This window comes from Ambystoma mexicanum, chromosome 5p (assembly GCF_040938575.1).
Source record: "Ambystoma mexicanum isolate Mex_15411 chromosome 5p, UKY_AmexF1_1, whole genome shotgun sequence".
Taxonomy (NCBI): Eukaryota; Metazoa; Chordata; class Amphibia; order Caudata; family Ambystomatidae; genus Ambystoma; species Ambystoma mexicanum.
Window position 1 is genome coordinate 1,131,319,749 of NC_090930.1, and position 72,089 is coordinate 1,131,391,837.

The 72,089-nt window shown below is 45.0% G+C and overlaps 1 long non-coding RNA gene across 1 annotated transcript; it reads right to left on the reverse strand.

The window, feature by feature from the left end:
• Positions 1-6,696: 6,696 nt before the first annotated feature.
• LOC138481752 (uncharacterized) lies at positions 6,697-57,668 on the reverse strand. Its single transcript, XR_011274381.1, has 3 exons — positions 57,572-57,668; positions 56,938-57,005; positions 6,697-7,206 (listed from the first exon to the last, which is right to left on the reverse strand). It is a non-coding gene; the product is annotated as an uncharacterized lncRNA (long non-coding RNA).
• Between the last annotated feature and the right edge of the window lie 14,421 nt (positions 57,669-72,089).

Sequence of the window (72,089 nt, forward strand, 5' to 3'; positions counted from 1 at the left end):
CTGTCTTGCCAAGCACCTATTGGGTAGGATGGAACAAGGGCGCACACTAAGAAAGCCTGCCAGTGTGTTTCTTAAATGCACCAAGAGGAAAATTGAGAAGCAGCACTGCTTTGCTGTAAGATCCACATTCCCCCTTGAAAAAGTAAATATTTGGCCTTTATAATGATGGTGCCCTGGTGCTCTTTCTCATTTGTTCAACCATACACAGTTCGGATCCCGGGAGATCTAGCTGTGCCCATCCACATTCAGATTGTGCCAACAAAAGAGAGCACTGTCACAGAATCGCAGGTCTGGGAAGTCACCAGAAACATTACTATCAGCCATAGGGAAAAGCACTTGATTTTTGGCTACAAAGTGTCAAAAATAAACCCTGCAAAAAGAAACCCCAGCTCTCAGTGCATATGTGAATTTCAAGGGACCTTTGCTTGTACGGGCTGTTGTGTAAGAGACACTGGCTAGGGCTACAAACAATGTTTGAAGTCCAGATGGGAGAGAAAACCAAATTTGAAAGGGAAATCCCAGCAGCATTCACCACGTGTCAACATGAGTTTTTGCAAAACAAGAAAAATGCTAGTTTTAAAAGTACAATATTGAATAAAGGCCTTTCCTTGCCTAGGAATGTCAGGGCGGTGTTGTGCAAAAACATATAGGGGGTGTTTTATTTCAACAGACATGATTCTGATGCAGAAAAATAAACTATTGAAGGTATTGGCTGCATTGTGCAACTAGCAAAACAGGCTTTCTGCCTTGGGGGGTTGCTAGCAACAAGAGAGGCCTTTCCCCCAAAAGAAGCCAAAACAGATTCTGGGAGCGTTCCATGTTAACTGTTGCCTTTTGACACTTTGAATGACCAAGAGAAAGAAATATCACATGCTCGTCAGACTTCTGTCTGGGCTTCAGCTTGAGACAATAGAACTGGGACACCTATGTGCAACTTTTGGGAAGTGACAACCACCGGTCACTCAAGCTGGGGAAACTCCAGGGCAGCCCTGGGCTAAGCTGACATTTGTTGGTAGCCTGAAAACAAAATAAAATGTTCCCAGTTGGAGGACAAAGGCTGCCATTTTGGCCCAAAAGACTAGTTTATTAATAAAACATTTAAGACTTATCTCTGCAACAGGACTCTGCAGGAATGTAAACAGTTAACAGCTTAAATGTAATTTTTGTGGCTTTTAAACAAGATGTGGTAGCCTTCACTGGCATATTGTGGACAGAAATGTCAAAGAATTGGATATTCTGAGGAAAGTGTACTTAATGCCATGTTGAAATTCAATATTCACATGTCATATGATAATATATACATTTCTATAAAGTTATAGAATTTTAGGTAAAACAATTTCACTGAACATGATGCAAAATTATTAGACGGATGAAACAAATTCCTAGGAACAAGAGAATTGGACTGCCATGCTCTGTATAAATATATCATTTGCCTAGTTTGTGAACATGCCACAACTGTACCAATGTGTAATTTTAGTTAAGATTGATTTTGGGTAAAAGTACTGTGGGAAGGCATAGCACCTCATAAAAACACAACCCCATAAACTGAGTCCCTGCCTAGAGGAGGCACCAACATTGGCTGCCCTATCTAGTTCTTGGGGTAGGTCTAGCTCAGTTCTGCCCAACAATAAACCTGGTGATGTCACCCGCTTTTACATAAAGGGTGGGAGCTCACAGGGACAGGACACGCTCTACTGAATTTTCAGTGCCTGCGTATCCAGACATTCCAGATCCATCTTTGCAAGATTCCAGATTCTACTGTCAGATCAAAGCATAGGTGACCCTATCCCAGCAAGTCCAAAGCATAGCTGGCCCTATCCCAGCAAGGCTATTGATCTAGTAACCCCACTAAAATCCCAATAACAATGGGGAAAAGCTGTAGACCCTTTTGGAAGCATCCTGTGACCAGGCCATCTTTTAGTCGAACTACCTGCATGCCCACTGTACCCTTGCCATCCAGTGACCATACTTGCCCAGCTGTTTGTTGTGAGGGGTGCCCACCGTGTTGTGACCAGAGTTCTTGAGTCCAGAACCCGCTTGGCTGTTCAAATCCCAAATTCAAGAGCTAATTGTGAGTATTTCCCCATCCCATAGCAACACATAGCCTATCCCATCTTCACCCTTTTTCTTTGTCCTACTCTCCAAGTAATTCTATTCATACACTGATTACTTGTCTTAAACTGTTCTCATTCTCTGTGTATATTGTCCTTGATTTCATAGTGTTAGCCCCATCCTGCCATTCATTTTTACCTTGCTTAGATCCTAAGTCCTTAGTCATATTTGGAATAATTTAAATTAATTCCCACATAGAGTTGAATGCGGAGTGAAAAGGTTAAGTTGCAAATTAATCTTGAACGTACCGTGTCTTTATCAATCTAGTCTTGATAATCTAATTTAAGTAAAACTTGCCTGTTCCTTTCCACACCGACTTTCTCATTTTAACTGCTTTTATTTTACCAAAACCAAATTTCTTTCACTATGAAAATCTCATCCTATTATTCAGTTATAATCACCCTTTGACTTCCATATTGTCCCTGTGATGTGCATCTATTCCCCAGCCTAAAAACCGCATTCTGATTCTATGTATTTCACCTGTTTTATTTTTAAAAAACGTTTTGATATTTAAAACTGCAAATGTGTAAATTGCAACTTTTCAACGTTTGAATTTGGCTGCACTGTGTTTTCATTTCAATTTGTTTTTTGAACTATGTGCCTTTTGTAATACCTTACTTTATAGTTGCTAGTGATATAACATCCATGATACTGTGATAAAACATATGTACCTCATTATTTAAACAAACATAGAATTAATAATTTGTCAAAATCTGAGTGTCATTATGCCATTACAAAGGGTTTTAAAATACCTGTTATTTTGTGAGGGAAGGTCAGATTTTGATTCTGTTTACTGCCTCATATCCCTGATTCCCTGCTAGTTCTTTCTATCCACTCAGAATCCAATTACTCGATGTTTAAGGGAACATCGCAGGGGGAAATCTTAACTTGGGTGCTATCTATCCTAATTGAAAAAGTGCTCCTGTTCAATTGTGCTTTAGATATGATCTTGTGGAAGGTTACCCAAGCATATTCAGTAGTTTTTATTGTAATTATCAGCCCTTTGGTGATTGCTGCCCAATATAAAAATGGTGTGATTTCCTTTGAAATTAAAATAAATAAATGTTGTATTCCCACCAACCGGTCTGGTCCATGCTCCATTGTGACCCGGGGTATTTGTAAAAGGGGGTGTGAGATGGGTTGGGTATTGGCTCAATTCGAATTTGTAGAAAATAAAGAAAAAAACATTCTAATTGCGCATCTAAGGCTGTGTTTGAAGGCCCTCATCTGGTGCGTGACAACCAATTGGAAACCTTCACATTATAAAGCAACATGTTCCATCCCCTGCAAGATCTACCCAGTGTTCTACACGATTTTCACGGTCATGTGGGGGGTAAGAAAGGGTCCTCCGGGGACCAACATGGTCCCCTATCTACCATTTTGTGCTCAATCTCGCCACTCCATTTCTCTGTTTGTTTGTACATATGTTTTGAGTCAGGAGTGGCCTTAGCTGTTGTGAGGGTTAGGGATATCCTCATTTCTTTCTGCCAAAAACTCATCCATTTATTGTATTTTTGTATTTGTGGGGGTTACCCCCAAACCCACTTCCTTTTGATATATTCCCTATCCTCCCACCCCCCCCTACCCCTTATATGCCCTTACCCACATTCACCCCCCTATAATTGCTGATGAGTTATTTTCGGCCGGAGGTTTTGCAGCAAAAACCTATGCGAAAAGAAAACAGGCGATGGATGAACATCATACCAGCTGTGAAAAGGTCCAGAATATACCGATTCTGGAGGGTCATCAACCATATGACCCGCATCTCCTCCTTGATCAAGTTAAGGCCATGCTCAGTCTCATTCATGATCTGCAGAATCTCCCACCTGGTTATTTGCAGCCATTTGGAGTTTTCCGCAGTGTGAATTCCTGGAGTGAGCAAGGTTGCAAAACATGTTTCAGTTGTCTTAAACCAACCAAATTGGTCCGGTATTGCCTTGAGCTTATAAGATGTTTCTTGAGACAGAAAGAGTGTTTATAGCAAGGGGAGCTCATTGATCGACGGGTATGCTGGTTCGGAGAGGGCACAGTTGAAACTGGGGTATTTGGGGCATATTTGGGACATTAAGGTAAGCATTGGGCACGATAAAAACAGCCGAATGGAATGTCGACATGGCACACACACCCTTCCAAAGAGGCAGAAGGTGGAGATAGGCATACTTTCTGCAAACCCAAAATAATTCCATGAGCACTGCAGTGCCTCCATTCAAGTCCGGTAGACATAAAGGGCCTCATTACAAGAGGTGCAATAAAAACAGGGTCATTACCGGCATGGAGGAACTAGCTCATTTGACGCCGTTAATAGCGGGTGATTACGAGTGCGCGAGCATGCACAAACCCCCATGCCGGTAATGGCCATACCGCCATGGCGCTAAAGGCCTTCCAACCCCCCAGATAGCACCATCACGGGACCCGCCGATACCGACTCCGCCTAGGAGGAACCCCTTAATACAGACCCGGTAATAACATCATTCTAATACCGGGCTCGTAATACCGGACACGGAAGTAACGTCATCGCGTCGGGACGGGAAATGTGCCGGCAGCCATCTTTAAAAGCACAATCCATTGCAATCCTCCCAAAACACCAGTTGTGTACAGGAGAGACCAGTGCCAATCTATTCAACATGTCTAAGGCTACTAGGAAATCAAACCCCCGCCTGCGCAAGAAGCGTTTTTCGGACAAAGAACTCAACATGTTAGCAGACACCCTTGCTGCCCATGCTGTGGAGATAAACCAGCACAACGTCAAAAGGGAGATGCAGCAGAGAAAAAGAGATTTGGGCCCGCAAGGCCTCGGCAGTCAGCACCACCCCACGGAGAGTCAAAGACTGTAAGAAAAGGTGGGATGACCTCCGCCTCAGGGTACGGAACATCCTGGCCAGCAATAGGAGGTAGGCTATGGCCACAGGCGGGGGTCCCCGCTCACCCACAAAACTAATGCACTGGGAGGAGACGTGTAGTACCTTCATCCAGATTGAGTCCATCGAGGGCTTCGGGGAGATGGAGATGGGTGGCGCAACATCTCCAGATGGAGGTGAGTGACCCTGCAGATCCCAGTAGGGGAAACCATGACGTAGCACAAGTGATCTGGAATAGAGTCTAGGCAAGGCGATGCATGTCCCAACACACACATCAACATATCCTTGTCCAAATGGAGGCCCCAACCCTGCCACAATGAAATGCATGCTGAGTGCCAATCCCATTCCCAACAGACAGCCAACACACACGGACCATGCCCATGTGATAGATCACACAAACACCAATACAACGGCTTGTCACCTGCCATGCAGCATTCCTGAATTGAGACGTCACAGCAAATTCCAAAATGCCCCCTTCATACTCCCCTGTGTGACACACCTGTAAGATATGAATGCATGATGAATGAAATTCTTGACAGCACCATATAATGCATCTTGCAAGTAACACCATCACTGATGCCCTGCATCTCTTCTATCCCCCCCACCCCCAGGCACCGATGGGGAGGAGCCAGTGAGGAAACACTCACAAGGGCATCCACGTCCTGGCACAAGACAACTCCCACAGGCAAGACCACCTCTGGGGCAGCCTTGCAGTCCATACCAAATCCAGGGCGAGTGCCCAGGCCATGGCCGCACATGAGGGCCCCACATTTACGCCTGAGACCGGGAACACAGAGCTGGCAACACCAGTGGAAGGCGAGGCCAGTGGCAAACATTCGGCAGCAACAAGTTCCGTGGGCGAGGCAGCAGCCACTGCCCCACTGAGCGACATTGAAACTGCAGTGGAGGAGTATGTGGACGAGGATGGACTAACCCATGTGGCATGTCCACACTCCCCAAGCCCCGTGTCCACCCCCAACCCCACACTCAAGCCACACCCACCAGCAGCATTGTGGATCCTTTACTCCACGATTCGATCCTCAGCATCCCCTCCCCCCCGCCCCCGAGGACAGCCCTGCCAATGCATGCCCGGTCACAGTATCCTCAACCACTGCTGCTCCCACCGACCTTGAGGCACAGCTAGCAAGGGTGGAGGCTAGACAGGACTCAATGCTGGACCTTGTCCGACAATATGTTGCGGAGGGACAGGACACGCGGCGTGAGATTACGCAGGCCATAGCGGTGAACACAGCCGCCATTAATGCCTCTGCGTTGATGATGCGAGACAGTCTGGGGCTGTCATGCAGGTCCTCACCTGAATCCTGATGCACATGCAGCAGCAAGAACCCGCAACAGCCGTGCCAATCACCACGGCTTCCACCACACCCCACCCTCCACACCCGCTTCCTCTGCACCCTCCAGCCCTGTGTGTCTGACAAGATGGAGTGTGAGGCAGTCAGAAATGCGGCCCCCGGACAAGAATGCAAGGAAATAGTGTGGGAGAACAATGGGAGTGGCCCAGATGGTGTCGGTGGTGTATAGGTGTATTAGGGGGAGTTCATTGGGGGTATGGGGAGTTCATTGGAGGGTATGAGGAGTTCATTGGAGGATATGGGGTGTTTTGGTGTTGTGGGGAGTGTGGGGGGTAGCACATTTCTGTAGTTGATATTAATACACCCGTTGTGTTAAAAATCATTCAATGACTGGACATTGTTCATTTCGTGTGTATACATTTTATTCATGACAGTGCACAGTGCCCAACTCCCCACATTCCCTGTGTGCATGTCCACAAGGACCCAGTGTACAATGTGTTACTGACACATATCCAACAATGTCCCTGTGGGTCAGAAGTATTCGTCAATCAGTGATTGGCATACTTCACGGCCATCTTGTGCATCACGTACTGGCAGGGGTGCTGTTTCTCCTCCGTCTCCATCCTCATCATCCTCACCCGGTGCATGCATGTCAATGTCAGGTGGCAATGGTACATTTCTCCGGACGCACATGTTGTGCAGCATGACACAGGCTATGGTGATCGTTGCCACCTTCTCAGGCCTATAAAGGAGTGCTCCAACAGACCTGCTTAGGCAGCGGAACCGCGCCTTCAGCAGGCCAAAGGTCTGCTCAATCACAACACAGGTATGGGTATGAACCCGATTGTACTCCTCGTCATGGCTGTTCCACAGGTTCCGCACAGGGGTAAGTAGCCAAGGCTTCAAGGTATATCCTCCATCACCTGCAAGTCAATACAAATAGGTCTGTGTGAGTCACTCTGAGATGCCACCATCAGGATTCACATCCATGGCCGCAGCAATTTGCTGTTGACATGCACATGTCCCTGTACGTATGCACAAATATTATTTAGATGCATTGTATACTGCAATATGGTGTGGTAGTTTGGTTGGTGTTGCACAGATCATGCAGGGTGATTTCTTGCATGCTGATGCGGATGTACTGTGGATGCAGGACAATGTTTTGCCTCCCATTCTTGCTGTGTATACCACACTGTGCAGGATCACACTAGCCACATTGGCACAGTTGCAATCATGTTTAGTCATGCATTGCTTGACATACCCATGGTGGCAAGGTTGTGTGTCTTACATGTTGTCATTGATATACGGCATTGGTCCAATGTGTGGCAGTGATGTGTCATGTTCGGGTTGGGAGGTTGAGGTCAGGTGTGTTTAGCTCTGCATGCATTTTCCACTCACCGCCCATTCCCACCCTAGTGGAGTATGCATCCCCCCACCTCACAACCCCGATGCACTGCCATGGGCCAGTCAGGCAACTCACGAAGCAGCCAGGTACGTCGTCCAGAATGTCGCTCCATGTAGAGGGGTAGCGTGGAGTTACACAGCACCATGGCATCATGCGTCGAACCGGGATATCGGGCGCAACAATGTGTTATGATCTTGCTGGAGTCACATACCATCTGCACATTGATGGAGTGGTATTGCTTGTGATTGCGGTACATCGCCTCTGGGGCATGGGGGACTACCAATTCTACATGGGTGCAGTCAAGGGCACCAATGCAATTGGGCATGCCTGCCAGTGCATGAAAGCATGCTTTGGTGTCGGCTATCTCCTGGGCAGTCCGTGGTAGGGATATGTGGGTGCTAGCGTGCTTCAGGAGGGCATCCAGCACTTGGGTCAGCATGCGTGAAAATAGTGGTTGTGAAATGCCATGCAGCTGGCCTACTGTGTGCTGGTAGGTGCATGTGGCCAGGAAGTGGAGCACAGACACCACCTTTAGTAGCGGGGGGATGGCAGTGTATATTTCTATGAGGCTGACAAAGTCATCATGTATCATGTCCACAATGGTGGTGATGGTGTCCCGGTAACCGGTACAGGGTGTGGATCTGCTCAGGGGTTAGATTGAATGGACTGGGTCTGATGCGAGGGATTGATGGCTGCCTACGAGGTACTACTGGCTGCACTGGTGGTAATTGCTGGCCCTGTCTCACCCTCCTTCTCCTCCTGCGTCTCCTCTGTGCTGCCTGTTGCTGTAGCTGTAGTTGGTGTTGTTGCTGTAGTTGTAGCAGTATAGGCATGTCCTCCAGCCCCATGGTATCTACCATGGTATCTACCTACCGCTACGGGCTATTCTGACCAACCAGACCGATATTAACGGCATTGTAAAGTACGATGCCGTAAATAGCGGTCTGAGCACGCGCGCGCGACACACCATGACGGCATTAGCAGCATGCCGTAAACCGGAGAGGATCACAAGTGAGGCGGACATGCAAATAACAGCCTCATGAAGGCGGAAAAAGTGCATACCGGCATGGCGTAAATACCGGCATCGCCGACCAGGCGTAAAGAGCCCTGAGCAGTTCTTCCAACTGCCACAGGTGCACACAATCAGCACAGGTGGAGGCAATGGAGTCAGGGCCAGTATAAAAGGAGCACACCCACACACCACACCCCCTCCCACACCAAGATGATACCAATAGTAGTAGCATTACTGGAGCTGGAGGCCCTGCTTGCAATGCCTCAACATCAATAACAACAGCCCCCACCACAGAGGAGACGCAGGAGGAGAAGGAGGGTGAGACAGGCCCAGCATGCCCCACCAGTGCAGCCACCGTTACCACCCCGGCAGCTCCCAATTCCTTGCATCAGAGCCAGTCCATTCAATCTAACCCCTGAGCAGATCCACAACCTCTACCGGCTTGACCGGGACACCATCACCACCATTGTGGACCTGATACACGACGACATAGTGAGCCTCATAGAAATACGCACTGCCATCCCCCCTCTACTGAAGGTAATGTCTGTGCTCCACTTCCTCGTCACAGGCACCTACCAGCACACAGTTGGGCACATTCATGGCATATCACAACCCTTATTTTCCCGGATTCTGAACCAAGTGCTGGATGCCCTCCTCAAGCACACAAGGGACTACATATCCCTACCACGGACTCCACAGGAGATATTTGATACAAAAGTTGCCTTCCATGCACTGGCAGGCATGCCAAATTGTGTAGGTGCCATTGACTCCACCCACGTGGAGTTGGTGGTCCTGCATGCCATGGAGGTGGTGTATCGCAACCGCAAGCAATACCACTCCATCAATGTGCAGATGGTACACAACGCCAGCAAGATCATCACACATTGATGTACCCGATATCCCGGATCAACTCATGACTCAATGGTCCTGCAGAGCTCGACGCTACTACGCTACATGGAGCGACATGCTGGACGACGTGCCTAGCTGCTTGGTGAGTTGCCTGACTGGGCCATGGCAGTGCACCGGTGTCGTGAGGTGGGTGGATGCATACTCCACCTGGGTGGGAAGGGGGGGTTGCATACTCCACCTGGGTGGGAAGGGGGGATGCATACTCCACCTGGGTAGGAAGGGGGGTGCATACTCCACCTGGGTGGGAATGTTGATGTCAGTGCACAATGTGCACCTTACCAAACCCTGTGCCCCAAAGCATCAGAAACGGAACATGACACCCAAATCCCGTAGTGATGAAGTAAGGCCAACACCTATCACTACATGACTAACAGGTAACCAGCCCACATCCCACAACACATGCACCACTCATCAGCAGCCCTCACCCACCGTAAGGTCATCCTGCACCATGCACTGCATATGCACTATGTTACTGTCTCCATCACATCACCACACAGGACAATCATCCCTGGGAGTGCATTGAACTGAGCCAACCAGGTATTCCACAGTGTGTCACTGGTTTGGCACACCCATAGGAGTGCTGCATGTCACCATGGAAATGATCATTGCAGAATGCCCAATATTGTACAGACTACAGCCAACGCTCCCTACTAGTAAATCTCACAGAACTCAACAGATCACTAATTTCACTCCAACAGTGCTGTATGCATATACGATGCACATGCAACAAGACGACAGTGCACACCATGAATCATCTTGAGGATGCAACCCACACCATTAGTCCATTGCACAGGACACATAGCGGGACCTGAAATGGGGTCAATGCATCCAGGAACATGTGCATGTGGGCACCAATTACCTGTAGCCATGTGAGACTAGTACAGTTGTCCAACATGAATGTGCAAACATTCACCTTCATTCCCCTCTCATGCAGTTGATGGTAGCTATCCATTGAAGCCGTGGCTCTTGACCCCTGTCCGAAACCCACAGAACAGGCACAAGGAGGACTACAATCGTTCCCATACCAGTACACGTGTTGTAATTGAGCAGACCTCTTGAAGGCACGATTTCTCTGCCTGAGCCGGGCGGGTGGGGCACTCCTCTACAGACATGAGAAGGTGGCCAAGATAAAGATGGCATGTGTAATGCTGCACAATATGTGCCTCCGCCAGAATGGCCCCTACCCCCTGACATGCAACACCAACCACCTGATGAAGAAGATGGGGTTGATGAAGATGTGGCAGGACCACATCACGGTGGCGATGCACAGGAGGGATGTGCTGTGCGCCAGTCAGTGATTGCACAATATTTCTGACTTACATGTCAGCAGAGGCTGACATGATGGTAGGACATAGGGCACTGCGTGTGGGGGTGCATGTACACTGTGCAAGATTAAATGACACATGCGAAATGATGAATGTCCACTCTGGTTCATTTTTTCTACACACCCGGTGTATTGAAAGTATTGCAAGTAATAACATTAACGTGAATAATAAACCCTCCACCACCCTCACCCCCCTCCACAACTCCCCCACACACCCTCACCCCTCTCCCCTTCCCCCAACAACTCCCCCACACAAGTCCCAATGGGTCCACGGAGCCCATATGTGGCAGCCAGTACAGTCACTAAGCGCTCCCGGAGCCAGGGGGAGGCATGTCCCATTGCCGAAGCGCACAGACCGACCGGCGGAGTGGGCTGGTCTGTGTAGAGCTGCTTGTGGACAGTGTGGCCTCATGCTGAGGCTGTTGGCAGGGAAGAGCTGCCTCCAGAGCATCAGTGATGCGCCCAAGCACCTCAGAGAGGCGGTTTGTGTTGTCAGTTATGGACTGCCCCAGTGCCCTCAAATCTGCGCACCACTCCTCCCTGGCCTGCCAGTTGTCCTGCATGAATTCATGGATTAGGGCAGTGAGCTGGTCAGCCCACTGTGCTCCTGCGGCTGCACCAGTGGCCCTGCTCGGGATCAGGCTGCCATGTCCAGCCAGCTCATCCTCCCCGGGACTGTATACGGGACTGATATGTCCCTGTGTCTGTTCTTGCCCCGACTGCTCAGGTGTGTTTGTATCACCAGTGTCACTCATGGATACATGGGGGGTTGACAATTGTGCTGGGGTGTGGACTACTTCCACTGAGTCGTCCTCAATGGTGCCCCAGATGACATTGGGGCTGTCATCAAATGCGAGGGGGGCCGTAGCTGCATCCACCCCAGCCACACTGGACTCCTCCGACCGTGGCTTTGAGCAGGTAGCTGCAGGCAGTGCAGTGAGGGGTGGGGGTGGTGTGCCCTCCACAGGCCTTGCTGTTGCTGATGGTGTATGTCCCAGTGGTGGCTTCCTTGCTGGGACACAGCGCCCCCTGGCTTGGCCCCTGGATGTGGAGGGACGGTTGCTGTCCGGCTCCTCACTGTCATGCTTGTGGGTAATAGGCATTTGTGTGTAGGGAACGGCACGTCATTCCATGCATGGGTGGTAAATACAGGCATATTTCAGTGCCAATCATTTTTTTCAGGTACTGTGCTGTCCGACATGCACTCTATCTAGATCATGGACGCTGTGTGCCTCATGGAATTTGCTACTTTGTGTGGTATGTGTCATGTACATTACGGCCTAGCACCAGGCACCGGCTTGTGTCTCACTTGCTTCGGCATACTTTACAGGGAGTGTGTGTGGCCGACCATGGCGTCACTCTTTGGACAGACATTGGCATTGACTTTCATCACATTTGGCTTAGCAGTTTTTACTTTGGACACTCACCTCCATCAGCAGATGACGTGGTGCCGCACTCCATCTCTCCAACCCCTTCTATTGATTCTGGCCCAATCATGCTCGCACATGTTTCCTCCCACAGTGTGAGCTTAATTGGAGAACTTGGTCCAACTCCAGTCTCCAAGGCCTGGGCACGGTTTGCAGAAAGAATGTTCTGCATCCTCAGCCACAGGTCATCCCACCTTTTGCGGCAATCCTTGACTGTGCGGGGGGTGTTGCCTACTGCACTGACCTTCTGGCATACTAGTGCCCAAATTTCCTTTTTTCGCAACACGGCCGCCCTCCTCATGTTGCTGCTGAACACTGTCCCAGCATGCTCGTGTTGGGTGTCTACGAGCAATATGTAGCTCATCTTGGCTGAAGCGCTCCTTTCGGAGGCGGGCAGATCCCTGCTTGGGTGCTTTCCGCATTCCTGGGTGGTTAGATGAACTTTCCGGTCGATCACCAGTGTTCCAGGGGTCCTGTGTGGTGAGTATAGCAATGGATTGTGTCTTTAAAGATGGCCGCAGTGCTCCTTCCCGTTCCTCTGCGATGACGCTATTTCCGGTTCCGCTATTTACGGTCACCGCTAATGCCGCTTTGGACCATGGCGGTTGTGTTATCTACGGTGCCCTTCATGCCAGCAAGGGCTTTTTGAGGCCCTTTTGCGGAATGGCGCTAGGTACCTTACCGGCATGGCGCAAAGCACGGACACGCTGTTTGCGCCATGCCAGTAAGGGACGGTACTTACCTCCAAACTCGGAATGAGGGCCATTGTGTTATCAGAGGTGGCATTTCTTTGGGAATGAACAATCTGGGAGTGCCAGTGGCATGTGAGATCAAGGAGCAGATGTAGCAGGCATCTTTTGAAGTCTCTCTTCCCACCTTCCACATATTATTATGCCAAAGTGTGTCCATATTGCAGTGATGCACATCTGCAACATCATCCAAAAGAATCCCTTTATATTTGGTGTCTCCATGTTCAGTGTCCCTATATTAAGTTTGGCTATATTAAGTTTCTCTTTTGCTTCTGGGCATTGATACACTTATTTCATAGCATGTGTATTATCTCAGTATCATTATTATACCCCCCTTTATATGCGCCTACCATATAATACTTGACAAAAGAACGAAACGAGAGAGAGAGACAGAAACATCCAATACATAACATTATATTCTTGATATGCTTTGCTGTTCTAGAAGGCTGTAAAGGAAAGTTAACATGTCTTTTTCCAAACGGACGCATTGTCCATAGGAATGTAAATACCTGATTGGCCATACTCATCTTTTATTTTTATTCTCTGTGTGTCTTTTGAGGAGGAGAGCTGGTAGTGGTGTCTTTTCTGACATCTGTAAGATGTACCCAATATTTCAGTCCTTCAATTTTAACTGCAGATTGTGTACAGTAGACAACCTTGTATGGCCTCTGAAAGCACTGATCATGCCATTTCCCGATGAAGAACTGGACGAATACTGAACCTCGTGGGAAGAGCTGAGGTTGTTGCAGACACGTTGGGCAAGCATGTCTGTTGCGGTCAGTTGTTTTGGATTTGGTGCAAGCTGTTGAGACTGAATTCTGACACATTTGGTTAAGTCCCTAAGGTAGCCCTGGAATTGTTTCCCTAATATATCAGCTTATTTATGATCATCAGAGACTGTATGTGCAGGTGTAAGTAGTGTGAGCAGCCTCCTTCCCATAACAATTTTGTAAGGGGTGAGGTGGTGTCCTTTCCCTGGCTGATTCCTCAGGCTAAACAAAGCTAAAGGGAGGCAATTAAGCTATTATTTTCTTATAGAATGACAAAGCTTTGCCAAGTGCTGCTTTAATAAGCCAATCAAGTGTTCTGCAAACCTGTTCGCTTGTGTGTGGTAAACTGAACATAGCTTGTGATTTATTCCCAGTAGGGAAGTCATTTCTTTAAACAGTTTGTTAAAAAAGTGCATCAGATTGTCTGATTTCAGGAAGTTGCATATTCCCCAGTGAGAGAACACCTCATGCACCACACATTTGGATGCTGATTTGGCATTGGGGTGGGCAGATGGTCCTTCTTCAAGCCAATGAGAGAATGAGTAAACCACAACAAATAAATAATGATAGTTACTGCACCTATTCATTCTATTAATATAGTTGACGTGCAGCTCACAAAAGGGATCTGGGCGTTGTGGCAAATGATTTGGCTTCTGCTGTAAAGGTGGCAGGCGGTACAGTTAGCCACAAATTGATCCGCATTCTCCTGGAGGTTGGGAACAAATCAGTCTTCCTAGATATCAGCAGCAATATATTGCTTAGACGTATCTGTAGGATAGTTCAATTGCTCTAAGGCCACTATAAGCAAGCCTTGAGGCATTACTAATTTTCCTGTAATATTTTGTCTCCAAATGAGGTTGGTAGGTGAAAGGGAACATCCTATTTGGACCACAAGTACTTCTTTTGAATTGACGCTCGTCCCTGTAGTTCAATTATCGTTATTGAAGGGGTCGAGTTATACAGTGCTGGCAACTACACCTGCTGAACTACCATGTCAGGGTACTGTTTCATATTTGGTGCTTTAAAGTATGCTGCCTCCATTGCTGCTTTGTCTGCTGTATCATTACTATAAGCATTTGAGTCTGTGCTATTTGTATGGGCTCTGAGGGACCTGTTAATGCATCAATTAGAAGAGCTATCAATCCTGCTTGATTTACGGGTGTTCCGTTTGACTTCTTGAACCCTCTCCTACACCATCTGGGCAATCCTAAATGCATGGTGGATGTAACAAATGTTTAATCAGAATAAATTGTAACCGAGATGCTTTTTGATATTTTCAATGTTTCTATCTGCCTCATTACGAGGTTGGCGCAAAAAAGCAGCCCTTAACGGCATGCCGTTAATAAAATGTCTGTCTTGGCTGGAACCTGCAAACAGTGGGTGATTAAGAGTGCGTGAGCTCGCGCACCCCTGCATGCCGGTAACAGCCGTACCGGCATGCCGGTCACAACCTCCTAACCCCTAGATAGCGGCATCAATGGGTGCACACATAACGCCTCCGCCCTCGACAACCCCTAAATAGCGGTACCGGTATAAACATAGTGCTAAGAACGGGCCGTCATTGCCGGAACCGGAAGTAACGTCATCGCACCAGAACGGGAAATGCACTGGCAGCCATCTTCAAAAACACAATCCATTGCCATCCTCCACATACTGGACCTTCATCACCAGAACTCCTAGCACACCACGGACAAAATGTCTACCCACAATGGCACTGCCGGCCTGCGTAAACCATGGTTCAAGGATGAGGAGCTGAACATGTTAGCTGACACCCTGGTGGCGAATGCTGATGTGGTGTTCTGCAGCGACCTCAGGCGTCCAGTCCAGCTGAAGAAGAAGACCATCTGGGAAAAAGTAGCCCAGAAAGTAAGTTCAGTCAGCACCACCGCACGCACAGTGCGTGATTGTAAAAAGTGATGGGACGACCTCAGGCTGAGAGTTTGCAACATCTTGTCAGCCAATCGGAGCCAGGGGCTGGCAACAGGTGGAGGACCACACTCAACAGTGATATTGGCCAGATGGGAGGAGACTTGCAGCTCAGTCATAGATGTGGAGTCAATTGAAGGAGTCGGTGGAGCTGAGTTTGGCATGCCAACATCGGCAGATGAAGGTGAGTGTCCCTACAAACACACGACAACCAATCATCACCATTGACCTCCAAATGTGACAGCAACACCAGCCAATACATGGCCCATCATGCACACCTAGACATATCCATATACATATGCTGGGCCCACCACTATCACATCCAAATGCATGCTGCATGCCGCGCCCATACACAAATACACACCCGACACACAGATGACCTGCACGTGTCACACAGCACGTCAGTCACAACACACATCAAGGCCCAACAGACAAAGGCATGCATGATGCAAGCACCACCATCACTGATGCCCTGCCACTCTCTGTCCCCCACAGGTACAGATGCAGACACCGAAGAAGCAGAGGGAAGTGGACAATGCACAACACCATCCAAAAGGGCAAGGAGCCAAGCTGAGGGCACCAGACCATCTACCTCGAGTGCACCAAGGATGGGCCAAGCGGTACGCAGGAAAACAACCAGTGCCCTACCAGCCCCACTGCAACCCACCCAGGACCAGCAGACACCTGCCCCTGCACCCCTGGACACACAATTGACACAGGCAGAGGACACATCTGGCATGGACAATGATGGCACACAGGCTGCTGCTGCAAGCGCAATTGGGGAGAGGGCTGCATCGGCACAGCATAGTGCCAACGAGGAAGCTGACCCTGACGATTACGGCAATGCAGGACTCGTCCACTCAGAGCCAGGACACCCTTCGCCAGTTTTCATCCGAACAGGGCAGCCATGGAGAGTGGTGTCTGACATTGCACAGCCCCATATTGCATGCAGTATCACCACAGAACCCACCAATCACCACCCACACTGCCATACGGGACCTTGAGGGACGTCTGTCCAGGATGGAGGGCCAGCAGGAGGAGATGCAAGGCTATGTCAAGCAGTACCTTGCTGAAGGGGAGTCAACACGCCGTGTCATCCATGACAGCACTGCGGCCGTAATCCAGGCCATCAACTCAAGTGCACATCAAGTGCGCTATGGCTTCAATGCTTTGGGACAGATCCTGACCAGTATTGCTGACAGCATGGAGCAGCGGCAAACTCCGGCTTTGGCGTCAGAACCATCTGACTCGTCCATATCGACCACGCCAGCGAGTTCCAGGCAGACCAGCCCCATGTGAAGGTCCCTGCAAAGTGCACGGCGCTAAGATATCCAAACCCCACCTCCGAAGGGGGCTCCACAGTAGCAGTGCCACCCTGCAGAATCTCTTTAGGAACACATCCAGACACATGTGCCATTGTTGACTTTGGGTGTTAGGGGGAGGGTGGAGGGTGGTGGTGAGTGTAGTACTGGGGTTTTTGGGGGTGGAGAGGGTAGCGTGGGGGTGTATGGAGGAGGCGTGTATGGGGTGTGGATTGTTGAATGATGTTGTTCAAAACATCACTTCAATACACCTGCTGTGTACAAAACATCACATGAGTGGACATTGCTTCTTTGGTGTTTGTCAATGTATTGCTTCATAGTGCACTTTGCCCATATACCCACACCCCCAGTGCCCACAGTTCCCAACACATGGCACCCTCTGCATCCCTGCACATCAGAATGACTGGTCTATGACCAATTGGCGCACTGCGAGACCCTCAAGTTTATCGCGTCCTGGCCTATGTCCAACATCTACTCCTTCCTCTCCTTTTACTTCATCAGGTGGTGGCAGCTCCATGTCAGGTGGCAGGGGTACGCTCCGACGGATGCACATGTTATGCAGAATTGCACATGCCATGGTGATCTTGCCCACCTTCTCAGGCCTGTATATGAGTGCCCCTCCCGACCTGCTTAGGCAGCAAAACCGTGCCTTCAACAGGCCAAACGTCTGCTCAATGTCCACACGCATGCGTGTATGTGCACACTTGAAGTCCTCTTCATGCCTGTTGTGCGGATTCCTGACAGGGGTGAGTAGCCACGCCTTCAGAGGATAGCCAGCATCACCTGCATGGGAGCAGAAGAGGGTATGTGTAAGGATAATGCTCAGTTGCCATGTGTGCTCAGCCTGTACTTCTTACAAGTTCACATGTACAATCCTGTCAATAGCAGCCACATCCACATGACTATCAGCCCTGTACAGCACATGCCAATCCATGGTGCAAGCCTTGGGTGACATACATGACTTAGGGGCCTAGACATTTAAACCACCAGGCACCCTGATGCATTTTGGCTAGGTCCATAATGTACACACATGTGAGGGCTGTGTGGCTGGGGATAACTCAAGATATTTTCAGGCCCCCATCCCTCTCCTCCCAAGGCCCAGAGGGCATTCCCCTTGCATATGCATGCAGCCCCCCCATCCCTCTACTCCCATGGCCCAGAGGGCATTCCCCTTGCATATTCATGTAGCCCCTCCATCCCTCTCCTCCAATGGCCCAGAGGGCATTCCCCTTGCATATGCATGTAGCCCCATCCCTCTCCTCCCATGGCCCAGAGGGCATTCCCCTTGCATATGCATGTAGCCCCCATCCCTCTCCTCCCATGGCCCAGAGGGCATTCCCCTTGCATATGCATGTAGCCCCCCATCCCTCTCCTCCCATGGCCCAGAGGGCATTCCCCTTGCATGTGCATGTAGCCCCCATCCCTCTCCTCCCATGCCCCAGAAGGCAGACTCACCCAACAGCCAGCCACTTCTCCTTCCATGTAGCAGGGTAGTGAGGAGTTCCGCAGCACCATGGCATCATGCGTGGATCCTGGGTTTCTGGCACAGCAATGTGTTATTATCTGGCTGGCATCACACACCATCTGCACATTGATGGGTGGTATAGCTTCCGATTGTGGTACACTGCCTACACGGCATGTGGGACTACCAACTCTACGTGGGTGCAGTCGAGAGCACCAATTACATTGGGCATGCCTGCAAGTGCATGGAATGCTATTTTGGTGGCACTTGCCTCGTGTGGTGCCCGTGGTAGGGATATGTAGGCACTTGCATGCTTCAGTAGTGCATCCAGCACTTGATTTAGCACAATGGAGAAGCATGATTGTGACATGCCATGCATTTGGCCCACTGTGTGTTGGTAAGTGCCTGTGGCCAGGAAGTGGAGCACAGATGCCACCTTCAGCAGAGGGGGGATGGCTGTGTGGATGTTGATCAGGCTGACCAAGTCTTCCTGTAGTATTTCCACTATGTTGCTGATGGTGTCCCTGTCCAGCCGGTACAGGGTGTGGATCTGTGATGGGGTTAGGTCAAATGGATTGGCCCTTACATGTGGAATTGATGGCTGTCTGCGGGGAACAACTACCTGCACTGGTGGGATTTGCTGGCCCAGTATCACCCTCCTTCTCCTTCTGTGTCTCCTCTGTGTTGCCTTTTGTATTGCCTGCTCAAGGAGTAGCAGTGCAGACATTTCCTCCAGCCCCTTTATGGCAAGTGCAAGTGGTAGCATTTTGGTTTGGGAAGCGGTGTTGTGTGTGGGTGTGCTCCTTTTGTGCTGACCCTGACTCTATTGCCTCCACCTGTGCTGATTGTGTGCACCTGTGGCACTTGGTTACACAGCAGATTGCTGTTAACGGGTGATCTGCGATGCAGGTATTGCCGGCATCATGGTGGCCCTTCTTACCAGCATCTCGATGCCGGTATGTACATGTCTGTGCGAATCGTGGTGTCCTCTTCATTGAGGGATGCCGGTATTACAGGCACGCCACCCGCGTGCTCGTCCGCATGCCGATACGGTGGTGCACGGCCACAGCAGATCCTTGTCGATGTCGTTGGGACCGGCGTCTAGGGTCGTAATACTACAGACCGGTAATGGAGGCTGGTATTGCCTTACCGGCTCCGTTATTACCGGACCGCCAACCTCGTAATGAGGCCATATCAGTGCTATGAGCTTGGCTGCTTGTATGGAATAGTGTGTTGCCAATCCACCAAGCTCACAACTGCATCACCCATGTGTCTGATCAATCTTCAATGACCCATCAACAAAAATCACCTCCCCTTCCTCAAGTACATCCTTTCTAACCTATGTTATGTCATCATCAGGACCTTCATAAGTCACGCAATCATGTACCTCATCACCTGGATGTACAGGTTCTGCATTTAATGTTGCTGGGTTCACTGTGCGTCACCTGACAATGTGAATTGAATGGTTGGATAATATAACTAGAGTAGATTTGGATTGCCCAAAGGGGTCATATGCATTTATGCTGATGAGAAGGATACTGATGATGAAGGTCTCGAAGTAGCATCTCTTGGGAAAAAGGTTATATGTATCCTCTTAAGCAACTGTTAGAAATGTTACTGACCTTTGTTTGGGGAACCTGTAAGACTTTTCCACTTCTGTGCCTGCTGCCATGTTAATGGTAAGCATTTTCCTCCCTGGTAGTTTGCCATTCTATACAACCCTGGGTTCAACTAGCTATGTGGAAAGGATGCATACAAGATAGTGCCTCTGAGCTGAATGGGCAGCAGCACTGTAGGCATAGTAACACAGACCCTGTGGATACAGGAGGGGGTGGTCAGAAATCTCCTGCCGACTCTCATATATTATGTTATGAGGAAACACACCGAACACTGAACGCGGCATGCTTGTTCCTGACAAGACATCCTAAACTTGTATAATTGCAAAATTAAATTCAGTACATGTTCAGCGGGCACACCCACAATGACATAACCAAGAATTATCAAAATGATCTACAGATTAAGAATTTCTTAAACTGACAAGAGGAATAGGAATATATACATTAACAATATCTTCGGAATCTAGAGAATTGATGAGGTTTATCCAATTTGTATGAATTAAGGTATTGATCAATAATGGAACAAAGACGTATCTGCCTTTAAAAGTACCCAGAAGGGTCAAACTACGCGTTGGCTTAGGCAAAGGCTCAGGATTCAGACAAAGGCTCAGGCTCAGACTAACATTAAGACATTGTACTTCTTGGGCCAACAACTTTCTGGAATGTCTATGTTCACATTAAAATATTATAATATTTATAACTTGTATTGTTGTACTATTTTGGGTTAGTAAAGAGTTATCAGTGTGTGCATCTTTTTCAAGTTATATTAAGTAGGCTCTCGGCATAACCTATTCCACACTTGAACACACTGCAAACCATGTCTCATTTGTTTAGAATTAGTACACGTATATGACCAAGCACCCTACGCGCAATCCTGCCTGGTCTGCCTTTGTCTAGTATGGTGTGATACTCTTTTTCATGTACACATCCTGACCTGTGGGAAGGGGGGCTGATGGAACATGAAAGACACAGATTCATACATTGTCTCACTGGAGGTCTTAGCTAATGCAATGGCAGATACAATCCAGACCCTACAGCAGGAGCATGTGTGCATACATGGTCCAGAACTGTGTGTCCCTGGAATACCTCCTCAACTCCCAAGGTAGAGTGTGCCACCTATTGCACATTCCCTGTAATGTCCTTGTGGATGGCAAGGGCCAGATAGAAACTGATGTTGCCCACATAAAGGCACAAAGTAGCGTGTTAGGGGCAGTGTCTATGGTATAAATTCCCCAAAACAAGAGTACATCAAACTGGTTTGGTCACTTGCTGCCTGATGTGAGAAGCTGGATTAAACAGCTGCTCATGCTAGTTGCATTCATACTTCTGAAACTGATGAGCCTAGTTATAATAATAAAAAGCTGTACTTTTGCCAATACACACCTGACCCATCAACTTCCTCTCCCCTCTTGATATCTTATAAATTCCCCATACCTGACTCGAATCCAGATAGTGAAGGCATTACCCAAGATATCCTCAGGCTGGCTAGTATGTAGAATGAATGCTAGGGAGAAGTATATAGATGCCTATCAGCATCTAAGTGGGAACTGCAGAATGAGAAACGCATGTATGCAACATGTAATATTCGTGCACTATCGCAGTGCAACTTTAGCTGCCACTTAGTGGGTGAACAGCTTCCATCTTCTTTTGCATTGTTTAATCTTTTAGTCACCTGCCCTATCTTTTCTTTCCATATGTGGTTTTCACTCTGATCTACAGATTTGTCCCCAATTTCCTTTGTGTGACTCTTGCTGGGTGGTAAGCATGGCATAATTTGTGTTTTCTGTCTGGAAGGAGGATATTTCCTCTGGGAAAGCATCCTGTGCTCTCATTGCACATACAAATCCCTTGAAAACCCTAATCGGATATCTTGGCAGCTTATGTCTCTGTGACATATGGTCTGGTAAGGGGTGGGGAGGCACTCACTCCATTGCTTCTTGCTTGTTTTGAATTGTTACATATATTAAATGAATACACGGCTACTGCAAAGAACAGTAGCACACTTTTCCATGGAAACTGGCCACTGTGTGTGGATCTGTCCGTTCGTGTGTTCCTCTAAACATTATTTCTCATCTCATAGAGTGCAGAGCTGGGAAGGATTTTGGGTGGGGACCAGATGGAAGATTTCTGACCCCTACAGAGCCATCTACTGGAAGGCATGTATTTGGTTGATATGTTTGACAAGTAATCTAACAAGTATATTGTCTTTCCCAATGGTTTCTTGGTATTCTGTTGTATGGTAGTGTATTGTATTGCTGGCGGTTTTAATGAAAGGCATCTTGGCACTATTGAAATATGGGTTCATATTGCATCACACTGTGAGATAGGGGGAATGGTTGCAAGTGTATGTTATAGATAAGAGATTTTAGAATGTTTTCTAAATGTCATCTCATAAGGCTGATTGGAGACTGTTCAAGTTTTGCAGTCAAGACCAGAGCCAGATCTGGCACTCAATTTAGTCCTCTTGAAAGTCAGAATAATAAAAGTACCTGTGAACTGAGCTTTTTCATTGGATTTTGGTGGTAATATGTGGTAATATGTCTGAGATAGAGGGATACTTCTGCTACCATATATTGCTTTGTGAATCAAGCGAATTATATATGATATGATGTGGCATTTAGAACGTGCCTGTACACAAGTGTTTCTGGGCGTGACACGATAAGGAGGGGGAAACAAGGGAGGACAAAATAATGATCTTACCAGGCCTTGTGTTATTCAGATCGTGCAAGTGTGGGGGGGAGGGGAGAAGTGCGGGGGGGGAGGGGGAGGAAGTGCAATTAACTCACAAGTGCAGCCAGTAGGTGGCTCATAAGTGCAGAGAGAAGAGACAGGGTTCTGTTGCAGATACATAACTTTAAGTGCTGGGGAGCCTGGAGGCAGTGCAAGGGCAACTGGACATGCAGGAGCCTGGGCCTGAGTTCAGAGGGTGACCAGGTGACCAGTCCGTGGAGCAGTCAGGTGCATTAGCAGGGGAGAGGAAGAGAGAAAGCAGAAGTGAAAAGGTAGGTCTTGAGTTGCTTTCGGAAGCAGAGGTGGTTCTTGCCAAGTATGAGAGGGATGCCGCAGCCAAGGAGATAGATCTGCCCCCGACTCTCTGCTTGGAGAAGCATCTGACCCTCAGAGAGTTGAAGGTGGATGAACAGAGAGCTTGAGAAGGAAGATGTTTTGGAGGAGAAAGTTGGAGGTAGAGGGGTCCCGGGCCCCAGAAAGCCTTGTGGACAATGCAGAGCATCTTGAAATTGATCCTTGCAGCCACGGAGAGCCAGATCCTTGCAGCTTGAGGCCAAGAACAAGTCTCACAGTCCTGTCCTCGATAAGTTGTAAAGGTCAAAGATTAGAGTCAGGAAGATTTAGAACAAGGCTGTTGCAAAAGTCCAGCCTAGAGAGGACCAGAGCCCTGGAGACAGTGAGCTTCTGGGGGAAAGTGAGAAAAGGAAGAATACCTCTGAGGATGTATAGGTGATAGTTTGACTACTTAGAGCTGTCAGAGATGTGAGGAGAGAAGGAGAGGGTGGAGTCAAAGATGACACCAAGGTTCTTAGCCTCACAGGAAAGAGCAGGAAGAGTGCCCAGAGTGGGCACCCAGAGAGAGAGAGAGAGGAAAGGAGAGAGCGGGTGTCCCATTGAGGAGGATATCAGTCTTACTGGCATTAAGGCAGAGATCTTTGGCAGGAAACACCATTCCTGAATGTACTTTGTACACACTGTACTAAAATAATTATTTCTATTTCTCTTACATTGCATAGTGTTCATGACAAAAGCATGCCCCAGGTGCATCATGTTCAGTCCCCACAAGCAGAAATAGAAGTCGCATCCCCAAATTTAAATAGTCAAATCAAGAACTTGTCAACAAAATTGAATACACTAACTAATAATGTGAATGAACTTGTACAATGCGTGAAAAAACACCTGATTACAAATGTTTATTTTCACTGTTCCACTTGCAACTGTACCCATTGTCCCCAGCAGTCATCCCCAGCCAATTCTGAACATTTTACCCAAAAATGATTTGATGAAACCTCAGTCCTTTCCTGCCCTCATGATTATTCCACAGAAATGGCTAATTCTCAGATTTATTTTTTCCATTCCGCTACCACATCCCGTTTTTAAATAAATATATGTTTTCTACTACACAGGTTTTCTATATGGTTGTGTGGTATTCCCTTGTTTTTAAAATGTCCCATTATGAGATGCCAGACGGTGCAACTGTGTGAGGCGTCCGCACTCAAAATGACAGGATGTCCATACATCTCCATGTTCATACAGCATACTTTTAATTAGTCTGCGGCCACCGCCCATGTCCTACAGACATCCAGCACTTGCATGCTGACATTTCCCACCTGAAAGGTGTCCGGGTTGGATGTCAGGGCAACGGACGTCCAGGCATGTCATCATGTCACCACGCCCACGTGGCGTAACCACACAGACAGTTTAAAAGTATTTTTACAACCAATCTAAAGTGTTTCAAGCACAAACCTTACCACTGCACAGCTTGCAGGCCCTTTCTATGTTGATCTGGCAGATTTTTGCAACTTTCAAACACCTATTTTTTGACTTGGTAGTACCCAAACAGCAAGACTGTCCATGGACTGTTCCTCCAAAGGGACCCACACAGTACTTTTCCTCATTCTCAATCTGGCTGTCCAGGAGAGAGCATCTGGAGAACACCTGCTTTCAAAATCTCTGAAAACCTGCTAGAATCTCATCTCAAATGGCCATCTTTGCTTCCCAACCACCCCCACCACCACCACTTCAACAACATGGAGTGCGTCAAGAGGGGATCAGGTGTGGTGATACAGGGGGGATCAAGAAGAAGAAGAGGATCAACTGGAGGTAGTTCAGAACTCGAAGTGAGTCCTGGGTGTGGCAATTTTTCCCCACCGTTGGAAATGTTCCGAAGGCACGTGCAAACAAGGTTTGATGCCCTCAGTGCCAAATTGTACTCAGTCGCGGGAAACCTGGCTTGTATTCCTATGGGACTACTTCCATGAGGTGCCACACCAAATCGGCCCACCAGTGTGCTCTGAGAAAGGCAATACCTTTCTCATTTAAGAGCAGGTTGACTTCCTCAACCACATCATTTCTGCTCCTGTCAACAGAAAGGATACTTCTTTGGGGAAGAGGATCCCATCAGTGGCTTCACAGACCATACAAAATGCTGTTGACCCTACCTTTCAAGGGTCACTGTGCTATGCATATACTGTAAATCTCCAGTCTGTGGGAGGGAGCCGCTTCGGAGTGCTTTCGAGGCTGCAGTACACTTGAACTCTCAGAGTACATATCTCATCTTAATAAAACACATCTGCATCAGATACTACTGTGTGACTGGGCGACATTTCTATTTCCAGTTTCACTGAGATCTGCATCAAAGAAAACATAGTACAGATATGCTTATATTTAAAAAAAAAATGTGAACTCTTAAAGAATAACTAAGTACCATGGTCAATGGGTAATGGAACTGAAGGGGAGGGGAGGGTCTCCCCCAGGTCTGGCCACAAGGAGGGTCCTTTGATAAAAGTGTTGTGGACCTGGTAGCAACCTGCATATTCCTAAAATACAAGGGAAAACAATTTCATAATAGGAGGGAGATACTAGATCTATGGCGATTATTCGAGGAAATACCTCCACCAAAGAAAATAGACACCACACTTGATCAACCCGCCCTCACGGCTACAAAACTAATGGACTAGGCGGCCATCTTCTTCTGCTGGTGTATTCTAACTGTTAATTATGCTATAGTTTATTGACTACATTTTGGCTGAAGGAATATTAAACTGGCATTTGTTAAATATGCTGGTAACCTATACCTATGTTTTGGGGTAACAGAGGTATTGTTACATTGAAACCAATGACTTTTTCCCACATATGCAGTGTAGTGCCCTGAAGTAGTTGTGGCTCCAGCGTAGTATACTATACTGACTGTTGTGAAGGTTTTCTTTCCAAGAGATACTTGTCTGTGTATGAAGCCTATAAGCTTACAGTTATTTTGGTACCGTCTGCATTGTACCTTAGAAACATTAGTATGACATATTGCCTATGTGAGTTTATTTGTATGGTGGAACAATTGTCTGAATTGCAAACAGTGCATAGTATGCCATGATTTGCATTGTGAAGAAGCTGGTGAAATGGAATGGATTCACAATTTGATGCGGATACATACATAAATCTGTCATTAGGGTGTAGTCTTGTGAAACATGGTTGCATAGAGGGCATTTATGTTTCCACGTGTATGAAATCTGGAGGATTTCATTTATAGGGATGTTTTTGATTTCTAGTATTTGTAGTAAATACATTAGGAATTCATGTGGATATTCTTGTGTGTGTATGGCAAATTGTACCATTCTTGCACAATAGTCAAATTCTTGTGTTATACCCGAGACACTGCAAGTGTTGTCAGGATTATTTGTGGCGTTTCTGTGAGGACAAACATTTGCAAACACAACTAGTCTGAGACGTTTAAGTAAGTGTTGTGAACAATTGGTGGCAATTGAAGGAGAAGATTGCTTGTCACATTACAATAACAATTTACACCAGTTTTGTTTGGGAATTTAAATGGACCAGAGAGTTCTGTTTGTGGATCGTTAGATGGGCCTGTACATCTTTGTGGCGAAGAGATATTTGTGTCTTTATTTTCTGATGGATGTGACCTTGACTTTGCACTAGTTAGTTTTGTGGTTCTATTGTTTGATGCAGGAGTTAGTCGTTCATTTAGTGGTATTGTTGGGAAATCTGCTATAGCTTCTGTTTCTATTATTTGTCTTTTAAAAGGTTTCTATTTTTGAAGAAACAGGGTACATATTTAAATGCGGGGTGATTAGTGCCCATAACCTGTTGTATTCAAGGATGCAAGGAATATCAGCATTGACTTTGCTTGCATCAAAGTTAACTGGGAATCGACCATTCAGTGTACGTAGACGTGAAAGTGTTACGTAACCCATACCTTCTTTAAACACTCTGCTGCTGATGTCAATCAATGCTTGATCTAGGGCTAGACATGTGATTTGTGAATAGTGACAGCATATGCAAGTGCCAGAGAAAATTGCTCTCTGCGTATATACATCACTTTGAAAATAAGGAAACGTCCTATGGTTCACCAATGTGTTTAACCTCTGCAATTTTGTCGAAGTGGATATTGACAAATGGAATGTTGTTGTCATGCTGCTATGTCTGGAAGCCAACAACTGTACCAATTGCTCCATTGACTAAGCCTTGCTCCACGTTAAGGTTACGTTTTAGAAATACTCAACATTTTAGAAACAAAGTCAACATTTTCTCCAATCTGGCTTTGTTCGAGATACATTTTTCTAAGCTATTTAGGCATGCAGTTGCTTGTTGATACATTGGAAGTGTCATGCCGTGCACTTCTAGTTTGTCTGTGGAGCTGATATGCAGTATAGGGTGTGTTTCTTTTTTCAACATTGTTTCATTGAATAGACTACAGCTTGCAAGTGTTGGCATTATGGACATTAATTTCAGATTTTGTTGTGTTCATTGTTACATGACATCAGGAGCAGATGTGTTTCGCCCATACAGCTGATGGATTAGTCTACTATTTAAGATGGATTTTGCATCTTTATTAAGCAGCATAGTCCTAATGCTTTTAAAATGTTAGCATATGTGAGTTCTGCAGACTGGTGCATGTTTTGAGTTAGTTCTTTGTAGTGAAAGTGATGCCAGTGACTTACATTTCCGAGAGTAATGGGCATTCTTTGCATGGTAATGTTTTAAAAATAGGTTGCCCTTTCACTGGCATCAACTGTAGGAGGTCTCTGAAAACAATAACATGTTTCCACCAAACAATTCCATGTAGTTGTTTTTTCAGGAATTCTTGCATCCTGGGATGAATTAAAACCAACATGAGGTTGGACACCATGCTTACTTCATCTATTAAGAGCACTTTCATTTATTTTAGAATTCTGCGTACCTCATTTGGAGCCTCTGCTGATAATGTGTGGTATTCTAATGTGTTGTGGAATTCTACCCTCTGAACACTCTACTCTCCTGGAGTGATCACTCTCTGCTTTCCTCCGATCTCTCACTATCTACCCCTCAGGCCAAGCCAACTCCAACACTGCCACCTACATTCTTGGTCATCCGACCCATGAAGAGTGTGTCAGTTGAGGCTTTCGCAACCACTTTATCTCCCGCTCCTCCACCTCTGGCTGACTCACATCCTGACACAGCCCTTTCCATGCTCTACTCCTCTATCTCTGATTCTCGTGATGTTCTTGCCCCTGTCATGAGGATCTGCTTGAAGCTCAAAGTCAAGTACAACTCTTGGTATGACTCTGACCTAGTTTCCCTTAAACGCAAGTGTAGGGTGGCTGAGAAGAAATGGCAGCCTTCTTGTGCATCCTCTGACAAATTGGGCTTCTGCCTGCTCCAAAGGCAATACCGGCTCCTTGTCCACAAGAAGATAGCCCATATCCAAGCCTGCATCTCTGTGGCATCTAATAACTCAGCAGAACGCTTTAAAATCTGCAAGGAGCTGCCCAACCCTATTGCAGTCTCTACCTCTCTTGTCGCCTACCAGGACCTCTGCATGGCACTTGCCTCTCATTTCATCTAAATAACCCAGGACATCCTGTCCACCCTCTCATCCTCTGCTCCTCCTCTTCCTTCTCTCTCTGATACCTCTGGCCCCCTTGCAGCCGCCTCTCCTCCCTCTTTCTCATCTTTTCCTCTGTTCTCCCCTGACAACATTTCCATACAAGTCCGATCTAAGAAAGTCTTGTCAAAACAGGTTCTTCCCTGTTTGTCCAAAACCATCAAGAACCACATTGACACCCTTGCTCCTGCTCTAGCCGACTTCTGCAACCCCTTTTTTGCCTCTGGTGCCTTCCCCTTCCCTTTAAAACACTCTTTTCTGCACCCTCCTCTAAAAAGAAACACAGCTGACCCCTCTTGCCCGGCTAACTATCGCTGATCTCCATCACTCCTTTCCTGGGCAAACTCCTTGAAAAGCTGGCAATCGCCCAGCTTAATCTTCACACCGATTCTGTTGGTTGTCTCCATGACCATCAGTCTGGCTTCAGAGCTGCCAGAAGCACAGAAATTGCTCTCCTGAATATCAGTGAAGACCTGCTCTCCAACCTTGATTCTAATATCCCCATCTGTCCTCATCGGCTTGATCTTTCTTCTGCCTTTGATACGGCCAACCATGTCATCCTGCTCAATTGCCTCAGTGATAAATTGGGTATCACTGATCAGGCACTGGACTGGCTGACCTCCTTCCTCTCCAATCAACCCTCCCTGGTCCAACTTGGGTCCTTCCTTTTCTATATCTCACTTTCTACCTGTGGTGTCTCTCAGGGGTCTAACCTCTCTCCTTGGCTCTTCAACCAATACCTGGCACCTTTTCATTCACTGCATTGCTGCTCTCTGCTCACACTGTCAATGCTGTGCAGGTGAAACCAAACTTGTTTTCAGGCTATCCTCTGCCACCTCTTCTCAATCTCTCATCTCCAACTGTCTGTCTGCAATCCAGGAGTTGTATGCCACCAACAACCTCTGCCTTAATTCCAGTAAGACAGAGATCCTACTCATGGGCACACCTGCAGCTTCCTTTCCTGTCACTCTATGGCTGGCCTCCCTTGGCACTCTCCCTGCTCCCATCTGCGAGGCTAAGAATCTCAGGGTCATCTTGGACTCCACGCTTTCCTTATCTCCTCACATATCTGACATCTCAAAAACATCTAACTACCAACTAGGTATTCTTTCTTTCCTCTCCTTCCCCCAGAAGCTCGCTGTCTCCAGAGCTCTGTTTCTCTCTAGGCTAGACTATTGCAATAGCCTCTTACTAAATCTGCCTGCAACCACTCTTTCTCCTCTGCAGCTGATCCAGAACAGGACTGCAAGACTTGTCCTTGGCCTTAAACCCTGGGATTGTATCTCTTCAGCCTTGAAATCTCTTCATTGGCTCCCAGTGGCTGCAAGGATTAAATTCAAGACCCTTTGCATTGTCCACAAGGCTTTCTGGGGCCTGGGTTAACAATACTTTCAACTCTCCCTATGTAAATACATTCCTACTCAAGCTCTTCGCTCCTTCACCTCCAACTCCCTCAAGGTCAGTCGCATCTCCAAGCAACGAGTTGGGAGTAGATCCCTTTGCTTGGCTGGGGCCTCCCTCTGGCACAGCCTCCCTGCCTCCCTGAAACTTGAGGAGAACCATCTTTGGTTCCGCAAGCACCTCAAGACCTTCCTCTCTGCCTCTGCTCTTCCTCTTCCCTCCTAATCTGTCTGATTTGGCACCAGACACCTAGTTACCCTCCGATTTAGGGCCCAGATCCCTTCCCTCCCAGCCACACACCCGTACTGCCTCCTGGCAACCCCTGCACTTAGGTCTGTATCTGCAACCCTAGAGTCCCCTTCCAGCACTTATCAGACACCTGTTGTCTACATCTTCTTCTCGCACTTAGCACCTGCTGGCCACACTACCTGTTGTTGGCCTATCACGTGTTCAGCACTTTCCACTCTACCTGCTTTCCCTCACACTTCCCCCCTTCCCTCTCCCCTGCACTTACACATTCTCAATGTGACTGGGCCTAGTAAGATCATCGTTTTGTCCTCCCTTGTTTCCCTTCCCTTGCCTCGTCACGCTCTGAAACACTTGTGCATGGGCACGATACAAATAAAATATCAAGTCATATCATACGGGGAGGAGGAATAGTAGTTGGTGTAAAGTGACACCACCTATATTGTGTGCAGCTAAACCTGTGGGGGCTGTTACTACGGCCAAAAGGTTGTTGTTTGTTTTAAAATGTTAGCATATGTTGGGTCTGCAGACTGGCACATGTTTTGAGTTTGTTCTTTGTTGTGAAAGTGTTGCCAGAGGTTTACATGTCCAATGCTGCCGAGAGTATTGCAGCATTCTTTGTGTTCTAATGTTTTAAAATAAGCTGCCCTTTCACTGGCATCATCTGAGGGAGGGCTCAAAAAACTATAACATGTTACAACAGCCAAAAAGTTGTAGTTTGTTTAGGTTTGTAGAAATGTGCTGCTTATTTTAATTAGGAATGTTTTGTCAGAACCAGCTTCATCAATTTCAAACAGGAACAGAGGTTTATAATTTGTATAGGTACAGGTTTTACTTTCATGTTTAAAACCATGTTCAATTTCTTGAGTGACTTCCAGATAAATGGTGAGTTGTTCATCAGCTGAGATTGTAGAACTGACAAGTTCTTCTTAGGTTGTTCATATTGATAAATGGTATTTTCTACCTCAGCCATGGCGATTGCTGCTTCATTTAGAGTGAGTGGTTCTCCAAGTGGTTCTTGGCGTCCTGTAAGAAAAGGATAACTGCCCTCAGGAGTGTCTTTGTGTATTTGAGCTTCAATTTCTTCCTCTTGCTGGTGTTCGTCAAACATTTATTTGTATTGTTTGAAATTGTCATTTGTTGTACTGCTTTCATTAGCTTTAAATGCAGCTTCAAAAGAGCCATTGACCCTCATTCCGAGTATGAAGGTAGTCATGGCGCTATTTGTGCCATGACTACCTCCCATACCGGTACCGACTCCGACTTGGTTCAATGGGGACTTACCGGTGTAGTCCGACCTTTGAGGGACTGGTAAGTCCACATTGAAAAATCCATTCCCCATTCCCATTTGAGCCCCTATAGGGCTCAAATGGGAATGGGGAAGTAGCGAATAACGGTACCGCAATTTGCGGTACCGTTTATTAGCTCTGAAGTCCCTTAATGGGTCCCGTCCATAACGCCGGGTCAGACCAGGCGTGAAAGGAGAGACCCGCTAAGGGACCTCGGAATAGGGAGCAAAGGGTTTACCGGCACCAGTGTCTTTACCAGTGCCGGTAATATCTTTGCGCCCAACTCGGAATGAGGCCCATTGTCACCTAATAATTCTTTTTATTTTCTCCAAGGTTTAAAAAGTTGGAGTAGGGCCATGCACTACAGTTCTCTACGTTGTGGAGTTGTAAATGATAATTTAATATGATTAATTCCTTTTATGTGTTGTGATTCTGTTTTTCTTGTGTTTGATGGATTTTTGAAATCCGAATAAACTTGTTTGACTGACTGAATTAGACCTGCTTTTACTTAGCTTCACTAGGCTTCCTTCACATGTTGAAACTGAATATTTACCAGTTGTCTCATGTGGTGTGACATTGTTTTTGTAGGTGAAGTTTTGGGTAATGTCATATAGACACATGTTTTCCAAAGTAGTACTTCTGTTTGGGTAGTATATGTCAAGTAAAATGTTTGTTTTTATTAAATATCCTGGCTGTTGGCATCATTTGTGGCTAGGTTTTCTATCTCTTTGTAGGATTTTAGTACTCTTTTTTGGGATGAGGCTGGCCCAAGGTTCAGCAAGACAATGTGCTCAGATTTGCCATATAAATCTGTACCAGTTAAACGGTCTGCAGATTTGTAGGACCTGCATTCTCTATGGGAGAGCATTTTTATACCAAAGCTGTACAATAGCTGTGATAGTGTTTTGCAGATGTTAAGTCATCCCAGAGGTCCTTTAGCTATGTTTTCTCACCTTTGGTGAAATAGGCTGTGACATACCTTACAAATGCAGTGGAATTGTTTGCAATGTATTGTATGTCTATGTTTGCATTCTACATGAGGGCAATGATTGCATTGTAATCATTGATGTACTTGGATGCTTCGTTCCTTCTAATGTTAGGTATTTTTAGGGGATTCACCTTTTACTCTGTGTCTAACAGAAGACATTACACTATTTACTTGTCCTTTTTTGCACACTGGTCTAGTGAAGCCAAAGCGACATTTTAGTATTTCCTTTTGTTTTTGTATCTACGTCAGCATTATTTGCCACATTTATGTTTTTGGAAGAGTAACACTTGTGTATGTAGGTCACTTTGTGTGGTTTCAGAATGGGATGTCACAGGTAATGCATTTTTGATATATTGTAAAACAGTGACATCAGAGTCATGGGCAAAACCTGGAGCATCTTTTAGCCACAAAAGCATGTGAATGTGTGGTGCTCCTCTGTATTGATATTCGTTTCTCCAAAAGAAGTGTTGTACTTGTCCAAGTGGAGGGGTAATTTTATTGCAGATAAAATGCAGAATGGCTGTGAAGCCATGGTGAAAGTACATTGAAACATTGACAGTGTCACGAGAACAGATTTCTGGTGTTTTTATGTCTTCTCCATCTTTATTTTGGTTTACAGTGCATACAAAGTCGTGCAAGTCAACCTATGCTAACTTTGCACAACTTAAAGTAACAAAACATGTGGGTGGTCCTAGGTTCCTTAGCATACAACGTACATCAGCCTGATGTCGGATCCAGTATTTTTTTCTACCACACATGTTTGCCTAGAGATTTGTTATGTTATGTTATGTTAAAGGTACTTATATAGCGCACCGTCACCAACGAAATTGGTCCCCAGGCGCTCTGGCGGATCTGTAAACAAGAAGGACGGGTAGGTTTAGTCGGGAGGAGGGGAGAAGGAGAGTGGGAAAAGTGGTGTGCTGTTGGCAGCTTCCGCTCGGTATACACCGAGTGCTGGGCTTTGGTGCTAGTAATTGGATCGGGCGAGGCCTCGAGTGCTGTAGGTGATGTTTATGTGTTGTTGGTGCAGTGTGGTAAAGTGCGTGCGGATTGCTGGGAGAGAGATGATTGTGTGGTTTTGTGTGGGTTAAGTATGCAGAAGATTGAGGGTTGGGTTAGTGAGGTCTGTATCCAGATTCAGGTACTTCTGGTTCCGTTGGAGTTGTATACCCCTCGGTTGGGTTGTTGCTGGTTCCTCGTGGGCCGACTCGCTTTGGTGGTGCTGCGCTGATCCAGCTGTATCATAGTGAGTATAGTTTGGATTGGTAGATGCATCTGAACCTTTTCCTAAGGTGTGGGACTAGGTAGGTAATATATATTCTCAGGTTATCTAATGTGACACTGGTCAGTTGAGGCTTTGAATGGTTCAGGGTCGTGGTGGTGTTGATGTGGCATCCTAGTGCATCCATCTTGGTGCCTGTGTAGTCAGTCGTTCGTTTCCTTCTGTCCTGACTGTCTTTCCGTTGGTTCTTTGGTTTCTTTGGGGTGAACATTCTTGGTGCTGTTGTTTAGTTGCTTTTTTGTGTGGTGGGGCATTGTGCTTCTTGCTGTGTAATGGTGGACAGTGTGTGGTGAAGAAACATCTGTTTCTCACCCCCTGGATTGTGGCTAGTGGTGCAGTGCTTCCTTTCCCTCTCTATATGTTGCACTTAGCACTGTAGGGGATGGTTATAGTTTAAGGTCATGGTCCTCTTGATGATTCGTCCTAGTGTTTCTGTCTTTGTCTTGCTACGTTTACGGTCTTAGGTCATATTGCGGCTGTTTCCCGGTAAGTTGTTTAGTATGTCTTGGGATATTTACCTTATGGTTCTTCCCGTTTATTGCTAGATGTGGATCAGGGTCTCTAGGTTCATTGATGTTTTAGTTGTGTGTGTGCCCCTGTGGCCGGTCTTTCTAGTTATGACGTGAAAAGCCAGGTTTTGAGTAATTTCTGAATAATAGGTGGTTCTTGTGTTACGTATGTGCTTTGGAAGGTCGTTCCAGGTTTTCGGGGCTTGGTGAAAGAAGGAGGATCCTCCAAGTTTTCTTTTGTTGTAGGGTTTCGGTTCCAGGCGGATGTCCATGCTTGATCCGAGTGTTCTTGTTGGTTGATGTATGCACAGTTTGTCTCTTAGGAACTCAGCGCCTTCGTTGTGTACCACTCGGTGCGTAATGCACATTGTTTTGAATTTTATTTGTGGTTTTATTGGTAGCCAATGTAGTGTTTTCAGCGCTGGTGCGGTGTGTTCTCTTCAGGGTAGTTTCAGAAGTAGTCTGGCTGCCGCATTTTGAATGCGTTGTAGTTTTTTTAAGAGTTGTTCAGGCATGCCTAGATATAGGCTATTGCCGTAGTCTACTTTGGACATGACGTGGGCGATGATGGTGGTTGTTTTGTTGGCGAACGATAGGAACGGTAAGATCCTCTTTGCCACTCGCAAGAGGAAGAAGCATTTCTTGAGGAGAGCTTTTACTTGTGGCTCTAGCTTGAGATGATTGTCCATCAGAACCCCCAGGTTTTTTACAATCAGCGAGGGTGCAGGGGTTGTCCCGAGTTCTCTTGGCCAAGGGATGAATTGGTTTTCTCCTCCATTTTTTGTGACCATTATTTCAGTTTTGCCTGGGTTGATTTTGAGGGAGTTGGCGTTCATCCAGAAGAATACATCACAGAGGCAGTTTTCTAGCGTTGAGTTTATTTCCGGGTTGTCTTGTATTCTGAAGATTTTTTGTGTATCATCAGTGTAGTTGTAGCAAGTGAGGCCGTGGCTTTTGATGATTCTGATAAGTAGATACAGGTAGATGTTGAATAGTAGCGGGGAGAATGATGATCCTTGTGGTACTCCGCAGGTGGAATCTCTTGGGCTGGATTTGAAGGGTTACATCCATACGGTTTCCATTCTGTTTGTTAGGAAAGATTTGATCCCTAGTAGGGCAGTGTCTGTTATTCCAAGTCCTTCTAATCTTGTTATGAGGGTATTGTGGTTGACTGTGTCGAATGCTGCCAATAGGTCTAGGATTATCAAGGCAGTGCTGTTGTCCGAGTCTGTGTTGATTTTTAGATCGTCCCATATTCAGAGTAGAGCTGATTCCGTTCCTCTCAGTAGTCTGAAGCCAACTTGAGCCTGGTCTAGTAGGCATGTGCTCTTCTATAAACTCTTGGGTTGTTTTGTATATGAACGTTTCGAGCAGTTTGGCTGTATACGGGATGTTGGAGATGGGTCTGTAGTTGGAGAGGTCCTCTACATTTCCTGCTGTATCTTTGAGTAGTGGCCTGATGTATTCAGTTTTGAAGGCTTGTGGCACTTTCCCAGTTGCGATGGAAAGGTTGAGGACGTTCCTGTGATATTCCATGGGTGTTGCTTGTTTAAGAATCGATTTGTATATGTATGGTGGGCAGGGGTCTTCAGGGTACCCCAAGTTATTGCTTTCATTCACCGATTTGACGAATGTCTCCACTGATATTTCTGGAAAGCTTTGTAGTTTGTTTGGGTGCTCTTCCTGGATGTAGGTTGGGATCGTGGTCAGATCAGACGGTCTGCTTTGTATAGTTTGTTGGATGTTGGTGATTTTGTTTTTGAAGTGGTCTGCAAGGTCATTGCAAAGTTTTGTGGATGGAGTTGGGGTGTTGTTACATCACAGAGGGTTTTTGATTTTGAAGAGTTCTTTTTGGGTGTTTGGTGCTTCGAAGATTCGGTTGTCGTAGTGTTTCCTCTTCGCTTTTTGTATTTCCTTCTTGTATGCCCGGTTGTAGGAATTTCAGTTTGTTCGCCGCGTTTTGTTTGCCGCGTTTTGTTTTCTCCAATCAAGTTCTAGTCTTCGGTTTTTCCTTTTCATGGTGCTAAGTAGTGGGGAGAACCATTTTGCCATTGCCCATTTATGAGAAGAAGTGAAGGGTTCTTCTTTGGCGATGTTGTCTATAGTAGTTATAATCCAGGAATGCAGCATGGTTACTTTTTTGTCCATGTCATCTTCTTCCATGAATGTAATACTTGAGTGTAAAATGCAAAGGAAAAAAGAAAGACTTACAAAGCACCTATACATTGGAATGGGTGATGTTGGGAGGTATGCATGTGCTGCCAACATATTAAACTGTGAATGTATTTGTGAAAGAGTTCACATTTTTTTTTTTTTTTTAAATACAAGCATATCTGTACTATGTTTTCTTTGATGCAGATCTCAGTGAAACTGGAAATAGAAATGTCGCCCAGTCACACAGTAGTATCTGATGCAGATGTGTTTTATTAAGATGAGATATGTACTCTGAGAGTTCAAGTGTACTGCAGCCTCGAAAGCACTCCGAAGCGGCTCCCTCCTACAGACTGGAGTTTTACAGTATATGCATAGCACAGTGACCCTTGAAAGGTAGGGTCAACATCATTTTGTATGGTCTGTGAAGCCACTGATGGGATCCTCTTCCCCAAAGAAGTATCCTTTCTGTTGACAGGAGCAGAAATGATGTGGTTGAGGAAGTCAACCTGCTCTTAAATGAGAAAGGTATTGCCTTTCTCAGAGCACACTGGTGGGCCGATTTGGTGTGGCACCTCATGGAAGTAGTCCCATAGGAATACAAGCCAGGTTTCCCGCGACTGAGTACAATTTGGCACTGAGGGCATCAAACCTTGTTTGCACGTGCCTTCGGAACATTTTCAACGGTGGGGAAAAATTGCCACACCCAGGACTTACTTCGAGTTCTGAACTACCTCCAGTTGATCCTCTTCTTCTTCTTGATCCCCCCTGTATCACCACGCCTGATCCCCTCTTGACGCACTCCATGTTGTTGAAGTGGTGGTGGTGGGGGTGGTTGGGAAGCAAAGATGGCCATATGAGATGAGATTCTAGCAGGTTTTCAGAGATTTTGAAAGCAGGTGTTCTCCAGATGCTCTCTCCTGGACAGCCAGATTGAGAATGAGGAAAAGTACTGTGTGGGTCCCTTTGGAGGAACAGTCCATGGACAGTCTTGCTGTTTGGGTACTACCAAGTCAAAAAATAGGTGTTTGAAAGTTGCAAAAAGCTGCCAGATCAACATAGAAAGGGCCTGCAAGCTGTGCAGTGGTAAGGTTTGTGCTTGAAACACTTTAGATTGGTTGTAAAAATACTTTAAAACTGTCTGTGTGGTTACGCCACGTGGGCGTGGTGACATGATGACATGTCCGTTGCCCTGACATCCAAACCGGACACCTTTCAGGTGGGAAATGTCAGCATGCAAGTGCTGGATGTCTGTAGGACATGGGCGGTGGCCGCAGACTAATTAAAAGTATGCCGTATGAACATGAAGATGTATGGACATCCTGTCATTTTTGTTTGCGGACGCCTCACACAGTTGCACCGTCTGCCATCTCATAATGGGACATTTTAAAAACAAGGGAATACCACACAACTATACAGAAAACATGTGTAGTAGAAAACATATATTTATTTAAAAAAGGGATGTGGTAGCGGAATGGAAAAAATAAATCTGAGAATTAGCCATTTCTGTGGAATAATCATGAGGGCAGGAAAGGACTGAGGTTTCAACAAATCATTTTTGGGTAAAATGTTCAGAATTGGCTGGGGATGACTGCTGGGGACAATGGGTACAGTTGCAAGTGGAACAGTGAAAATAAACATTTGTAATCAGGTGTTTTTTCACGCATTGTACAAGTTCATTCACATTTATTAGTTAGTGTATTCAATTTTGTTGACAAGTTCTTGATTTGACTATTTAAATTTGGGGATGCGACTTCTGTTTCTGCTTGTGGGGACTGAACATGATGCACCTGGGGCATGCTTTTGTCATGAACACTATGCAATGTAAGAGAAATAGAAATAATTATTTTAGTACAGTGTGTACAAAGTACATTCAGGAATGGTGTTTCCTGCCAAAGATATCTGCCTTAATGCCAGTAAGACTGATATCCTCCTCAATGGGACACCCGCTCTCTCCTTTCCTCTCTCTCTCTGGGTGCCCACTCTGGGCACTCTTCCTGCTCTTTCCTGTGAGGCTAAGAACCTTGGTGTCATCTTTGACTCCACCCTCTCCTTCTCTCCTCACATCTCTGACAGCTCTAAGTAGTCAAACGATCACCTACACATCCTCAGAGGTATTCTTCCTTTTCTCACTTTCCCCCAGAAGCTCACTGTCTCCAGGGCTCTGGTCCTCTCTAGGCTGGACTATTGCAACAGCCTTGTTCTAAATCTTCCTGACTCTAATCTTTGACCTTTACAACTTATCGAGGACAGGACTGTGAGACTTGTTCTTGGCCTCAAGCCCAGGGATCATATCTCTCCAGCTCTCATATCTCATCACTGGCTCCCCGGGGCTGCCAGGATCAATTTCAAGATGCTCTGCATTGTCCACAAAGCTTTCTGGGGACCGGGACCCCTCTACCTCCAACTTTCTCTTCCAAAACATCTTCCTTCTCAAGCTCTCCGTTCATCCACCTTCAACTCTCTGAGGGTCAGATGCTTCTCCAAGCAGAGAGTCGGGGGCAGATCTATCTCCTTGGCTGGGGCATCCCTCTCAAACTTGGCAAGAACCACCTCTGCTTCCGGAAGCAACTCAAGACCTACCTTTTCACTTCTGCTTTCTCTCTTCCTCTCCCCTGCTAATGCACCTGACTGCTCCACGGACTGGTCACCTGGTCACCCTCTGAACTCAGGCCCAGGCTACTGCATGTCCAGTTGCCCTTGCACTGCCTCCAGGCTCCCCAGCACTTAAAGTTATGTATCTTCAACAGAACCCTGTCTCTTCTTTCTGCACTTATGAGCCGCCTACTGGCTGCACTTGTGAGTTAATTGCACTTCCTCCCCCCCCGCACTTCTCCCCTCCCCTCTTCCCCACACTTGCACGATCTGAATAACACAAGGCCTGGTAAGATCATTATTTTGTCCTCCCTTGTTTCCCCCTCCTTATCATGTCACGCCCAGAAACACTTGTGTACAGGCACGTTCTAAATGCCACATCATATATAATTTGCTTGATTCACAAAGCAATATATATGAGCAGAAGTAACCCTCTATCTCAGACATATTACCACATATTACCACCAAAATCCAATGAAAAAGCTCAGTTCACAGGTATTTTTATTATTCTGACTTTCAAGAGGACTAAATTGAGTGGCAGATCTGGCTCTGGTCTTGACTGCAAAACTTGAACAGTCTCCAATCAGCCTTATGAGATGACATTTAGAAAAAATTCTAAAATCTCTTTTATCTATAACATACACTTGCAACCATTCCCCCTATCTCACAGTGTGATGCAATATGAACCCATATTTCAATAGTGCCAAGATGCCTTTCATTAAAACCGCCAGCAACACAATACACTACCATACAACAGAATACCAAGAAATCATAACGACAATATACTTGTTAGATTACTTGTCAAACATATCAACCAAATACATGCCTTCCAGTAGATGGCTCTGTAGGGGTCAGAAATCTTCCATCTGGTCCCCACCCAAAATCCTTCCAGCTCTGCACTCTATGAGATGAGAAATAATGTTTAGAGGAACACACGAACAGACAGATCCACACACAGTGGCCAGTTTCCATGGAAAAGTGTGCTACTGTTCTTTGCAGTAGCCGTGTATTCATTTAATATATGTAACAATTCAAAACAAGCAAGAAGCAATGAAGTGAGTGCCTCCCCACCCCTTACCAGACCATATGTCACAGAGACATAAGCTGCCAAGATATCCGATTAGGGTTTTCAAGGGGTTTGTATGTGCAATGAGAGCACAGGATGCTTTCCCAGAGGAAATATCCTCCTTCCAGACAGAAAACACAAATTATGCCATGCTGACCACCCAGCAAGAGTCACACAAAGGAAATTGGGGACAAATCTGTAGATCAGAGTGAAAACCACATATGGAAAGAAAAGATAGGGCAGGTGACTAAAAGATTAAACAATGCAAAAGAAGATGGAAGCTGTTCACCCACAAAGTGGCAGCTAAAGTTGCACGAATATTACATGTTGCATACATGCGTTTCTCATTCTGCAGTTCCCACTTAGATGCTGATAGGCATCTATATACTTCTCCCTAGCATTCATTCTACATACTAGCCAGCCTGAGGATATCTTGGGTAATGCCTTCACTATCTAGATTCGAGTCAGGTATGGGGAATTTATAAGATATCAAGAGGGGAGAGGAAGTTGATGGGTCAGGTGTGTATTGGCAAAAGTACAGCTTTTTATTATTATAACTAGGCTCATCAGTTTCAGAAGTATGAATGCAACTAGCATGAGCAGCTGTTTAATCCAGCTTCTCACATCAGGCAGCAAGTGACCAAACCAGTTTGATGTACTCTTGTTTTGGGGAATTTATACCATAGACACTGCCCCTAACACGCTACTTTGTGCCTTTATGTGGGCAACATCAGTTTCTATCTGGCCCTTGCCATCCACAAGGACATTACAGGGAATGTGCAATAGGTGGCACACTCTACCTTGGGAGTTGAGGAGGTATTCCAGGGACACACAGTTCCGGACCATGTATGCACACATACTCCTAAGCTCCTGCTGTAGGGTCTGGATTGTATCTGCCATTGCATTAGCTAAGACCTCCAGTGAGACAATGTATGAATCTGTGTCTTTCATGTTCCATAAGCCCCCCTGGATTATGGAACATGAAAGACACAGATGGCATGTGCTGTACAGGGCTGATAGTCATGTGGATGTGGCTGCTATTGACGGGATTGTACATGTGAACTTGTAAGATGTACAGGCTGAGCACACATGGCAACTGAGCATTATCCTTACACATACCCTCTTCTGCTCCCATGCAGGTGATGCTGGCTATCCTCTGAAGGCGTGGCTACTCACCCATGTCAGGAATCCACACAACAGGCATGAAGAGGACTTCAATTGTGCACATACACGCATGCGTGTGGACATTGAGCAGACGTTTGGCCTGTTGAAGGCACGGTTTCGCTGCCTAAGCAGGTCGGGAGGGGCACTCATATACAGGCCTGAGAAGGTGGGCAAGATCACCGTGGCATGTGCAATGCTGTATAACATGTGCATCCGTCAGAGCGTACCCCTGCCACCTGACATGGAGCTGCCACCACCTGATGAAGTAAAAGGAGAGGAAGGAGTAGATGTTGGACATAGGCCAGGACGCGATAAACTTGAGGGTCTCGCAGTGCGCCAATTGGTCATAGACCAGTCATTCTGATGTACAGGGATGCAGAGGGTGCCATGTGTTGGGAACTGTGGGCACTGGGGGTGTGGGTATATGGGCAAAGTGCACTATGAAGCAATACATTGACAAACACCAAAGAAGCAATGTCCACTCATGTGATGTTTTGTACACAGCAGGTGTATTGAAGTGATGTTTTGAACAACATCATTCAACAATCCACACCCCATACACCCCTCCCCCACACACCCTCACGCTACCCTCTCCACCCCCAAAAACCCCAGTACTACACCCACCACCACCCTCCACCCTCCCCCTAACGCCCAAAGTCAACAATGGCACATGTGCCTGGATGTGTTCCTAAAGAGATTCTGCAGGGTGGCACTGCTACTGTGGAGCCCCCTTCGGAGGTGGGGTTTGGATATCTTAGCGCCGTGCACTTTGCAGGGACCTTCACATGGGGCTGGTCTGCCTGGAACTCGCTGGTGTGGTCGATGTGGACGAGTCAGAGGGTTCTGACGCCAAAGCCGGAGTTTGCCGCTGCTCCATGCTGTCAGCAATACTGGTCAGGATCTGTCCCAAGGCATTGAAGCCATCGCGCACTTGATGTGCACTTGAGTTGATGGCCTGGATTACGGCCGCAGTGCTGTCATGGATGACACGGCGTGTTGACTCCCCTTCAGCAAGGTACTGCTTGACATAGCCTTGCATCTCCTCCTGCTGGCCCTCCATCCTGGACAGACGTCCCTCAAGGTCCCGTGTGGCAGTGTGGGTGGTGATTGGTGGGTTCTGTGGTGATACTGCATGCAATATGGGGCTGTGCAATGTCAGACACCACTCTCCATGGCTGCCCTGTTCAGATGAAAACTGGCGAAGGGTGTCCTGGTTCTGAGTGGACGAGTCCTGCATTGCCGTAATCGTCAGGGTCAGCTTCCTCGTTGGCACTATGCTGTGCCGATGCAGCCCTCTCCCCAATTGCGCTTGCAGCAGCAGACTGTGTGCCATCATTGTCCATGCCAGATGTGTCCTCTGCCTGTGTCAATTGTGTGTCCAGGGGTGCAGGGGCAGGTGTCTGTTGGTCCTGGGTGGGTTGCAGTGGGGCTGGTAGGGCACTGGTTGTTTTCCTGCGTACCGCGTGGCCCGTCCTTGGTGCACTCGAGGTAGATGGTCGAGGTTAAACGTAACCTTAACGTGGAGCAAGGCTTAGTCAATGGAGCAATTGGTACAGTTGTTGGCTTCCAGACATAGCAGCATGACAACAACATTCCATTTGTCAATATCCACTTCGACAAAATTGCAGAGGTTAAACACATTGGTGAACCATAGGACGTTTCCTTATTTTCAAAGTGATGTATATACGCAGAGAGCAATTTTCTCTGGCACTTGCATATGCTGTCACTATTCACAAATCACATGTCTAGCCCTAGATCAAGCATTGATTGACATCAGCAGCAAAGTGTTTAAAGAAGGTATAGGTTACGTAACACTTTCACGTCTACGTACACTGAATGGTCGATTCCCAGTTAACTTTGATGCAAGCAAAGTCAATGCTGATATTCCTTGCATCCTTGAATACAACAGGTTATGGGCACTAATCACCCCGCATTTAAATATGTACCCTGTTTCTTCAAAAATAGAAACCTTTTAAAAGACAAATAATAGAAACAGAAGCTATAGCAGATTTCCCAACAATACCACTAAATGAACGACTAACTCCTGCATCAAACAATAGAACCACAAAACTAACTAGTGCAAAGTCAAGGTCACATCCATCAGAAAATAAAGACACAAATATCTCTTCGCCACAAAGATGTACAGGCCCATCTAACGATCCACAAACAGAACTCTCTGGTCCATTTAAATTCCCAAACAAAACTGGTGTAAATTGTTATTGTAATGTGACAAGCAATCTTCTCCTTCAATTGCCACCAATTGTTCACAACACTTACTTAAACGTCTCAGACTAGTTGTGTTTGCAAATGTTTGTCCTCACAGAAACGCCACAAATAATCCTGACAACACTTGCAGTGTCTCGGGTATAACACAAGAATTTGACTATTGTGCAAGAATGGTACAATTTGCCATACACACACAAGAATATCCACATGAATTCCTAATGTATTTACTACAAATACTAGAAATCAAAAACATCCCTATGAATGAAATCCTCCAGATTTCATACACGTGGAAACATAAATGCACTCTATGCAACCATGTTTCACAAGACTACACCCTAATGACAGATTTATGTATGTATCCGCATCAAATTGTGAATCCATTCCATTTCACCAGCTTCTTCACAATGCAAATCATGGCATACTATGCACTGTTTGCAATTCAGACAATTGTTCCACCATACAAATAAACTCACATAGGCAATATGTCATACTAATGTTTCTAAGGTACAATGCAGACGGTACCAAAATAACTGTAAGCTTATAGGCTTCATACACAGACAAGTATCTCTTGGAAAGAAAACCTTCACAACAGTCAGTATAGTATACTACGCTGGAGCCACAACTACTTCAGGGCACTACACTGCATATGTGGGAAAAAGTCATTGGTTTCAATGTAACAATACCTCTGTTACCCCAAAACATAGGTAACCAGCATATTTAACAAATGCCATTTTAATATTCCTTCAGCCAAAATGTAGTCAATAAACTATAGCATAACTAACAGTTAGAATACACCAGCAGAAGAAGATGGCCGCCTAGTCCATTAGTTTTGTAGCCGTGAGGGCGGGTTGATCAAGTGTGGTGTCTATTTTCTTTGGTGGATGTATTTCCTCGAATAATCGCCATAGATCTAGCATCTCCCTCCTATTATGAAATTGTTTTCCCTTGTATTTTAGGAATATGCAGGTTGCTACCAGGTCCACAACACTTTTATCAAAGGACCCTCCTTGTGGCCAGACCTGGGGGAGACCCTCCCCTTCAGTTCCGTTACCCATTGGCCATGGTACTTAGTTATTCTTTCTGCCTGGCCTGGTAAACTTTTACAGATGTGTGCTAGGGGTGTCACCGCTCCCATGCCTAGACAGGTGTTACTCTGTTCTCCTGTATTAGTCTGTTCTGGCACTATGTGTGGGTCACTGTGTACATGGGACTTTAACCCCTTTCACGTTATAATAAACAACTCGCACTTTTACTCAAAAAGAGTGCTGGTTTGTCAAATCTTACCAGGCCATACTTACAATGATCGTACCCCCCTAGAAAAGTACTTGAAACAATGCTTTTATATAGTGTCACTTAATTACAGAAAATCACAACCATACAATGTGCACAACACACCACAGACATTCATCATATCTCAGCATACACATATAGCATTTACCCTCCCTGTCTTGCCCTTCGCCTTCTGCGACGACCCCCTCAACCCTCACACAGCTCCTTTTTTAAAAAAAAAAATGTAAGACCTTATTTCTACCCAGAGGGGGTCGTCGTAGAATGGTGCAACCTGCATATTCCTAAAATACAAGGGAAAACAATTTCATAATAGGAGGGAGATATTCGATTATTCGAGGAAATACCTCCACCAAAGAAAATAGACACCACACTTGATCAACCCGCCCTCACGGCTACCCCATCAGCGAGAGCAGAGGGTAGCAAGGAGGACGAGGGAAAAGAGGGAGTCATAGAGGTGACTCGATTGTACCCACTTCTAAATAAACCCCCACCCGCTGAAGGATACAGTGATCCCACATACGTGCCCACTAGCACCCCCACACCGACAGCAAGACCAACTGCACCACCACCATACGAGTGCCCCCGATCAAATGGGCAGGTGAGTACCCCCTCGGTAAACATATGTAAGTTGACAGAAGATTTAGACGCCAGACTCTCAATAGCAAGGGAAGAGTTGTCAAGGATACAAAGCCTATGTGAACAAGGTGAGCCAAATACAACAAGGTCAGAACGATTGTCCTGGTCCCACCCCTTAGATAAGTCAAATGAGGAAGGGTGGAAGAAAGGGGAGATACTATTCAGAATACAAGAGGAGCCCAGCCAGATAGTAGAAGTAGGAGTGAACAATATAGGAGGAAGTGTAGAGGGAGAAGGAGTGGAAGGTGATGGGAGAGAAGAGCTGTGGTGTGACCTAGACGAAGACGAGCAGGAAGCTGGGATATTGGGAATGGTGGCAGGTGGAAGTTTAGAGGAGTTAGGGGAAACACCACTGGGGAGGACACTAGAACAGGAGTGGACAGGGAGGTTAAGAAACAGGACGGGAAGGATAGCCATGGTGGGGAAAAAGGGAACAAAGATGAGTATTGGGAAAGGATGTAAGGGACGACTACAACTCCCACTAATACACAGGGGGCGGGGAGACCAAATTATATACCTTGGGCACAGATGGATAAGGAAAACTTATTAAAAGTTCTGCCCCTGCTATCAGGTGGAGCTAGCAAGTGGATATATGCCTTTGAGAAACGCACTGCAGGGGTGCCCCTGGCAATTGGAGATGTCAAAGGTTTACTTGTGTCAGCAGTAGGGGACCAATCAGACAGGGTGTGGGCAAAAGTGGGTTTCCCGGGAATAACGCTGGATAGTGACAGACATGATGGCCCTGCCTTCAATAGCGTGCGCGCACGCGTTTGGGACGCATTGAAGGAAACATTCCCAGACACGCCAGATTTACAGTCAGTAATGCAATGCACTATGAATGATGGGGAAGAAGTTACGGATTACATTTTTCGGGTACAGGAGATGTGGAGAGCTGAAATGGGTACACCATATGACCAATCAACATCGTTATTTTACTTCATAATAAAGAGAGGGCTCCCAAAAGAAGGGCAAAAAGCGCTTGGCAAAATAGCAGGGATCGAAGCGAAAGGATGGCCAGAGATACAGAGCATAATAGTGCACCATTGCAAAAGAATTAAGGAACGAGAAAAGGAGGTGGCACAAAAGAGGTTGGCAGACGAAGCCAAGTTAGTACAAACGAAACTGGTGAAGGTTGCAGCATCTGTAGCAGCACTCCCACATGACAGAGACCCAGAGTAGGAGGAGGGGGGATTAGTAGCGATACAGGGGAGGATGGCTGCAAATTGGGCAGATAACAGGCAAAGACAGTGGAATGGACAGGAGGAGTACGGAGGACTGCAGTGGCAAGTGTGGCACCCCAGCAACAGAAGAGGTGGGTACAGGGGGCGAAGAAGGGGTGGACAGGGATATGGAGCTAATGGCAGAAATGGGGGACCAGGACCGAGAGGGGGGCAAGGAAATTGTTGGAATTGTGGGAGGTGGGGACATTTCTCGTGCGAATGCAGGAGCAGGCCTAACCCGAGTTACCACGATGATCAGTATTACGGGCACCCCCATCGGGGAGCCCATACGGGGTGCCCCGGGACGGAGGATGAGAACAGCAAGACCAAAGAGGCCAAGAGCAATACAGGGAAAGACCACACCACACTCAACAACATCCACAAAGCAGTGAACACATAACATACACTCAAAACAACCCATTCACTATGACATCTAACGGTGCGCCTGCCCCATATGGAGGAGTAGCAGTAGTTTCAGGTAACGTTTTCAGCCAAGGGGGAACAACTAGGCATCCAGCACAGGACAGCCCACAGAGAGCACTTGCGTGTCCAATCCTATCGACAACCTTCAATGCAAGCGAGAAACCATTGATAGGAGCAGAGATAGGAAAGAGACGATTCATCTTTATGGTAGATTCGGGAGCCGAAAAATCGTGCTTACGCGAAGGTCGGTTTCCGCTATCTAATCGCAAATTGGAGACACAGGTGTTCTCTGGGGCGGTGGTTGAAGTTCCTTACACTGAAGATTTGGACGTTACAGTGGGGGGAAAAACAGTGAGGGCACCCCTATTGTATTATGAACAATCCCCCGTGAACTTGCTGGAAGGGATCTCCTCAGCAAATTGAACATGACTATCTCATTAACAAAAAGGGGAGGGATTGTGTGCTCAACCCCAGGGATGTGTTCTATGCGTGCAATGCTAGTGATATATTCAAGAGCGACATGCCCAGAGGTGCGTGGCATACCCGTGGACCCAGATATGTTCATTCATGGGCTAACAACATTAGCTAGAGTGGTCCCGGAGTTGGAAAAGCTAGAATGGAGAGTACCAGCCGAATTTGTCTTTCGCCCAATAGCCAGCCCCGAGATAGTGCCAGGAACAGTGATGTCATTGGACATACATGCAGTAAAAATCACAGCCAAAAGAATAGTTGTAATTGCAATGGATATGCACGGCTGCAAGTGACACACAGTATTATGCATAAAAGTTGACATTGCACTCCAAGATCTGTCAGACGAGGAGCTTTTCACAGATTCAGAGAGTGACAGAGAAATAATCATGGAAATAGCCATCGCTTGTGAAATAATGATACAGCAAAGGCAGGTGCCAGTACAGCTGATGGCAGTGGTGGGCGCCCCACCTTCGTTCTTTAATGATGACATGCAGTCAGTGCCATGGCAATTGTGGATGACCGGTCCCATGACGTAGGGCTACTACATGGGGTCACACCAGTAAAGATCAATCTCAAGCATGGAGCAATTCTGCCCCGGGTCAAACAATACCCCAGCCCCAGGAAGCAGAGGAAGGGATAAAAGAAACAATAAATGCTCTTCTCGCACAGGGGATAATAGTACCCTTGAACTCCCCGTGTAACACCTGTATTTACCCAATCAAAAAGCGAAAGGAGGGACCTGGAGGATGATCCAGGACTTACGCCCACTAAATGACGTCATCCAGAAAGAGTTCCCTTTGGTCCCAAATCCGGCATCCATCCTATGCAGCATACCAAAAGACGCATATCACTTCACTGTGGTGGATTTAAAAAACGCATTTTTCTCAATACCACTCGCAGAAGAGTGCAGATACCTGACCCTAGGGGGGAGGAGGTACGAACACTGCAGATTGCCCCAGGGATATTGTGAAAGCCCCAGCATATTCAATAGAATATTGCATGAATATCTTGGAAACATGACTGCCAACAGCACATTAATACAGTACATGGACGATTTATTAATTTGCAGTAAAAATGAGGCAGAGTGTAGAAAAGACTCCATAGCCCTTTTAACATTACTATCCCAAAAGGGGTACAAAGTGGACGAAGAAATGTTACAATACTGTCAACGTGAAGTGCTATACCTAGGGCAATTGATATCAAAGGATGGCAAGAAAATAATACCAGACAGAGTAGCGGCTATCTCGGCCGTGGGAAGACCAAAGACAATGAAAGACATGCAAAAATTCCTAGGGATGTGCAACTATTGTCGGGCCTGGATATTAGACTATGCTGCATATACACGCCCATTGCTCCAGGCACTCAAAGAGGCACAAAAGGAAAAAACAGAAATACAGTGGGACTCAGAGACGTGTGATGCATTCACATCACTCAAAGAACTCATTTCAAGCGCACCAGTACTCGCGACCCCTGATTATGAACTAGTGTTCTACCTATTCTCGCACTGCAAGGGAGCACTCATGACAGCAGTTCTAACCCAGAAAACGTCACTAGGTCACAAGCCTCTGGCATACTACAGTGGGACACTGGATGCCGTAATGCAGGGACATTTCGCATGCGAACAGGCTCTCTCAGCCGTCGCGTTCGCTATTGAAAAAAGCACCACCATAGTAATAGGGTGCTCACTGACACTGTATGTAGAACACTCATTGTTTGCCATACTCGAGCGATCAAAAAGCACATTAAACACACAGAGAGCCACCGCGTATGAGGTAATACTGTCAAGCGCCAATATACACGTGGTAAGATGCAAGGTGGTTAACCCCGCAAGATTCATCTCAGAACCATGCACTGTAGAGGATATCCAGGCACATGATTGCACAACATATCAGGGCGAGGACAATGGCACAACTGTGGTGAGCGAGAACACACTGGCGGAAGGAGAGGTATTTTTCATAGATGGGTCAGCTTCCATAAATTCAGAAACTGGAGAAAAACATGTGGGGGTGGCAGTCATGCGAATGGAAGAAGGTGAGTACGAGGTCCTAATACAGCAGTGACTGCCGGCTCATTTTTCAGCACAGGCAGAAGAACTGGTAGCATTAATTGAAGCATTACGAGCAGCAAAAGGATGCACAGTAATGAGTTACACGGATTCAGCATATATGGCCACAACAGTACACGGAGGGCTTGCCAGGTGGGTAAGAAGGGGGTTCAACAGGGCAGATGGTTCACCCGTACAACATGCGGAATTGTTAAGGGAACTCATAGACACATTGAAAGAACCCACCATGGTAACAATAGTGAAATGCCAGGCCCATACCAATAACACTGACTTTGTCTCTTTGGGCAACGTGGCAGCAGACGCGGCTGCCAAGGAGGCATCATACTTAAGAAAGGAAAACACAGGTGACTACTTAATGCGAAGAGAAGCGGAGGAAGGTGTCCCGGACGGGTACAATGCCATGCCAGTGTCTCAAATACTAGAGCTACAGGAAGAGGCAGCTGAGGACGAAAAAGAGTTGTGGACAAAAAGAGGATGCAGCCAGTCGGCAACTAATTTATTATGGCGGCAAAACAACACAGGTAAAGTAATGATGCCAACTAAGTTATTAGAAGTGGCATGCCAGCAGCTACACTTCCCAGCACACAACGCAAGGCAGCACATCGCAGCCGAGATACAAAAAAACTGGTTCATTCCAGGATTACAGGAACAACTCTCCAAGCTAACAATGGAATGCACAACGTGCCAGATATACAATGCCGGCATGACTTTGAGAACACTAAGGGGAACGATACCCAAGCTGATAGGACCTTTCACAGAGCTGCATATCGACTATGCAGATATGGGTGAGAGATGCAACAGAGCAAGGTACATGATAGTGGTAGTTTGCCTGTTTTCACGGTGGGTAGAGGCAGGTCCCTGTGCCCACCCAGATGCGAAATGCGCTGCAAAGTTTCTCGTGTGTGAAGTATTCCCCCGCTGGGGAATTTGCGACGTAATTCACTCTGACAACGGCACACATTTTGTGAATGATCTCTTTAAAGAAGTGACATCATTGCTAGGAATCAAACATAAATTATGCTCGATTTATAACCCGCAAAGTAACGGTATGGTAGAAAAGATAAACGGATTACTAAAAGGCAGACTCTCAAAACTGTGTTTCACCCTTAGAAAAATGTGGTGCACTGTCTCCCCTTGGCCCATTTTTGAGCTGAGGAATCAGCCAAGCAAGGACCACCATTTGTCGCCCCATGAGATCGTGACAGGGGACGAATGCACACAGCACACTCACCCCTCTGTAGACATTCAGATGCACACAGAAGTGCAACTGTACTAGGAGAAGAATTTAATGACTACCTGACAAAACTTACTAAGGCAGCACGAATGATAGCGAGACAACTTGCACCACCATTCATAAGTGATGGGGAGAATGAAACACACACTACAGAGAAAGAAAGCCCGACAGGTCAGCTGGAACCAGGGGAAATGATGTATGTCAGGAGCTTTGAGCGTAGGTGGAATGCTCCAAGATTTCATGGCCCATACGAGGTGGTGTTTTGCACACTCATAGCAGTGAAAGTGAAGGGCTTGAAATATTGGATACATTTGACAGACGTCCAAAAAGCCTATGAAAGCGTGGGATCAGTAGAAGGTGCAGAGGGCCCCGACGGGTTAAATGTGCATGAATAAAAGAAATGTAAAAACAAGAGAATGCTAAATTTATTGAACTGACAACTGTATTATGACAATGTTTATGACAAAGTGTGAAGCAGCATAAAATGATCTCTCTCTCTCTCACTCTAGAGAATTACTGGAAAGTGGAAAAAGCAAAAAATAATTGCACTGTATGCTTAATGCACCCTTTTCTATGTTTCAACATATAGGAGTAATCATGGCAATGAACAGACAGCCTGCAACGATTAGCAATAGGGACACTGGTAGTAGAAATGTTTTTGATTTGCGAACATACTCATACGAATGTGGGTTGACTGTCTGTGCCATTATATTTTTTACACTCATGTTTGGCTTAACAACATATTACATAATAGCATTTATCTGCATTGAGATAAATGAGGGGGGAGGTAATGGAACAAACATGGAAAATATAAGCAAACCGTTTAAGGAGGGTAACTATTTAATATGCGATGGCTTTCAGCTGGTATGGGGGTATGGCCCACATCCAGACGAGGCAAAATGTCAGAACGATACTAACAACAAGCCGACCATCCATTTGAAGCCCCAAAGCCACACCACAAATTTTAGTGTACATTAACTAAATGATCGACACCCATCTGTTAGATCATGGTTATATGGCACCACTGCTACCTTGCCCACAACGACAATCAGTCCTCCCAGAGAAAATGACTACACCACAGAGAGAATGAAAGAAAATATTAAAATGGCTAACAAGATCATTACTCTGTATGAGGAATGGGAGAAGGAGAGGGCCGGGGAGAGGGAGTCCCTGTTGCAAGCAGCCAGGCATGCTAAAACATTCCTTAAAAAACAGGAGGAAGAGGGAAACAGGTAGGAAGAGATATGACGAATACTATGGCCTGGAACTAGACACGATAGAGGATCCCAGGCACCCACACCAATCGAATAAATGGTATGCAGACATGAGCTCCACAGCCAAACGAACAACTAATGAAAGTTGCTATGTGTGCTCCCTGATCCCCCATGCCTCAGGCACACCTAAAGTTTTAATGCCGCAAGAATTGCCTCTTGCAGATGCCCAGTGCCTCCTCCATCTCACTCTGGGCAGAATTAAGAACACCTTCCAGGCACACACAGTATCTTTTGAAATGCTGCAGAACGAGAACACGTGCTACTCAAGAACAAAAGGAGTGGTATGCTTCAAAGAACCATTCTTAGTAATAAAAGGAACACTATTTTCAGAAAACAAATGGAAAGATGATGTGGTAACGGGCAAAGCTGAAGCACTGCGAGGGCTGCCTACCGAAAAACTACAATGGATTGCAAAGACGTGTGCCATAGTGTGGTCAGAACATGTGGCAAAATTGACCTGGGTGAGCGCTACAGAAAAAGCATTGAACTACAGAAAGAAATCTCAAACAAACTTTGCTTCCTGGGAGAAGGGAAATTGACATGGGAAGAAACACGAACTGCAGCAAGAGGCTAATGATCCCAGATATGAAGAAAGGAACAGCAGCCCTGATGGACACTTACTGGGTCTGTGGCAAGCGGGCGTACATGCACCTCCCACCATCATGGAGGGGCACATGTTCCCTGGCGACACTGCACTCAGCCTTAATGGTAATACCGGACAGCCACCTCGGCCAAGGGGGCCGGAAGACGACTCAAGATACAATCAATGCCTCACCCACTGAAGAGCCATCACTTTACGCCCTATCAGAAGGAAACACCGACAAAATCATGTCCAGAAAACAGAGGTCATCAAATTATATCTCAAAGGCCTCCTCAGAACTCTTGGCACAGATCCAAGACAGGTACAGGTTATTCAGCTCAGCCGAAAGCTTCTTCGCCTCCCTCATTCCAAGCATTCAGGTCCGAGCAAATGCAAAATGGCTGCAGATCACGCGGTGGGAGCTGATTCAATTGGCCAACGACACTGAAGAAGGGTTCAACGTGATCAAAGTGGAACTAAGGGCACTGAGACTCATGAAAATGCAAAACAGGTATGTCCTAGACCTGTTGACAGCGATGGATGGAGGTGTTTGCCGAAAGAAATCAGAAGTGCCTGTTGCACTTTTGTACCTTCTGAAGATGCTGATAATGGAACACTATCACACGTCATTGCTGCAGTGCACAACCTAGGGGAACGAATGAAGACGGAAGATGGCACCGACCCAAGCACGTGGTTCGATAACCTTTTTTCATGGGTACCTTCCTGAATGGGGCTCGCTGTGAAACTACTAATGCCCATCATCGTGTTTTTACTTGTGATTTTTTGTGTGTGCCAGTTGGGTCTTCGATGCTGCGCCAATGTAGTCCCCAATGGAGCAATGATGATGGTGATAATGGGCAGCGCCGGAGGAAGGGCACGGACGCAACAGGAAGCACACGTACAAACTGGAGAGGCTTCAGAATCCAAATATAGAATGGTGCCCAAATATTATGACGGGGATATAGTGGACAGGTTATATCAACCACAATAAAGGAGCCCGGGAGCTAGAGTGGTACACAGAGGTATGGGTGGACCTGGAGGGAGATATGGGATGTATATATATGACCTGCACCCCAGATGAGTATGCTAGAAGGGGGGAAAGCCTCCGGGGGTGTGCAGAGCCTGGATGCCAATAAAAGGAACGCCAGCCTGGGAAGAGGCAGTGTTGGCTGAGAAAGCGCGAACGACTGGGGGAGCTAAGGTATTAGTTACTTAAGTAACGAAAGGGGGAAATGTAGGGAAGGGTAGGTCAATAGGACCCTCCTCCCACTGCATGTCCCACCCTGGTTAAGACCCATGACTCGTCGGCAGCCCACCGGCCCCCCAGGCCCAGGCGGCAGGGCGGCTGCAGACCGACACGTGGGGCTGCACCACGACATTATGTGGCAGAGCATAGACACCATCTTGTATTAAGCCATCCCCATCTTGCTAGAAATGTGCAGATCTAACCCAAGGCAGAGACACTGAACGCTGCAGAGTGACCCCCACTTGACCACGCTCACAGAGGCCCACACTTCTCCCACCTCCCACTGCATGGCAGATCCGCTAAGGACTCGTTCTCACGAGTCACCAGACGTGAGCAAACAACAAAATAAAACACTGTAGCTGTTAACCTTCCGCAGTACATCATTGCCCCAGCCATGAACGGAAACATTAGGATGTAACTGAGACCAGCCCAAACCCTACAGGCCCTGACCCTGCACCAAGCCCCACAACTATAGACGGCGTGACACCTCGCACCTATACCCACCCCGAAAACCCTTGCAATAAGTAGAAACCATTTATGTAATATGTGCCTTGTTGACTAATGTTCGCTGCTAATGTAAAGGAGAATGGGTAAAGAGAAAAATATGCAACCGATATTGTATATAATGAAGAGATGTACAAAGACTGGACAGCTGATAACAGTGAGCAATAACCTGTGTTGCTCTCTTTATACACACCTGCCTGACACTACCTCATGTTCATATGTCAACTGTAGATGTGAAATGCTATGTAAAAAAGTACGATCCCCAGCTAGTATCCCATGTTAATGCAAATACATATGAGCGCTTTTAGAAACCCGATGTGGTGTTAGTCACCCCTCACCCATACAACAGTAAACCGCCTTGTGCAAGATGCCACGCACGAAGCTGCAAGGCCATTTCCCCCTCCTCCTGCCAAGGCCCTCTCGAGCCGATCCTGCTCATCGTGGTTGGCCCAATTCAAGCATCCGCCAGCCTCCCCCGTGTCAGAGGCCGCCACAGCCTGACTCCATGACTTACAAGCTACCTGGTCCTAAATCCCACCGCCTTTCAGGCACCAGTCACATGCCCCCCATGGGCCAGTAGTACCTCCATCGACCCCGAGTTAATGACCCTAGAAAGGGGAGCGCCCACACGTGTACCAACAGATCGTAATACCATCCCTCACCGAAATTGCCAAGGATGGTTAGTCAAGCACCCCCGCCCATGCCCCTGACTATGCCCATGAGACCTGATTGTTTGAACCTGAGGTATCCCACAAACTGATGTATTGAGACACTCCAGATCGCATATCAATGTTCCTGGCCATGTATTGATCCAAGATCAGCGCTTACAAGAGTTGCAAATCAACAGGACAGATGAAGTTTGACGAATGTGTGGGAATGTGTGGCCAAAAGGGCAAATGTTAGTTTAGTTATCAATCGTTGTTACAAGGCATGTCCGGCCCGGCGCTACACCACGATGAGCCCAGCTGACCTCCCACCCCAGGTGGCGCAGCACCAACGTCCGCCAATTCTGGAGAAGCAACTGTATACATTGTATACCACCTAGCCATCACCACCCAATCCCTAAGAGTCTGTGGCCCCTATAGCTTACTTCATGCATGACGTGTATTTGTAATATAACTGACTGTGTTTGCTATTGTCAGACAGAGCGCTCTCGGAGTTTGCAGAGTCCTTTGCATGCCCTATATTGAAGTATATAAAGCTCTTTTGATCTCACCCGCACTTGGTCCTGGCCTCATTCCCCTTCTGGGGTGTGTCCATTATTGCCTCTCACTAAGGGGGGTGCATTTCTGGGGACACTTACATTCATACATAAGGCATTTCTCATACTATTTGATTCTTTTGGACATACCATTTTTTAACCGGAGCACAGCGTAAAGCAAGCTTTCATCCGCTGAGGAAGTCCGACGTGCCCAAGCCTTCTATCATCCACGGTGAGGAGCTGCATCACCTGTGTGGCTGCAGCCTTGATTTTGGCCCGCATCTCATGAGGTAGATGCCATTCCCCTCCCACTGTGACGTGCCGGGTCTGGCCTTCCCCGCTCCTTCTTCTCCACAATGCCACCTTCTGCTTCAACGGTGTAGCAAGCTGCACTCTTATGTGACTATTTATATATGTGCTGCCTGAGAAGTCTTTCTTATACTAATTATGAACTATAAGTGGCACAACACACGCTGTGGAGCCTTTCACAAACATTATTTTATTATATTGACTGGAAGGAGCACAGCCATATTTTTCACTACTTTTCACTACTTTCCACTCTGGCACTTAATTTTGTTTTGACTGATTCTGTTTTGGGTGAGTTTACAGAGGACAATGCGCTGTGAAGTAACGAGATGAAGAAGTTTGTTTAAGTGGAAATGGTGTGTTCCTTTTATTTAGAGTTTCAGCCTTTGCGGATGACGTGTGTTTCGGCAGAATTCACTTTTGCCTTTTTCAAATCCAGGCTAATTAGACATGTCACATAAAAGAAAAAGAAAGTAAAGAACACTCAAAATGTGGCATAAAAATAGAAATAAAAATACAGGAGCACACACATTTTAACATTCCAAAACGAAGTATGTACTAAAAACACAAAAATATCATGTCAGCATTGTATCCAGATAGTGTGCTCAAAACATTTAAGGAAAGAGTGATGCGGAAAAGGAAAGGGGAGGTAAAGTCCTTATAGTTTTGCCAGGAGGTAAGATAGAAGTGGTGGCATATAAACAGAGTTACTGTGGTTAAGGCAGTGATGAAAAAATAAAAAGACCTAAATTCTTACCCTGATTCTGTTTCAGATAGATATCAGCATATTGCAAAGGAGAGCAGGATGTTATCGGTTAATCACGCCTGTGTCAAATTTGTAAAGAAAATTACTTGTGTTAGGTTTGAAAGTGATGGTAATTACCAAACGCATACCCATCCACGCACATGTAAAAACATCTATCGAATCAAATTTGAGATTTTGGTTGGCATGAGTTATAGAGTCATGTGGCTTGTTATAAACATCATTTTAGAATAGGCTGCTAGGATGTTTAAGTTAATTTGGCACGGTTCCGTGGCATACGTTCCAAGGGAAGGAAAATAATGTCACACATATGGCTGAATAGAAATACATTTTCTACCTAAACCCATATTTAAACTGGGTTTGGGTTCAAAACATCAAAGTGTCACAGTAAGAAAATGATTAGAGTGCCCATAATAGCGCATTTCACTGTCAACTAATAGATGCATTAAACTGGGTGAGATGAAAAGAAGAGAAAAGACCCACGGCAGTAAAAGCATACTGGAATGCTAAAAACATCAAACAGATTCGTAAAACACGTGTGCCGCATTCAGCAACACGTGTATGCTCGGAGTGGACTCAAGTTTAGTTCAATACCCCCAAAGTAGGTGGGAACTGATGAGGGTCCTACCTCATTCGGAACGGTCCTCCGTGTGCCGGGTGGTCCGCTACTGGAGCAATCGTTAGTGTAAACTAGTAAAGGAATCCCTCTTTAGTTTCAATTGTTGGCGGCCATATTTAGGGAAGAAAATGCGTACGAACACTGAAACACAGTAGGAAGTGTCCATTCCGACATGTGCGGGATGAAAAAGACAAGCTAAGGTTTTGTTTTTCTGTTCTAGGAAGGCGAACAATTCGTCCTGACTCTACTGATTACCATTGAGATAAGTTTTCATAAAAATTACCTGATTGGTATGATATATTGCGCACTACATCGGCGACTAGTCCAAGAACCAGTAGAGGCCATCGGAGTGGGGCATTATGGTTAATGTAGTTGGAACCAATGCCTAAGAAGGGGGAGGAAATGAAAGAGTTGGCCTAATATATAGTGTGCTGGACAAAGTATTGAGATGAGAGAGCGTTATTAAAAGTAGAAAGAATAATAGTTTCCAGATATTCATGAAAAGAATTAATAGTGCAAATTAGACATACGATGATAGCATGATCCAGGAAAACCTGAAAAATATTAAACAAACAATGCATCAAAGGAAATGTGTCATTTTATTATCAGAGTTCAATCCCCAATCTACTGCATGGTGATGCCAGATTAGTCTTGCTTCGGCTTGTCTGAGAAAAAGACGTGCTATTGATATGGAATGGAACTCAAACTGGTCTTATGGACTTTTTGGAACAAGCAAACAATAACACATTTGGCTTACAATTCTCAGGAACCATAGGTGACTCAAAGATCAATTTCTTAGACCTCGCAATTTCCGTCTCCGGAAATAAATTAGTAACCAGGACCTACAGGAAGGAAACAGAAGTGAATTCAACCCTTTTTGATACCAGCTGTCACTACAAACCTGGCATCAAAAATATTCCCAAAGGTGAATTCATTAGGGCCAAGAGAAATTGTACAAACACCTCATTTTTTTAATCAGAATGTGAATTACTTTCCAGGAGATTTCTTGCTAGGGGGTACCCCAGAAATGATATAAAACATGCTAGAACCAAAGCTAAACAAATGACAAGGATAACAACACTGACCCCTAAAAGCAAACCTCAACTTCAACAAGATGTGGTACAATTTATCATAACCCACTGTGAAAACACCAAAGAAATTAGGAAAGCACTCAAGAGAAACTGGTACCTTCTCAAACTTGATCCTCATATCTCCAAGAACATTAAGGATACACCAACGTTAGTTTTCAAAAAAGCTAAAACTCATAAAATGAGCATCAGTCCATCTCTACTACCAGACCAGGAAGAAACCATCAAGAGCAACTGGCTAAACCAACCGGCACTTGGTTTCAGAAAATGTGTTTTTTGTACTATGTGCAAGCATGCTTTTCCAGCAAGTACCATATTCACAGACAACAAGGGGATTAAAACCACCATCAAACAACAAATTAATTGCCGTTCGAAATTTGTGGTCTATGCAATTCAATGCATATGTAAACTTATTTACATTGGATCTACCATAGGTGAACTACGAACTCGTATAAGGGAACACCTTTCAGTAATAAGTAGTCAGGACAGCAATTTGCCCCTCTGACAACACTGGCAAATATTTCATCAAATGGACGAAAAAAAGGACATACAATTCATTGGTCTACAGAAAATCCAGAGTAACATAAGAGGAGGCAACCAAGAACTTTTTCTCAGACAAGCCGAAGCAAGACTCATCTGGCATCACCATACAGTAGATTGGGGATTGAACTTTGATAATGAAATGGCACATTTCCTTTGATGCATTGTTTGTTTAATATTTTTCAGGTTTGCCTGGATCATGCTATCATTGTATGTCTAATTTGCACTAATAATTCTTTTCATGAATATCTGGAAACTGTTTCTCTTTCTAATTTTAATAACACTCTCTCATCTCAATACTTTGCCCAGCACACTATACATCAGGCCAACTCTTTCATTTCCTCCCCCTTCTTAGGTGTTGGTTCCAACTACATTAACCATAATGCCCCACTGCGATGGCCTCTACTGGTTCTCGGACTAGTCGCCTATGTAGTGTGCAAAATATCATACCAATCAGGTAACTTTTATGAAAACTTATCTCAATGGTAATCAGTAGAGTCATGACGAATTATTCGCCTTCCTAGAACAGACAAACAAAACCTTGCTTGCCTTTTTCATCCCGCACATGTCGGAATGGACACATCCTACTGTGTTTCAGTGTCCGTACGTATTTTCTTCCCTAAATATGGCTGCCAACAATTGAAACTAAAGAGGGATTTGTTTACTAGTTTACACTAACCATTGCTCCAGTAGCAGACCACCCGGCACACGGAGGACCGTTCCGAATGAGGTAGGATCCTCATCGGTTCCCACCTTCTTTGGGGGGATCGAACTAAACTTGAGTCCACTCCGGGCACACATGTGTTGCTGAACGTGGCACACGTGTTTTTGGAATCTGTTTGTTGTTTTTTTAGCATTCCCGTATGCTTTTACTGCCACAGGTGTTTTCTCTTCTTTTCATCTCACCCAGTTTAATGCATCTATTAGTTGACAGTGAAACGCGCTATTATAGGCCCTCTAATCATTATCTTACTGTGACACTTTGATGTTTTGAACCCAAACCCAGTTTAAATATGGGTTTAGGTAGAAAATGTATTTCTATTCAGCCATATGTGTGACATTATTTCCCTTCCCTTGGAACGTATGCCACGGAACCGTGCCAACTTAACTTAAACATCCTAGCAGCCTATTGTAAAATGATGTGTATAACAAGCCACATGACTTTATAACTCATGCCAACCAAAATCTCAAATTGTATTCAATAGATTTTTTTACATGTGCGTGGATGGGTATGCGTTTGGTAATTACCATCAGTTTCAAACCTAACACAAGTAACTTTCTTTACAAATTTCACACAGGTGGGATTAACCCCATGACATACTGCTCTCCTTTGCAATATGCTGATATCTATCTGAAACAGAATCAGGGTAAGAATTTAGGTCTTTTTATTTTTCATCAATGCCTTAACCACAGCCACTCTGTTTATATCCCAGCAATTATATCTTGCCCCCTGGCACAACTATAAGGACTTTACCTCCCCTTTCCTTTTCCATCCTTTTCCGCATCCCTCTTTCCATAAATGTTTTGAGCACCCTATCTGGATACAATGTTGACGTGATATTTTTGTGTTTTTAGTGCATACTACGTTTTGGAATGTTAAAATTTGTGTGCTCCTGTATTTATATTTCTATTTTTATGCCACATTTTGAGTTTTCTTTTCTTTCTTTTTCTTTTATGTGACATGTCTAATTAGCCTGGATTTGAAAAAGGCAAATGTGAATTCTGCCGAAACACATGTCATCCGCAAAGGGTGAAACTCTAAATAAAAGGAACACACAATTTCCACTTAAACAAACTTCTTAATCTCGTTATTTCATGGCGCATTGTCCTCTGTAAGCTCACCCAAAACAAAATCAGTTTCAACAAACAGAGTTGAGGGTCTCTAGGTCTCCGTTGAAGCTTACTTCAATGCGACGACGGATCTTAAATATCTATTCAATCCAAATTTAGAACTCTAATATATTCTACAATAATGTCTATTAGGTCGCAAGGTACCATCTAATGAAAGGTGTCAAACCAAAAAGTCCCTCAATAGTCACGCATAATTTTGTTTTGAATCAACCGCAATAATATAAAATGTGCTACAAAGCTGCCTGTTTCTTCTTTGATTAATTGTCGCCCATCCATTTTTTACGCTGCCCTCATCATAGCACAAAGGTTTTTTTCATAGGGTAGCCTCTTCGTTTTTCTTTTGAGGTCACCGCCACCTGGACGATTATATTGTGCCATTCCACTATAAAGGCAAAAAAAAAGTTTTAGGCAGCTGCATAATTTGAAAATATTCAACAGTTATAATATGTGGTGTATCTTGCTCATGGTAGATGTCATTTGTACTCTCTAACTTTAATATCAAGCTTCTGCAACTCACTATACCATCATATAGTACATTGACAACGTGCTGGGTTCATAGTACTACCTTCTGTCTACTGTGTATTTGTAATATGTTGGCTGCATAGTGCCCAACCTACTTGACAAATCAGTAACGTATGGCTGCCTCTAAATACAATCAAAAAGGTACACCTGCAATCAAAGATTCTACTCTTCCTTCCACCACATTGAAGAGACCCAAAAGGGACTCTCCACCACTGCTTGCTTTGTCCGACCCTGTCATTGAAGCTATTCTATCTGCAATTAGAGCCCTACAGCCTTTCATAGAAACCACAAACCAAAAGCTTCAGCAACTTGACGACAGATTGAGGGTTTTCAAGGGTCGAATGGAGGAGGTGGAGAAAAGGGTCGGACTTGTGAAAGATGTATCACCAAGGGTGGCTCTGTTAGAAAACCACAATGAGGACTTGGAAAACAGGAACAGACGCGATAATCTTTGTGTTTCAGGTCTACCCAAGGGTTGTGAGGGTTCTGATCTCGTTACCTTCCTGCAAAAACTGCTACCCGCTATTCTTCATTTGCCTCTGGTGACTCCACTCAACATTCAACGAGCTCACTGTGAAGGACAACCGAGAGCCTCCACCTCTTCTCATCCTGCTTTCAGAACACTCATATTCAATTTACTAGAATTTACTCACCCTCAACTTATTATGACCTCAGTCAAAGAATAAAATCTCTAAAATGGCATGGCAGTAAACTTTACATTACACAAGATGTGGCTAAAAGCACTGCTCAACGCAGAAAGGAATTATTTTCACTACGTCCAGCTTTTTAACAGCTCAACATTCAATATGGCTTATATCATCCTTGTTCCTTCATGGTTACTCACAATGGTCGTTCTGCTATGTTTGATGGCCCGACTGACTTAAAAGCTTTCCAACGTACCATCAAAACTGAAAGTATGGACACATCCTCTCCGACGATTCCATCCACCTCTCCTGAGTCATGACTTTTCACTTTTCCCTTCTCTGGTTTTTCAATTTTTTGATATACTTGTTAATTCACTTTTTTTCATAATGCCATTATTATCATCTCTTGTTCTAACATCAGTGAGATGATAGCTGTTGTGGCGCCCTTCTTCTGTCGTCTGCTGTCTTTTTCCTTCTGACGGACCGGCGGTGTCAATGGTTCCCATTACATTTTTCCTTCCTTCTCCATTTTGCATACTTCCTGGCCTGATTCTTCTTTTTTTTCTCATAAACTGCGGTGTGTACTTTATCTATTTCTAACGTTTCTTCGTTTCTGGTTACCTCAGTTTGATGTATTTATTATCAGGCTTCCCTTCTCTTTCCTGGATTCCTCTTGTGGTTTCCTCATGTGTCCTACTCCTGATTTGGAGAAATGTGAATGCCTTTTGAGTTTTATTAAATGATTGCCTTCTTGAAATATCACCTCCATTGGTTCATTATTGTTTTCCCTATAATTTGGTATTATGAAAAGGTTCTAACATCTTACACTCGTATAAATGTCTTTTAAATGCGTTACTTGGAACATTAAAGGTTGGGGCAACCCCATTAAAAGATGTAAAGTTCTATCTCATCTGAACAAACTAAAATCATTTGTGGCATGCTTACAAGAAACACATTTGTCCTCGAAGGAGGCTATGAAATTGAAATATTTGTCGGTTAAGGAAGTTGTTGCCAGCCCAGCGGTTGCCAAGAAGAATGTTGTGGCTATACTGCTTAGCAAAAGTTATCTTTTAAAATTCTGTATAGCGATGTTGATATAGAGGGATGTTGAGTTTGGGTAAAACTCCAGATTGATTCTGTTTTAGTCTCTATCCTGAATGTTTATGCACCTACAAAGCCTGACCCTCAGTTTTGGATAGCTATTAAAAAATGCTACTCAACAATAATTTTTGTAATCCTATTATGTGTGGTAGGGTCAATCAAGTCCTCGACCCATTTTTAGATAGAAAATCTAGTTGTGTACACATAACCTCAAAAACATATAAGTCTTTTATGGGTTGTCTCTCTGAAACGTGTCTAATTGACACTTACTTGGAGGCTGTCGTACCCCACACAACTCGATTTTACTTTTCACTCACTTCCACACAATACGCTATCCTGCCTTGACTATATCTTCACCTCTAAAACACTCACGGGCACTATTGTTGTTCTACCTTCTCCAATATTATTATCTCTGACCATGCCCCTGTTAGTACTTCCTTTATTTTTGATAATATTAGTAAACCCTCCTCATGATGGAAATTTAATAATTACTTATTACAAGATCAACAGTTCATTCCATCTGTCCAATCCTTCCTACAACAGTTTCATGACAATAAACATGATGATGATCCCTCAGTAGTAAATAACTGGGATGCATTTAAGGCTGCACTCAGATATCACATTATGGTATATTCTGGTAGGATGAAGAAAATGCGTAAGAAACACCTGGACAAGCTTTTCTCTCACTTGACTTCTGTCGAGAAACTATACTATCAAAACCCTAATACCACCAATCTCCACCGGGTCATGGCACTATGGTGTCAAATTAATAATGAATTTACCAATCTAGTTGCTGGTACCATACTCAAATATAAATCTAAAATATATCAAACTTCTAACAAGGCCAGAAAGTCTCTAGCCTCATATTTGAAAACTAGGAAGGAACGATTCTATGTGTCTCACATTAAAGATGCCTCGGGTGCCATTCTTAATCACCCGAGGGACATCCTGACTGTTTAAAAAAAATATATGAAAATGTATATAATCCTGACACCCCTATTCCAACTAAGGACATTCAGTCTTTCCTTCACAAAATTAACAGATCGTCCTATCCACAAGTTGACCTCTCTCATCTAGATAGTGATATTACACCTCATTAACCATGCTATCAATGGTTTGGGAAGGAACAAGGCTCCAGGCCATGATGGTTGAATTTTTCAACTCTTTGGCACATTCTATTGCACCAAAACTCAAGTCATTATTCTCATACTTTACCTCACAAAAATCCTCCTCTGGTTCATTCTCTGAAGCCTTGCTTATATTATTCCCTAAGCCTGATAAAGATCCCACATGCCCAAATAACTATCGTCCTATATCCCGTATGAGCGTAGAAAGTAAAATATTTGCCAGAATTCTTGCTAATAAAATCAAATCTTTCCTTCCAACCTTAATTAAATCTGATCAAGTCATATATGTTAAAGGACGCAACATCTCCTCTAAAGCCAGACTTTTTTTTAGATGTCCTTTATATTGTTTCCAAAGATGGGATACACAGCCATTGCTTGCGATGCTCAAAAGGCTTTTGATCATGTTAATTGCGACTTCATGTTTCACTCCCTTCAGTGGCATGGTTGCAGTGAAAAATGTATCTCCTTAGTTAAACTTTTCTACTCATGCCTTACATCATCCATCTGTATCAACGGTCTAACCTCCTCCTACTTTCCTCTTTTAAGAGGTACATGAAAAGGTTGTTCTTTTTCCCCTATTCTTTATATTCTGTCATTGGAACCTTTATTAGAACTTATTAGATCTAACAAAACATACCAAGAATCCAGAGTGCTACTTTTAAAATTGCAGCTTACGCTGATGATGTCCTCATTTTTATTAAAAATCCCAAACTCCAAATTAACCACCTACTCGACACCCTTCATCAATTTAGTCTAGTTTCTGGTTATAAACTTAATAAAGAAAAGTCTGAAATTGTACCCCTTAGCCCCTTCTGTTTTAAACATGAATTGGAGTCTTTTGGTTTAAAATGGTGTAATGACTCCATTGAATATCTAGGTATTAGTTTTGCTTCCACGATACATAATACTATTAAACTTAACAAGCACATTCTACTAGATAAACTTAAAGATCTCACTTCCAAATGGTCTCCCCTTTATCTTTCATGGTGGGGTAGGCTGGATACTATTATAATGATGCTCTTCCCCATTTTTCTTTATTACCTTCAGCTCCTTCTGATTCCTCTGCCTCTCTCTTTTTTCAAACCAATCTACTCCATCCTGCTTGATTTCCTCCTGGGCCCTGGCAAATGTAAAAGAATTGCAGTGGCCAAATTAAAAGATCCTTATGATATGAGGGCCGGGGGGGGGGGTCAAAATTCCATATTTCAAACTATATCACTCGGCTTTCCCTATTAAACAGTCCTAATGTCGGTTTAATTCCTCTCATTTGTCAGATACTTCCTCTTGGCTTAAGTTAGAGCAAAACTTGGTTTACCCATATGACCCAGCTGATCTCATTTATGTTTTTAACCATACCTCCTTGGCCCTGTCTGACCCTATTAAAGCCTCTGTTGCTGCCTTAAAGGTCTTTTTTTTTCCACATAATACAACTCTTAACAAAAACGTATCCCCCATGCTTTGGCATAACAAAAACAATGGGCCTCATTACTAGTCCGGCGGTAACCCATCGATTCTTCCGGCTCGGTTACCGCCGGACTCGTCCTACCATTCCGCCTCGTGATTCCCAGAATTACCGGGGCATTTCGACCCAGGTGTCTCAGGAATTCCAAAGCCGGAATTCGGTAAATCCCCATTCCCATTGAGTCCTGTAGGACTCAATGGGAATGGGGAAGTGGAAACACCGGCACCATCTCGTGATGGTGCTGGTGTTTCCACGTCCGCCTGCAGGCGGGCGGTGTTAAACCCGCCAGGTCAGACTTGGCGGGAACGCCACCTCCCGCCTGCAGGACTCGAGATCGGGCGGTCTGGAATTAACAGTGGTGGCAGGTTTACTGCCACTGTTATTTCCGGACCGACCGACCCGTAATGATGCCCATTGTCATTAATAACAGAACTTTGAATCAAAAATCTTGGTTAAAAAAAGGTATTACATTTATTCAACATATCATCAATGACCCTGATATTTTTCCTTTCCAACAATTGAGACACTTATTGGGCCTCATTACACGGTAGGCGGTAAACCATGGTGCTATTAGCACCATGGTTGCCGCCGGTACCATACCGTTACCACCATGGATGAAAGGGGAATTACCACCCCATTCCAAGGTTGGCAGGCGGTAATTCCCCCTTTCTCCATGGCCCTTCCCCATTCCCATTTTTGCCCCATAAGGCATAATGGGAATGGGGAAGGAGCTAATTAAGGTACAGCAAATTGCGGTACCGTAATTAGCACCAAGGTCCCTTTGCGGGTCCCAACTTTAACGGCTGGTCTACACCAGCCGTTAAGGTCCGGTCCCGCAAAGGGACCTCGCAGTAAGACGGTAAGGGTTAACGGTCACCGATACCCTTACCGGTGATTGTTAACCCTTACCGCCTACCGTGTAATGAGGCCCATTGTCTATATCTAACACTGGATTTAACTTTTACAACAATCTTGTCAACTCTGTCTCAATGCTCTTCATTACTTCTCTAATAATATCCTCTCACCTGATGTTCTTAGGCTGTGGCAGCTAACCACATCCTCTGACTTCAATGCTTCAAAATTCTACAAAGCCCTTACCAAAAAATCTGTTATTCAACCCGTTCATTTGTCATGGGAAATTGACTTTGGTGTGATACTTGATGATCATGCATGGTCTTTGATTTTCTCCAAAATCAAAAATATTTCAGTAGCAGCTAACATCACGCAGCGCTTTCTTTTCTTCATACATAGGGCATTTATTACCCCTGTCAAACTATCCAAATCCAAAAACGGATCAAGCAACAGTTGTTGGACCTGCGATTATACCTTGACTTCCTATGAACATATGTTTTTTAGCTGTCCTTTTGTTTTTACGTTCTGGCAAAAGGTTTTGAAATACCTTAAACGTATATTTATGATTAATGTTCCTCTATCCTTTTTGAATATTGTATTAGGCAGCCTCGCCTTTGAAGACCGTAATACATTAGTTTCAGGGAAACTATATGACTTATTCATTATCATTGCTTTAAAACTTATAACGGCAAATTGGAAAAACTCACGTGCACTATGTATTAGAGGTTGGTGGAACAATATTTGACAATATACAAAGAATGGAACAATGCATGGCTAATTCAAAAAAATTCTATTCAAAGGTACAATGTAAAATTGTCATTTTTCATTCACTATTTGAACTGTTTCAATGTTACATCACGTGGCTCATAAAAAACACTTTCTTGTATTCAATGTACTTACCACTTTCAGTAATTTTAATAGTTTTATTTATTAATGCATTACAATTTATATTGGTGCTTAAATTCCCCCCACCCGTCCTTTCCTTCCCTTCTGAACCTATGCTCTCTTGTTTGTCTCCCTTCTCTGCCCTTGTGCCTTTTTTTCTATTGGTAAAACTATCTGTTTTAACAATGCATACATCAGTCGATATGATATATGCTTTTGTTTTGTCTGATTATTGTTTTTGGTAAATCATTCATTCCTAGTTCTTATTATTATCCAACTTGAATGTGCTGATTCTGAGCCAGTATCTATTTTGTCTGATTGGATCTCTGCATTGTTGTATTGTTATCTTGTTATTTAATTCCAATTCATTTTATTAAACAAAAACAAAAAAAAAGAATACGCCAGCAGATGTCTAACCACATCCATAATACTGTAAAAACACTTTTCAAACTGAATCAAGTTAGAATAGGTCAACGGGTATCTAACTACTTCAAAAACAACCTTCTTTGCAAAGCACTTCAAATACGCTATTTGAATTGCTACTTAACAAAACATCTTCTAACCTCTAATATCTTAAGAATACGCCAACAGATATCTAACTATTTCATGCATTTCATCCATAACAACATACTTCAAACAAACATACTATCATTCTTACACTCCATTAACTGTAATCGTTTTTTTTATCCATTACAGATTTTTTTTTCTCCCAAAGACCCAATGATTATATATATATTTTTTTTTTTATTATTTGGCAAGCAATGGTTAAACACGAAAATAGAAATACCTTTTGCCAACATTCAGAATTATTTGCTTTCAATAACAGAGAAAAGAAAAAATCATCATTCAATTCTTGACTAATTCCAGTTTGTCAATTGATGGCTTTTCTAGCCGTATTGCATCCTTTGATATAAGTCTTTTAAAGGCTTCAATCACGAGTTCTGTCAGAGCTACAGTCAACCGGTTTCTTTCACCCTCCAACAGTCTTGGCCACCAATCTTCTTCCGATCTGCTCGAATAATCTATGATATAATCCCTTAGAAATCTTACTGTTAGGTCCATTGTCTATGTGCAGAACATAATCAAATGCTTTGTTGACTCAGCTGAATTTGGAACTTTGCATAATCTGCAAGAGATTTCTCCATTTTCTGAACAGGGTCTTAGCATTTCTCGCGTGGGAAGAAGATTTAAACCTAGCCTCATAAATTGCTCTGTAAGGAACCAATTTGGAAAGAGCCTTAAATACTTAGGTGGGCAGTTTAGTTTCCTTGATTCCTCCAGTGGTTTTCATAAAGTGTATATTGTTGCCTTTCGTCCTGCGTGGTGATCCAATCTTTCATAAACTATTTATTTTTTACTTTGTCTGGGTTCTCCATCAGGACTTTCTCATTTAAACCCAGATCTTCTAGTATCGCAGGGCAAATAACTTTCCACTCTGAAAGCATTAATTCAAGACTGTTGTCCAAGGCTTTCTTTAATACCACAAAACCAGCTCTAGGGGGATCTTCAATACATCTTCGGTATAAGGCCAACAATTTCCACATGGTGATCGCACTGAGTGATGTAAGTCCCATCGCCATCCGAATGGCTTGTATGGGTGTGCGCATTGGAAGACGTAGAACTTTCTTCCAGAAAGCACCCGCTAATTTTGGCCAGTTTGTGCTATCAAAAGAGAAAAAAGTTTCCACTCCGAAGCTAAGAACAGGTTGCACCTTCATGTGATAAAAGGTGATAAGTGGCATTATTGAGAATCCGCAGTATCGTTTGAGCCAGATTCTTCCCTGCCCCACCAGGTTATAAGTGAGCATAATCTAAGGGCCTCGGATTTTGAGGTGTTTAACCAGATTCCAAGATAGGTAAAAGATGTTACCACTGGTATCTTCTAACCCAATAGACAGACTGTCGTAGGTTGTTTTTTCTGGCCGCGTCCAGGTTGATCATCAAAGACCCTAATCTTCGATTTACTAGGATGTATCATTAGGCCATTGATTTTGATGTAATTCTGCAAAGCATCAAATTGTCTTTCTAGGCCTATTTGAGTCTGATCCATGAGAACCACATTGTCTGCATATAATACACGGCCAATCTTAGTGTCAGCAATTTTCGGGGGGAAGCAATGAGTAGATGTAAAAGCCTCCTCAATATCAGAAATAAACAGATATAACAGTTCAGGTGCTAAGGGGGACCCTTGTTTAAGCTCCTTGTTAGATGGAAGCTCTCTTGTTAATAGACCTGCGCCGTTCAAACGTATTCTGATTGTCGTGTCAGAGTAGAGATCCGTGATGGGTTCCAGGATTTCAGCTGGGCAACCCCATTTTGATAGTTTCTTCTAAAGGTTTGGTTGTTTCACTGTATGGAACACTTCGCTGTGGTCTATAAAGGCGATGTATAATTTCAGTCCCTTCTTCCTGCCTATCTGTACCTTAAGAATGTTTATGATGAAAGGGTTGAGGGATGTGCCAACTCCCGTCACAAAACCGGCTTGCCATAAATCCTGGTGACCGGAAGCCTCCATCCATTGCAAAAGATTTTGCAAGATCAAAGTCACAAAAATCTTCCCCAAACATCAAGTAATGCAACAGGCCGATAATTGCTTGGGTCATACCTTGCCCCTTTTTTATAGATAGGGATGATTTTTGCTCTTTTCCAGGTAGCAGGGACTTTTCTTGATGTCATAATATGTTCAAACAACTTGAGGAGAAAGACGGACCATTCGGCCAGGGCCTGTTTCAACATGATGTTGCTCATACCATCTGCCCCAGGAGCCCTCGAGTTACTGGCCATTTTAATGGTTATTAGAATGTCAGTATGGTCATTACCTGAATGGTTCCATGATTTGTTGTTAAACAGGGGTAAAGTGATTTCCGATGTTCCTGGATCAAAGAACTTACCAGAGTACGTCCCCCCAATTTTCTTCTCGTATTGGGTTCAGCAACAGAGCCTCCTGTGGTGTATCAAGACTATTTATTGTTGACCATATTTCACCTATATTTTTTGTGCGGATCAGCTGTAACATTGTTTCCGCATCTTTTCTCAGAAGATTTTTTTAGTGTAATTTTTGCCGATTGCTGTAATGTTGCCTCAATGTTTGTATTTCAGTCTTGTACCCAGTTGTGTGTCTATTCCTGTGAAATTGGATGTATTTGTTCAACAATTTATTTTTTAAGGTCACTTGTTGATCAAAAACATGTAGATGCTTAATGTTTGGTCTGTTGCACCAACCACTTGTTATCATAAATGCTTTGAAGAGGCCTGGATGATCAATTCTCTGCTCCCACCCGAGATCAGCAAGCTTGTATATATACCTTCCATCAGTCTGGGATTGCCCTGGTGTGGATCTTCAGTCTATTTCTTCCCGAAGTAATGCCCAGTTTGTAGCTGTAGGCATCCCCTGGTTTCCTATTTGGGGAAACATAAGTCAGAATGACCAGAATGTGGTCACTGAAGATTGTGTTGTGGAACTTCAGTGACTTGACTGCCTCAATCACATTTTTTGAAGTGCAAACATAGTTGAGGGTTTGACCCCCAAATCAAACTTGTCTTGTTGGTTTTCCCGCCATATCTCCCTTTGTGGAGCCATTCAAGATTATTATGTCTCTCGGACACATGATCCTCCTCCATTGTTGTCCTTGCTTTTGGGTCTCATTTGATGATTCCAAACTCACTTCAATTACTTGCCCTTTATTGCCTCGACAAGTACAATTGATATACACACACAGCATGATCCATGGATCTTTCCATTTTGCTCTCAATTTGTCAATAAGGTCGGCCACCTGCACGGGGAAATTGGTTGTCACATCACTTGCCGGGTTCCAATATAAATTCACTAGGACGAGCATTCTTTGAATTTTTGCCCATGTTCTGCTCTGAACCCTACCCACTAGCACTTGAATAAACTGGTTTGGGTTTATCTGTTCTTAGATCTTGATATGGGATCCTCCTTAATTGCTATCAGCAGGCCTGACATAGGCCGACCTCATAGACCTTTCATGGCCGGATTCAGATATATTGTGCAGCCGTCTAGGACTGGCGGCTCTCTCAGCCATGTCTTTTGGAGGCAAATAATATCAAACTGCCCATTGGTAAAATCTTGATTAGAAAAAAGATGGGCAAAACCCCTGGTATTCCAGTTTACCATGCATTATTGGGGTTTGACCTTGTCTGCCAGTAGGCCAGCTAGTCACTTCCAGTTTTCCTCTGTTCCCTTGTGTTCCTTTGATCTTCTATGAGATTATTTGTCATTTGCTTTTTTGCAAGTCATCATGCTTTTTCTGATACTTGTCTCTGTAATTTCTTGAAGATCTATCGTGGTCTTTACCTTAATCAGTTCTCTTTTGCTGGGATTTTTCCTGTTTCTGTCTAGTAAGAGTTTTAACCTCAGTTCTCAGGACCACCGGTCCTGTTAAATCAAAACCCAAAGGCCTCTGACGTGTTGCCTCATCTTTGAGTAATTAT